Source organism: Strigops habroptila, chromosome 7, assembly GCF_004027225.2.
Source record: "Strigops habroptila isolate Jane chromosome 7, bStrHab1.2.pri, whole genome shotgun sequence".
NCBI lineage: Eukaryota > Metazoa > Chordata > Aves > Psittaciformes > Psittacidae > Strigops > Strigops habroptila.
This window is the reverse complement of record NC_044283.2, coordinates 46397417-46455322: the sequence shown is the minus strand read 5'-3', so window position 1 is coordinate 46455322 and position 57906 is coordinate 46397417. Positions and strand designations below refer to the sequence as shown.

General features: G+C 42.0%; 1 protein-coding gene across 8 annotated transcripts; it reads right to left on the bottom strand.

Annotated features, from left to right (window-relative positions):
- Positions 1-9102: 9102 nt before the first annotated feature.
- Positions 9103-52372, bottom strand: GATB (glutamyl-tRNA amidotransferase subunit B). Of its 8 annotated transcripts, XR_003992227.1 has the most exons (15): positions 52200-52360; positions 50008-50158; positions 36391-36504; positions 33375-33573; positions 32292-32414; positions 28396-28509; positions 27264-27348; positions 26864-26908; positions 24642-24831; positions 18106-18239; positions 17675-17753; positions 14771-14989; positions 12814-12926; positions 12050-12184; positions 9103-9585 (listed from the first exon to the last, which is right to left on the bottom strand). XR_003992227.1 is itself a non-coding variant. In XM_030491952.1 (13 exons), exons 1-13 carry the CDS (start codon positions 52334-52336, stop codon positions 9457-9459), a joined length of 1518 nt encoding a protein of 505 aa, XP_030347812.1. In that variant the 5' UTR covers positions 52337-52372; the 3' UTR covers positions 9103-9456. The 8 variants fall into 8 exon arrangements, 4 of the variants coding, with proteins under 4 accessions (XP_030347812.1, XP_030347811.1, XP_030347813.1 ...); XR_003992230.1 differs by lacking the exon at positions 14771-14989; XR_003992229.1 differs by lacking the exon at positions 14771-14989 and having other exon boundaries at positions 12050-12926.
- Positions 52373-57906: the final 5534 nt, after the last annotated feature.

Sequence of the window (57906 nt, the reverse complement as noted above, 5' to 3'; positions counted from 1 at the left end):
TGTTTATGCACTGTGTCCCCTTGTGAATGTCAGCTCCCCAAAAGGAAGAGGTGGGTGAGTGCAGTGACCCTGGCTCAGGGCTGGAAAAAGGGTGATCATATGTGTAACTTAATATTATTTAGTTCCTGCATGGAATCAGACCTGCAGCTATGTCTATGCTGTGATAGTAGCATAATGTCCAACAACCAGCAAAAGAAAACATCTATGATGAATTGCATCTTCCTGTCTTCAAGAACCTGTGATATAGCTTGAAATTGTTCGTCTTTTGAGATTAATCACCTCCGTGTGCACAAGTTCTCAGCCAAATGCTTGTTTAATAACCTTCTTCCCTCCAGTTAGACAATGTGTAATCCCATCTCTCACCAATGATACATCTCCTTGCAGAAAGCCCCCATGCCTGTGCTCCCAGCTCTGGATCAGCCGGTAGATCTCCAGGGTGGACATGGTGTTACACTGCTCCTTCCGGGAGTGAGGAAACACGTGTGTGACTAGACCAGTCCCTCTTTGGCACGTTGTCTCAGCATCAGTCAGGAGTGAGGTGCCTTGGCGTTGGCAGATCTATTCAAAAACCTGCAGGTGGTGGCTCAGTGATACCGAAGTTAATTTCCAGTCTCCTGCTTGATGTTTCATACTGCGAAAGACACATTTCCAGTGATGTAGCCTTCGAGTGTGTTTTAAAGCTGTTCTGCTGCAGCAACGAATCCTTCCAGCAATCTCAACCTGCTATTTTGGTTTGTTTTGTTTTTCAACCTACCTAGAAAGGCAACACTTTGTCTTCAAACATTTGTAGTTGTTCTCTTTTACCTTTGACCATATTTGGATGCCCCCTGGGTTACTCTCAGCACACAGACACACATGGTTTGTGTTAATTGGGCTAACGCACTAGGCAACTGTCATTCAAAACAGCTTCCACTTTGCACGTGCTGATCTTTGGACAGGTTCAGTCAGCTGCAATTCATGTGGTGGGTTCTTGGCTCTGCTTATCGCCTCTTTATTATTGTATTCTGGGCATTTTCCTTACAGTCAGTCTTTTCCATGTGAGAAAACTCTGGTATTTAAAATGAGATCAAGTTGCTGGTGTTGCAGTTTTGGATGTCCTGGTTTGGATGTCCTTTTTTGTCCTGGGAACCTCTGACCTTGGTTTGGAAGAACAAACGAGAGCTTCTCTTCTCAGCTGTATTCCGTGGAGATGAGAAAATTCCCAGCGGCGGGCACGGGCTGTCCCTCCACCAGTGCTCCCAGGTACATCCTTCAGAGCATCCAGTTCATAAGTGACTTATTTCCTCTTTCACTGGGGTTTGTCACTTTGTAAGAAGTCCGATGAATTCAGTGGTGTCATGGTGCCGTACCTGCTGAGTGTGCTTGCCTTTCAGATGTGATTTGATCTTTTTAGTAAGGTGGGAGAAGACACAGTGTGATTGGAGTGGACCTTGGACATCAGCAGGGGCTGTGCTTTGCCGTGGGAAGAGATTAGATAGTTAAGCCTGAATAGCATTTCTGCCACCAGCGCCTCTCTAATTGCTCTTTGGCCTGGGCACAATGCCGAAGGGTCTGCTCACTCCTTCAGAGACAAACATTTGCAAACAAATGTACTGCATCCCGCAGAGCCCAAGGATTTCGGTTCAAGAGGTTAAGTTCTATTTACCAAGAGAAGTGTACCATCTAGCACGGTGCGTACGCATTCACTACCCTTTTGTGCTCTCTGCTTAGGCCTCACAGAAGGTTTCGTGCTTCAGGAAGGGTTTTTAGTTCCTCTAAGCAGCTCTAAATCCTCAGGGTTGGGAAGAAAAGGATGAGGGTGGTGTGATTTGGTGCAGTTCGATTATGTCCCTGTATCATTTGAATTTGTAGCCACAGCTCCCGTTTGAGGGCAGCTTGATTTAATAAGCAATTTACTGTGCTGTATTTACTGAAATGGCTATGTCATGCCTCCAGTTTTTATGATGGTTCCTATTACATTTGTAACATTTAAACTGCAGCTGTGGTTGTGAGTAGAATACTGGGATTTTCCTTTTTCTCTTCTTTTAGCTCTGGCACAGTACAGTACTAATGTTGCTGCTGTGTCCAGATCTGATTTAGATAATTACAGTGTGTTCTTCCTTGCACCTTTTGAGCATTATCAGCAGGAACAGCAGGTACATGACACTCGGGCTGCGTACGGTAATGAGCAAACCAAAGGTAAAACACGGCAGATGAGCAGGGGGCACTTGCCTCTGTGTGAAACGCAGTGAGAACTTACATTGGTGGTGCTCTCATTTACTGGGGACCAGAAAGAATAAGCTCACAGGAAACGTGAAAAATGAGTATGGCAGTGTCCTGTGGTAGTTTCCAAGTGGGCAGCACTGCTGTGTCATGGTTCAGGCCAGAACTGTGCGAAGGAGGGTAAGAATTGCTCCTTGTCAGACTTGTGTAAGTAGGTGGTTGGCTAAAGGAGGGTGGTGCCAGCTGACTGGCCGCAGGCAGCCCCAGAGTGCAATGCTGTGTCATTGATTTTGCTGGCGGTGAAAGCCCAGCTCTGACTAAATGTACTTTTATTCTTTAGAGCCCCCCAGCTTTTCTAAACACACTGTGGCCCAGCATCACTGTGCTTCATTTGTTACGTGCTCAGTTGGAAGCCTCTTATTTATGAATAGGAGCATTACTTGGATTCTCAAATACGTAGGTACTTAAAGTGGCGCTTTGTTGCTGACTCTGCAAATCTTCTTTTTGTTCATTGATTATAATGGCTCTTGTGTGGCAGCTGGATTAAATTAAGACTGAAGTCTCTGGGCTAAAAGCCCTGAAGGAACTTTTGTGCAAAGGCTGCATTTCTCAACCAAATAACTTCCTCTGGCGCTTCGACAGACTGCCCGCATTCCATTATGTATTGTGGACTAAATACCTGCAAACTTACATTTCTGACGAAGCCAATTCCACAGCAGCTGTATTTTGTTGTAGTCTACTTCAAAAATAACTAGCTTGGATTTAGACCAAAAAATAATGTGGATGAGTCAAATCCGAGACAACTGAACCGTGTCTAACTCGGTGCTGCGGTGTCAGTTTGGCAGAGCTCAGACGAAATGCCATCTTGTCCTCTAAGGAGAGGGAGCAGCTCTGGGTCTCAGTATCCCTTGCTGCAGCTTGAGCCAACGACTTGCTTCCATTGAGATGTCTCTTGGTGTCCAGCTGCAGCTTGGGGTTGGAAACTCTGATCGGTGCTCGTCGCAAAGCTTGAATTCTAACATCAGGTTTAGAGCTTCAGTTTGAAAAACCTAGTGGCCTCTGAGACCCGTCTAAAAAGGTGGCCTCTTGAGAGAGGTAAAACATAACTCACTGATGGTTATGCCTGCTTAGTGGGTGTAAATGCTTTGGATAATTAAAGCTGTAGCTGATGCGACTGTATGTCAGGAGAACTTTAACTTTGTGCTTACGCAAAGTGCCTGTGCATGGCGGGAGCGTTCCCTACAGGGAAACAGTGGGCCTACAAGTGCTGCTGTTAGGATTAGCTCATGGTAGTACAACCACTGCAGTTCTAAGCACTGAACCCACCGAGGCCTTTCTCAAAAGGCAGTGGGTGTGGCATGAAATAATTGGCTGCCTGTGTACGTGCTGGGGTGAGCTGCGGTCTGGCACAGCTGTCACCAGTCTTTTTTGGGGGAAGAGCCAGCAGGTGAGCGTGAGCCATTTGCAGGGTCATGAGTTGGACCTCACACACAGACAAAGGGGTGGAACAGCAACGGTTGGGGGGTCCCTCCAGCCATGCGTGTCTGCAGTGCTGCTGCAAGCGCTGCAGACAATCGTGAGGTGCCTGTACACCCTAGGGGAGGCCTTAAGGGTCGAGGCCTAGGGTTGTCCTAGAGGGAAGACTGCATCCCAGTGCACTCTGGGACCACGCAGTTGGGTCGCTCACGAAACTCCACCTTCTTTTGTATCTCTGTTGCCTCGTGGCAGCACCTGAGCATTTCTGTAGGTTGGCTTTACTGCAGGTAAATTTAGGCTGTATGGCCTGACATGGTGTTGGGTGCTGGAGCCCAGTCAGACGAGAAGGAACATTCCTGGTGGCTTTGTGGTCCCTCTGCAAGTATCCCTAATTATGGATAGACTTAGCCCAGGGGCTCTTCTAGTTGGAGTTTAAATTTGCCATTGCAATGGGCAGAAAAGGGGTGGCAAATGATAGGTGACAGCAACTTAGGATTCTGTATTTCACTGCCTTCCTCAAACTGTTTAGCAACAGAATTCTCTCTGTGTGTGCATTACCTGGAAGTTCACAGCTTCTGAGGGGACAGAGATTACTTGCACTCAACAGCCAACCCCGTGCAGGTACACTTCTGAGCATCTGGGTCGATACATCTTGACCTCCTGTCTGCTCTAACTTGGTTTTATATAGCTATTATGGGAAGCAGCATCCAATAAACTTTGGAGCATTTGTAAACAGCATCGCAAGGAAGATACAGGCAACAAGGGCAAAAAGACCAGCAGCATGCTATTGCGTCTTCTCCCTCGCACAGCTTGAGAGAGTTGAGTGAAACCCAGTTTGTTTTTCTTTACGTGAAAAACCCAAACGCTCTACATGGTGAGCATACACCTAAGGCCATAAATCACTTGGAAGATGCTGCTGAGGTCAGCGGCTGTGACTGTGTGTAGGTAGGGGGGTGCTCGGAGCAGACAGAACATGACAGTACGGTGACACCGTGCCGCAGAGTGGAGTGGAAAGGGGCGGCAGTGAAATTGCAGCGTGAAGCTGTCAATTTTTTAGTTAAGGTTCCTATCATGGGCTTCTGTTTTTAACACAGTTAAAATTTAACTCTGCAGCCAAGGCTGAGTGCTAGAAATTCTTTCTTCACGACTTGAGCATTGCCAGCATCCTTTCAGACAACTTTCTTCTCCTCTTCTGCAACCTCGGATATAGGATACTTCAGCTACACAGGACACTAAGTATCATCTCTCCACCCTCAGGAGTGACCTCCTAAAGGACTCCCAGCCACGAGCAGAGCAGAGGAGATTGTCGTGACAGTGTCTGGTGTCAGCTTTGAATTTGTGAGCGTACTCCTTGGTTCGTGGATGGTTGCCGCTGAAAATCTGCACGAAACTGTCCTCACTTCACCCTGCCTACCGCTGGTGCACAGATGGCATCGGCAGTCAGCAGCTCAGGGAGCACTGCTGTAGCTAAATACAACTTGCAAGTTGGGGTCAAAGCCTCAGTCTTAATTCCTGAGTTCCCAGCCCCGACAGCACCACGCTTAAAGCAGCCTCCTGGTCTGCAAAATATTCTGACATCAAATGCTTTATGGTCAGGCATTGCCTTTTATCTTGCAGACCCACCTGTCCTGTGAATGTGTTTTAATTTGTCTTTACAATAACAGATACTAAATTCCTTGCGGCTGCTGCTTCTGTCTTTTAACGTGCTCTATCGACTGCTATGGAAATAGAAACAAAAGCTGTTTTTCACAGTAGAGAGTTCGCTTGTGGAGTATTTAGCATTTGCCTTTAGCTCCATTTAGGACATAGAGGAAGGTGGTGGTTGTGTTTCAGCTGCTCTATCAGGCTCTTGGCAGGCAAAAAAGGATCCGGTGTTCTGGCTGCAAGGGTTTGATCAAACTGGTGTGAAGTGAGTGATGAGCCCCTTGATGCTGCTGCCATAGTGGGAGCAACGTTTGCTGGCCCTGCTGGCCCTAGTGCTTTCTTCCCAGCACTAGGCCCTACGCTGCCAGCTCCCGCTGCTCTGCTAGCTCCACACATATTAAGAAGATTCATTGTCTTGATCTCATTTGACTCCAACCACTTTTTTTTTCTCTTAGAAAGAAATTTACATTTCGTGTGCATCTGTAAAAGATTTCTGTAAAAATTTCAGGAGTGACTGTTTCATAATATAGTACAACATTGATAGGCTACAGCTGCTCTTTCCCTTCCCTGGAAGGGGAAGAATATTACAATTATCCCTTTTTAATCTTTCTTGTTATCCATTTTGTCTGGCAGGGGGAGGCAAAAATAGATTGAGATTTACAGTGAATCACAGAAACATAGAATGGTTTGAGTTGGAAGGGTCCTTAAAGATCATCTAGTTCCAACCCCCCTGCCATGGGCAGGGACACCTTCCACTAGACAAAGTTGCTCCAAGCCCCGTCCAACCTGGCCTTGAACACTGCCAGGGATGGGGCAGCCACAGCTCCTCTGGGCACCCTGTGCCAGGGTCTCACCACCCTCGCAGTAAATAATTTCTTCCTAATATCTTAATGTAAATCTCCCCTCTTTCAGCTTAAAGCTATTTCCCTTGTCCTGTCACAACATGCCCTTGTAAAAAGTCCCTCTCCAAATTTCTTGTAGGCCCCTGTTAGGTACTGGAAGCTGCTCTAAGGTCTCTCCAGAGCTCTCTCTTCTCCAGGCTGAACAACCTCTCAGCCTGTCTTCGTAGGAGAGGTGCTCTATAGGGAGGCCTCTGATCATCTTCATGGTCCTCCTCTAGACTTGCTTCAACAGGTCCTCTCTTGTGTTGAGAGCCCCAGAGTTGGATGCAGTACTGCAGGTGGGGGGTCACCAGAGCAGAGGGGTAGAATCACCCCCCTTGACCTGCTAGTGATGCTCCTTTGGATGCAGCCCAGGATACGTTCGACTTCACACTGATGGCTCATACCCAGTTTTTCATACACCAGGATCCCCAAGTCCTTTTCCTCAGGGCTGCTCTCAACCAAGTTTCTGCCCAGCCTCTATTTGTCCTTGGGATTGCCCCAACCCAGGTGCAGGACTTCGCACTTGGCCTTGTTGAACTTCATCAGGTTGGCATTGGCCTCTCATGGGCCCACTTCTCAAGCGTGCCAAGGTCCCTGTGGATGCCATCCCTTCCCTCCAGAGGGTCAAATGCGCCACGCAGCTTGGTGTTGCTAGCAAAGTTGTTGAGGGTGCACTCGATTCCACTGTCCATGTTGCCAACAAGGATGTTAAACAGGATCGGTCCCCATACTGACCCCTGAGGAACACCACTTGTCGCTGGTCTCCACTTGGACATTGAGCTGTTGACCACAACTCTTTGAGTGTGACCACCCAGCAAACTCCTTATCCACTCAGTGGTCCACCATCTCCAGTTTAGAGACAAGGATGTCATGTGGGACAGTGTCAAATGCTTTGCACAAGTCCAGGTACATGGTATCGGTTGCTCTTTATCCATTCAAAGATCTAACATGCTCATACAGACTCTATTCATAATATAGAACCTGGCTCATGATTTTTAACAGGTTTTGTTATATCATAGTAGCAAAGCGTAATTACGTCAGAAACGAGGTCTAAGGAGAAAGAGCCATTAAAAAAAACCCTTTACCAGCAGTAGCCATGCTACAGTAGTGGAGATCCCTCCTTTTAAATACAGCTTCGTTATTACTCTTCCAAATACAGCATTGTTTTGCTTTCTCTTTTTTTAAGAGGCACCCACTACAGCAGAGGGGCAACAGCCCAGCAGCAGCGAGCTGTGCAGCACAAAGCATTAACCCTGGAGGACCACCTTTTGGAAACAACTCTGTTTTTCTCAGATTGAGGGAGCACCTTGAGATTAAGAAAGCCCTTGTGCCTTTTTGTTTCTTGCTGCCATGGCAAGAGTTGAACAGAATTCCAACATTTAAAAGTTTGCTGTATAATCTAAAGCGTTATTGATGGAACACTTAACTGAAAGCTCACACCACCGTAAGTAAAAAATGGTACTTTTTGCTCATGACATGAAAAAAGTGATAGTAAAAGCCTTTGTGTGAAGGTCAGGTTATATGAAAATCCTGGGGGAGGGTTGGTTTGGGTTCTTTTAGGGAGGTTGGATGTTTAGGGGTTTCTTATGTTGTTGTTGAAGGGTCACAATTTTTGATTGAAACCATGTTACTGCTTTTTGTCACTTGTATGACATTTGAATTGTAAAGTTATTTTTCTGTGAATCATGGGTATACATTTTATTCATTAAATGTATTTGAAAACCACAGGGGTTTATTCCCTCTAATAGGAGTCCACACTTGAACAGTGAGCCAGTTTGTACAGAACTGTCCTCCTCAAGCCATACATCAGCGCTACTGCTCATGAGGATGAGCTGCCATGAACCTATTTCCACCTAGTGTTGCAGGCACTGTATTTGCAAAAGGTGACTGCAGTCCCAGGGCTGTATGTGCTGCACTCCTGTGACAATGTCTGCCCTGCAGGCAGAACCTGAAGGACTGTTCTGGGGAAGCACCTCTGAGGTCTGAGACAGATGTGATCTTTAAAATGTACAGCTTAGCAGCCTCCAGAAGGGATTTAAGAACTTCAAACCCCTGGTACTAAACGGGCTTTCTTTCCCTAACCACTGTAAATGCGATAGGCTGCCTCTAGTTGCATTTCCTGTTAATAGTTTGATTGCCTGAAGTGAGTTGGGGCTGGGAAGTTAACACTAGGACCCTGCCTTTCTGTGGCTACATAAAGCTAGAGCTGAAAAGTGGAAGGTATTAAACCAGCATGAAACACTCCTCAGGATCAAATAGTGGAACAGACCCTGGAACTCAGCTGAACCCTGCTCAGTTTTGGTACGCCAACTGCATGTTCAATTCACTCCACAAAGTGCTGCAGTTCCAGGTGAGAGCAGAAAGCCACGTGTTAGAGAAGGGAGCAGCTCCAGGCTTGGAGCGTTTGTAGCACAGGGTCAGGTCTCACCAGCAGAGGAAAAAGCAAACTGGCAGAAGCACATCAGCTGTGCTGAACCTCACAGGCCAAAATGGAACGTGGACCTCGGAAGGGCTCAGGCACACATCACTGGGCACTCTTCAGAACTGAAGGAGCTGTGAGTAGGCAAAGCAGACGTTTGAGTACATAACAAGGTGAAGGTGAGAAAATGAGTTGACACTAATTCTTAGATGTAAGCACTTTCATCTCTTTGTGGCACAAGCCTTGGGCACTTAAGCACCAAGTGACTTCATTCTTTCCCTTCCCTCAGAAACCAGGAAGAATGACAGCAGTGGACATATTTTCCCCTTCTGCTAGGCACAGAGACACACATGCTGCAGTTTTTAATCAGTCACTACTGTGCTCACACTAACTTAAGAGTGAGTTATTAATGCACACCACCCGATTTGGCATTCAAGATGGGTGAATTTCCCTCCTCCCAAAAAGGCAGCTAGGAAAGCCGAGTTGACACTTGCTTTATTACAAAACCAACCAATACAGCTTCAGCTCCCTGCATAGTAATGGGCACCCTGGGAACTTGTTTCCCATGGCTGTGAGGAAATCACATCTCTGAAGGCCACAGTGACGTGAGGGAGATGCAAACGACTGTATCACCTCCTGCTGTTCTCTTGCTCATCTGCCTTTGGCTGTTGCACCCAGGCAAGACTGGGACTGGCCAGGCCACAGTGCTGCTTGAAGTATAAGCAATCATCCTGATGCCACACGAGGAGGCACCAAGTTCATTTGCAGTGAACCAGATAGAACGAAGTGCATGTCTGGTGTATATGCTGGCGTGGGTTTTCCCTCTTGTGGCTACTCTAACAGCTTCTTCTCTAACAATTGCTTCACCAGAACAGGATTGGATCGTCCTTGGGTTTTCCTTTGCACCAGGCCGATTAACTTGTTTAGAACTTTGTGATTTCCTGCCTTGATTGCCATAACCTTTAAAGAAAGAAACAAAGACAGACACCACTGTTACAGAAAAAGCAGATGGCATCACTCCTTCACAGCCAAGGTATGAACTGTTCTTGTCCTTTGGACCGTTGTGGTAAATACTGTATTTTGGGCTAAGGTGTTATTTATAAAAACTGCCTTCAGCTTTGCAATAAGCTCCCACTCTGCTCCCACGAGACAGCAGCAAGTCCCTCCAGAGCAGCAGGGCCTTACGACTAATAGAAAGATCTCCTCTTATTGAAAAAGTCAGAAAACACTTTTGGATTTTACCAGTGTCTGCAACTTGAAGAGCGATTTCCTGGAAGAGAGCCAGAAAAAATGAGATGGGCTTCTCTTGCTAATAGGAGCTACCTTTTTACTCGATATCATGCTCAGCTGTAACAAGTAATTTGCATCAAATCTTACTCTATCTGATAACACGTGAGGTCCTTCAAGCACAAACGTAGGTGGAAGGTATTTCCTTTAAGCAAGGAATCCTTTGCAACACAGCAATTAATTAACCGATCAGAAATACGACCTCCTAGCAGACAGCTAGCGTTTGATGCACAATCACCTGCAAAATAGCAAGGGCCATATTTAAAAGCTAAGTAAAGACACTGAAAAAAGCATTAAAAATTTCACTTTTTGGCCATTCCTAAAGGAGATGCTACTGCTGAAAGACAAGCACCTGGCCTTGTGGCAGGGAAGACATACTCTGCATTGTCAGTTACTGGGCAAAACATGATAGCTTCAGTCCAACAGGGGGTCATATTTACAGATATTAAGGGAAGGATTGTGAACATACGAACCACCAACTGTGCCAAGCCCAAGCACAAATGCAAATACTGCTACTAGTCATGGTATCCAAATTATTGGCAGACTAAAATCTTCTCTGTAGTGTCACAAAGTGAGAAGGACTTGTTACTCCTGAGGTGTGAGAGACTTACCTATATGGGGCAAAGAGCAGCACAATCCAGGTACTGCATTTTCATGACGTGCTCAGTGGTGGCTTGAGCAACTGTTTGTAAGTTAGCTCATTTTAAAAGAAGTTACTATGAAAAACGCTGTGTAGTTCCCCCCACCAAGTATTGAGCTAGTGCTATTTTGTAAGGCCAGCTCTTGCAGCAATTTGAAGCAGTGTAGCACAGGCCTTCAAGGCAGCTTTTGCCTTGGTGAAGGAATCACCTGGAAAAAGTAGGGAAGCAATGCCATTGTACTGCATTCAGCTTGACTAAAACAGTGGAAAACAGAGAGGAATTACATTCTCAGAGAAAGCATTATTATTGAAATGGGAGTGCAGTTATGGACCTTCAGCTTCTGTACTTCCCAATCCGTTCCAGTGCTCTTTCTATCCAGGCTGGGAACACAGCAGCACTTTTATCAGGCTCTGCAAATGAGTCAGCCTGATGGAGGTCACGCCGACCTACTGCAGGCTCATTTTCTTTATCAAAAGCTCTTGCAGAGCTGTTAGCATCCCCCAGTGAGATCTGGGGTGGGTGGTATTGTTCTCAAAAGATGCTAATAGTTTTTTTCCAAATGGCAAATGTAGCCAGACAATGTTTATATTAAAAGGAAGCTATTCACTTCTGCTTCTACATTTTCACTCCAGAGAACATATAAGTACTCGTTTTCATTTTGCTTTTTATAAGGCAGATTTTAGACTCTGTCAAGATTCCTTCCTGCTCCTCCCCTTCACGATAAACAAGTTTGTTTTCCTTTTTCCCCAGCTCAGACTTTGTTAGATTGATAAGCCACACAGGCTGCTGCTGCGTGTCCTTCCAAGGAGATGGGGAAGAGCCAAACCCCCATCTTCCCTCTTGCAGAGCAGACAGCAGCTCTGGAGCCACCGCTGCCACAGGGTCCGGCTCCTTGCCACCCCACAGACACTGTCAGGCAGGAGAGCCAGCTGGACTCCTCTCTTTGGCAGTGGAGGGAGACAGGGACATGGGGAAGAGACAGATGCAAGAAAAATTTTTGTCTTGCCAGCTCTGGTACAGCCTCTAATTCCATAACTAATATATTCCTTGCTGGCAGGTAGCTTCAATCTCCAGTTTTGGAACAGTTTAACAATGTTGCCCTAATATCACAATGGATGACATAAAAATCAGAGTGAGGTGGCTGGGCAGCAGGTCAGGTTAATGGTGGTACAGCTGTAGAGGGACAGGGCCCTGCAGTTTTGCTTTCCTGCATTAAATTTTTATGGTGTCTCAGACTGACTTAGCGCATTAGCCAGACTGGTAATTTCTTCTGCTGATCATTTTGTGCAAGCTTCAATTTCTAAAAGAACACTTGGTAAAATAAGAAAGGAGAAGAAAAGGCTGGTAATCGCTCAGCAGCAGCTTTACTGCTGCTATACTGGCTCTACAGCTCAAATGCCAATCAACAGGGGAAAAAAAAGAGAGACCATTTTAACCCCCTTTTTAGTGCCACAGACTGCGGTAGAGCACGAGCTTCCCTCCACCATCATAATCACCTCATTTTCTTGTCCATCAATCACCGCCTGGCAGATCTGTTCAAGCGCTCCTTGATCCTGTATCAGTTCAAGTTTCTTTTCTTTAACAATTTCAAGAGGAGTCTTCCCTTCTCCCTTCCACAATTCCACAAGCACCTGAAAACCACAATGTGTAGCAGAGGTCAGTGTCTTAGCAAGGTTGTTTACATGCAGTATTTCAACTACTGATCCAAGAAGCCAGGTTTTATTTAAAGCAACAGCAGATTGTCTAAATTTGAACAAACCCAAGATTTAATCCTTGCTGGAAAAGCTCTTGTGCTCTCCCTCCCTCCCTGAAATAAGACAAAGCATTTTCAGTTACTGCACGAGCACAGGTTAATGGTTTGCAACCGTTGCTCTGCAGCCTACCACAGCACTGGGGGCTGCTCGCCACCACCAGTGCCAGTACCCTACCTCCTCACAGGCATTTCCTGAGCGCACCTCGCTGGGAGAGGGGGGCACCACGGATGGCAGGGGCTGTCACCGACTGCAGGGCTGCTCCTCTGGCAGTACTCGTGCTCATCTCACATGATTCACAAGAACTGCCTGAGAGCAGTAAGCAAATGCATTTTCATGAGCAATGTCTCTGCCCGGGAAACTGACCATTAGCTAACTATTGTACCAAGTCCAATCCCAGGTAACTCATCCCATTACCAGTCCTCATCAGCAAGCTGTAATGAGAGTATGTATGACAAAACAGAAGAAAAATAGCACCAAGCAGAATGAATGCAGCAGCTCCAGCCCACCTCTGCATCACCTCCAAGTACCGGACGGCTGGGCGACCCCACACCTCTGGAACAATCACCCATGAATGCTAGTTGTTTGCCTATGCTGCAGCAGGGTATTGCCCGGGAATAAACTGGAGAGAAGAGAACATTTATAAAAAAACAATTTCCTTGGGCAGTCATTCTCTGTGTTCACTTTGCTCTTATTTCAGAGCAGTGGGAGGAGAGAAAGAAAACCCTTATTAAAGCAGCTGCTTGTGCTCCATCCTGAGCTGAAGATGTAATTTTATGTTTGGGCCACTGCTTGGGTACCAATACGGAAATGGATGTCATGGCAAAATTTCAGTATTAAATACTCACTGTAGGATGAAGAGAAGACTGGGATGGGAGACAAGTAGGGGCATTGAAACTGCATGTTAAATCATTAGCAGGGCAGCCAGACAACTTAAGGAAAATGAAGCATGTGGGATGGTAGGGCAGGGGGGTTGGAACTAGATGACCTTAAGGTCCTTTCCAACCGTAACAATTCTGTGATTCTATGGTATCTTGGCTTATCTCAGCTATCTCGGCAATTTTCTTGCACATGATGAATTTTTTGGTACAACAGACCTTCAGTTACAGAATTTTGTAGCCATGACAGGCATTTAAGAACCATGCACTGACACAATTCCTCCAAGAGGAGATCTGTCTGCCAGCGGCACCCCAAAGCTTTTAATGGATCTTATCACTCTGCTGGAGCCCTTGAGAGAAGGCAATGAGACGCAGCTGTACTGTGGCAGCTACATCTTGTTTTTTCCCTAGGAGGGTTAAAGGAACATCACAATATTAAATTTACTGATAAGCAGCCAGAGTTACACCTGCTATAAGTAAAGCTTTCAGATGTTTCTATCTAAATAAATCAGTGCAGTATATGATGTCTTTTCCACTGGATCTTCCTTCTAGTGCAGTTCTTAAAAGCCATCATGCCAGTGCTACCTGGAACACCCATAGAAAGAAATACATCCAACTGAGATTCAGCCTCTCTATAGCCTGGTTATTTTCATTACACTCCATTGCTACTGCAGGCAGCCCCCTCTGCTCCTTCCCTGAGGGACCTGGCAGGAAGTGTTTTGTCCTTGAGGTCTCCCAAGGCACGGGGACAGTACATCACCCCTCAGAAGGAGGCCTGTCCTCTTTGCACAGCACAGCCCCATAGCACAATGCCCTGGAGAGTCTGAAGTGTTGCACAAACCAGGGGCTGGACAATGAATAAGCCATAGTGCTCTCCTGGAAAAAGGCAGATGGGATTTTTAGGATGGATATGTATTCAAGCAGGATGCCACAGGCTGCAAGAGGGGAAAATCAGCAACAAAATCTACACAGCCGACCATGGCAAAGTTACCCTGGAGCAACTCATATATCAGGCTGACTTAGATCAGGGCAGGACAGCTTGACAGCCAGAGATCCAGCTCTGATTCCCTGCTATTCCTATGCCAAACATCTCTTGGCACGGAGAAAAGCTTGCCCATTAGAAACCTTGAAGGCACCAGATTTGCCCGGTGACATCTGCATTATGTGTACTTTTCAATTTGGTAACAAGCATCTCCACTTTGCTACTAGAGCAACAATGTTATCAAGGCCCTTGCTTGTTTACAGGTATGTAGGAAAGCAGAAAGAGATGTGGCCAAGACCTGTCAAAGATGCACTTTTAAAAATGTGTTTCTCCACTTGGCAAGGAGTATGAATCTAAAGAAAGCAGTTTAAAAAATGATTTCAACTCATTTACACAAACTGCCTGCACCAGAACAGGAGGAGCAAATGATGAAGTCTCCAGAGCCAAAATGAGAATCTCAGGCCTCATTTCTGCTACTGAAATCTCAGTAGTTTCTACTATTGATTCCTACCTGAGCGTGATTAGAGTTTAATGATGTTCTGCAGACTCTACATACACAGGCATAGCAAGCAAACCATTGGTCAAGATGAATTAATCAGGACTTACACGTCTGGCTGCCACGGGCATCATATCAAACATTTTGCAACCGGTGAATGTGCCAGCTGACTGCTGTGCCTGAGAACGCTCCAACTGGAAACCCTATCTGCAGTGATCTGCTGCCAAGGGTGGGAGGGAAGCAGCAGGCAGTACCACTTGAGTCGGTCCTGGGGGCATCTCTCATTTCCAGGATGGAAGTCTCGATGTCTGGCCGTTGTCCCTCAGCCTCTGACAAAAGTGAGGGGCAGGCTGGGTTCAGTCCTCCAGATGGTATAGCCGTAATTGTCAAAGCAGATGGTTCTGTTTAGGTTTGTGTACTGTACTCATTTCCCTACTCTCTACTTTAAAGTAGGCATTCCAAGGGTCTGTTGATATTACTCCTACGTGTGTGACCTATGCAACTGCAGAAGTAAACAAGACCTGTGGTCTGCTCTGCTCACTACCTTGCTACAGATCCCCAAAGAACGCACAAGGGTGTCCAACTGGAGTTGTTGCAGCATGTCTCTCAGCAGCAGGGACAAGTTTCTGCTTCCCGAGCACAGGACACAGCCTCCTCCCAAAGTGCCATAATTCACAAGGCAGGCCTCTTATGCCAGAGATGTACCCATTGCCAGCCCTGCAAACCAGGACTAGGGCCCTGTCTTGGGCATGGTCCCCACCATGTCAGACTGGTTTCAGCCCTGGTGAGCAGCACAGGCACCTCCCACCGTGAGCTTCAAAACACCTGTGCAAGTCCCCAGGTCCAGGACACGCTCCTTTCACCACCCTGCATACTGGCGGAGCTGAAGCTGCTCCCCCCTGCGCAGGCAGGCCAGGCGGGAGCTGCTTCGGAAACCTCTGGAGTAGGATGCTATATTTGATGGCAAGTTGGGTGTGAGCTCTGTAATTACCTAAGTGCTAATTATCTAAGCACACAGTGCCCTTTCCTTGACATATGCATCCTACCATACAATGTTCTGTGTCTATAATCAGTGCTCACAGCTTTCATCTGCCTGTGTTTTAGTGCCTTATACAGCAGAGACAGAACACAAAACCTCTTAAAAAATTTAAACTGTTAATCGCTTCCTGCAGCGAGCATGTATGTGTCTGCATGTCTGCGCACTCACTCCATGGAACCCTTCCATCCTTTCTCGTTGGATCTGTCTCTACCACTGCAGTTTGTTCCCCCCCACCCCAAGTGCTGCAATTCATCTGCTGGTGTGTATATATAGCCCTCTCTGCCCTCAGGCCATCCACTATCTCTGCCTGCTGCTGAGAATTGTTATAAACATTTGTTATTCTTCTGACATCCAGGCAACCAAAATACTTTTCTAAATGTGGCAAGGTTTCTGCAGTTTGATGGGATCACTCAGTGATGGCGAACAGTATTGTTATTTCTGTGTCCGACTTCAGAGCACTGAGCACAACATGCTCATTACAAGGATTTGGTAATTAAACAAGAAAAGCATCTCTGAAATTCTTGACGTTTCATAACCTGTCAGAAGTGCTGGCACACAAATATATCACAAGGCAAAAAACTCCCATAGAAGAGCATTAGTCCCTGTCTCTACCTCCACAAGGAAGCCCAGAGTTAAGGCTGGAGTTCTGAAGCTTCTCTTTCAAATGCAGACACCAAACTGATGGGTGTGCCATAACCCCGCAGGCACAGAACTGCTCTGCATGCCAATGCTTTTCCTATTAATACTTTATCTCCTTTTTGAAGCTTTTACTTTTCCAATCCAAAATTTCCAAATGCGCATGCCTGAAGTCAGGCACTTAAATCCTTAGTTATGAATCCTGTCATATGCAGCTGGCTACTCACAGAAGCAGACCAACAACAAGACCAACCTCAGTAGGAACCACAAGCATCTCCAAAAAAGAAAACAACAAACCAGGGAGTTTAAATGTCTCCAAGTAGGGCAAAGAGCTACATTTGCAACAGTTAGTTACACTCGGTTTATAATCATTCTAAAAGCCTGAACGAACTTAAATGCTATCAAGTTGTACTTGGATTAAATCAGTACATTGTAAAAAGATGGAAACCTTCCCCATGTATTCCAGTGTTAAATGTTTGAAAGCAGACAAGGCAAGTTAAGTATCTTCATTAAAATTTTCACTGATAAATACCTGAGAAGAAACAGTCACCTACTGTACTCATCTAGAGAATACTAATTAATCTGAAAAGATGATGCATTCCAGATAAATGAGCTGGCAACAACTGAAGGTGAATGTCAGATTACTCCCCATCACAAAAACCCTCCAGATTTTGTTTGTAGACACAGCAGTCACCATACCCATCATAAGCAGTTCACAATTTTAGATACAAATCATCCAGCTGCTTTTTCAGACTGTCCTAAGCAAGATGATATTTTAAAAGAGGGAGAAACTAGTTCCACCTTTAGTCCTTGCTTGAGAGGTCCATGACAGCACTTGCACAAAGAAGAACGGATAGAAGAAAGGCCAGACCTCTCCACTTCTGACTCAGGGGTACGCCAAAGCAGAACACTTTTGTGACTACGCTCCGGTGAATTAGCCTTTTCCACATGCTAATGCTTGGGAACATAGACCTTACCATCCCTTAGCACCTAGTAACTGACATCTCAGCTTAACCGACTCAACCTGTGAAACTGAGATCGAGTGTCCAGTCTGTTCGGGAGCAGGATGACTTAACTGACTTCAGTTTACATTGCTTAGATCTATTATTTGGTTTGTACCTCCTTCTAACACTGAATATGCAGAGGTATCTGCAAGATTATATACACATGAGGCATTTTCATCTATATAGTATACATACAAAATTTATCCTTCATCAACACTCAAAAGATTTCCTTTAAAAGCAACTGATGTACTGGCACACACTGATCATAAGATTGCTACATGAATGGAGTAAGCAGCCACAGATTCAAGGTACAGTAACATCAAGAAGGTACTTACCTGCTTGGCTGCTGTAGAAGAAATTTCTTTTTTTTCTAGAAGGTTCAAAAGGTCAGCCAGGATAGAAGAACTGACTGGGCTAGGGAAAAAGGGGACAGAAGTTACTTCACAGAGTAAGGCTAAAGATCACACAGTATAGCCACACTATATCCAGCTTTGGTATTGATAGCCTGACTATACCTTACCATTGCCATATTCCAAAGAAAGAAGACAGTGATTAGTACTCTTAACTACATGGTCCTCTTCTCTGCAAGATCGTTGGTTAACTTCATTCAGCATGACAGTGTCAAGACCTACATAGTACTGCCTAGCACAATGAACTTTATAGGTAACTAACGCAGAAGCAAGCAACGCAGTGACACTATACTATCCATGGCACATAAGGAAAGGATCACTTTTGTTTCACAGCTGTAGTAATCAAGAAGCCTGACCTTTCCTTTACTGTAAGGGAATGTTGGTTCAAATAACTGAGCAGGTCATTTAGAATCCAGCCGATCACTTTCTTTGGTTTCATTTGGGTCTGTTTAACCACATTTTCAAAGAATTCTGTTAATCCGTCTTCATTCTGTTTAAGGAAAGTTAAATGCAGCAAAAAGTTACCAGAGTGCAAACATCATTAATTATGCAATTCCATTTGGAGTATAAATACTCAATCCTAAAGTAAACTTGGTTTTGTGAATCCACTGCAAAGTCACAAGACTTTGGAGGAATTTTATTAGTGTAACAGCAAACAAACAATGTTATGCCTAGAACAGGTACACACAGCTTACCTGCCCGCCTGCCTGTTTCAATGGCGCTCCACTGAATGAGAGTGAACTTTTTCCTCTTAACTCCTCCCTAAAATTAGTATCTGGGGAGCAGCTTTCTCATCTTCTCATGTGTTTTCAGTAAGTATAATGCTAGCAAATATAAGGCTGCCAATCTAACAGGCTGTCACACTACTTTTTACCAAGAAGAGACTTTTCCTGAAACTGTCTACAGACATTTCACTCAATCTTGCAATCCCTTCTATTTATTTTGGATTGAAGGAATAAGTTTAGCTTGCATTCACCCTTCAGTGATATGGAAAGGTCATAATGTCAGAAGCAGAGTTGTATTTTTCTGTTTGGTTTTTTTTTTCCTCCAGAGAAGCTATGTAGGCTTTTCCACAGCACCCTAAATGCTCAGAAGATATGACAGTAGAGGATTCAATTTATAGCCTAAAAGTGAAATCTGAGAGTGTTTTTAGAAGAACAGATACTGCACAGTCTGTTGAATGCTGTGGTGTTTGTCATCAAGGCAGTGATGGATCTCTAACCGTAGCACAGAACTCATTAGGTCTGCCAAAGGTTGAAGAGATAGTAAGTGGCAGCTCCTACCTTTTCAAGGAGGAATCCACATCCAGTGTGCCACTGAACTTCTGCAGTTTGTGGCAAAAACACACAGGGGGACAAGCCAGCGCTCAGAAGTCGAGAGGTAACAGTTCAGAGACAGCCAAGGAGCTATTCTAAGTATACTGTCATTGCAGCAAAAACATTTCCCAAGCACATACTGACTGCAGGGAGATCTCTGAACAGTTCTGAGCAAAAAGAGTCTAGGTACACGCTAAACCAAAGCCTGACTTTTCCCCTCTAACACCTCCCTACCAAAACAGTCTCATTTGCCCTAGGTTTCAAAGGCAATTTATCACCATTGCAATACAGAGTTTTAGACTTTCCTCCTCAAAACTTTCATAACACAAACTTCCACCAGCTCTAGATAGCACATTTTTCATTGGTGATGACGTACGGCTTTTGAGTAATGGTTGACGTGCTGTAAAGCTGGTATGACAAAAATCAGACCCCTCCCCTTTACCTTGAGACCATGAGCAAAGAAACCAAGTTCTCAGCCTAGGAAGGCCACTGAGGTCTTTTGTGAACCAAGATAAACCTTGTACCTCCTCCTCGTTACCCATCTAATACACACAGACACAATTTCCTTCTTTTCCAGTGTTCTTATAAATTTAACTAGCAGTTACTTTGTAATCAAATTATGTGACATCTAAGGCTAAATAGACTAGAGGAACAAATCTGGCTTTAAAAAAAGCCAGATACTGTACCAAAGTACAGTAAACTCGATTAAAAACTCTGTGTGTGTTAACTGGAATAGCTAAAATGATGCATTACTAAGTACTGTACTCTTTCTAATTCACCTCAGGATTCAATAGCGCAAACACACAATGATTATTTAAACAGTGGGTTCCCTTCCACAAAAACACTTGTCCAATTTACGTAGGAAAACGAGCAAATATAAATGCTGGTTTCTTTACATGTGCTGCAGCAGGTTTTACAAACACTCCAGGCAGAGTAGGTCTAGCTCCAACACTGAAATGCACACAAAAACAACGTCTGCAGCTGCCACATTGCAGGCTACACAACTCAGACACAGCATGTCCACACTTCCATCATGTGTAGGCTAGAGAGCCTACCTCTAGCAGTGGGCACAGACCTCTGGATACCAACAGCCTGGCTGGAGCTATGGCTCTGACCCTGCTGCAAGACCTTTCCAAGTCAAGGACAACATACCCAGCATTCACATTTTAGTCACATGATTTCCAGGCAGCAAGAGCAAAAAAGCCCAGAAATACTCAGACTTACATATGCTACCAGGTACTGAACCCCATACTCACTTCTTGGGCACATAAAAACACATCCCCAAAAATTCCTTTGCATGTTAGTTTTTTTTCCAAGTGACTGCCATTTTCTGTAGCCAAAGAGTAGGAAACCCCAATGCTTGACAGAAACGAGTAAGGCAGGATATCAAAACACCAAAATGACTGACAGAAATGAAACCTTTTCCTTACTTTCTTGTCATAGTAGAAAAAAAAAATGCAGGCATAACTTGATTAGCTTCCATTTCTACATACTGCACTACTCAAACTCGATTTTAATTTGTTCTGCATTTTGGTCAACTTCCTTCATGCCAAATTGACTCCAACTACCAACACCCCCCCCCCCCATCCCTTGTGACAGATCTGAACTGTAAACCACTGCACGCTCCAACATGCTGGTTTACACAAATGCTAAACTGACTGTTCTCTCTTAGTTCTGAATAACATATTTTAATCTTCAGAGAAGGAAAACCAGAAATCTGGAATCACAGCACTGTTTGTGATCCAGGCCCACTTGGTGCTCCCATTATACATCAAATAACAGGCTGTAACTTTCTCAATTAGAGTCTCACTGGCATGAAACCTGACATACCAATATTTCAACCAGATGCAAATTTCTTTTTTAGACATGGTTTAAAATGATCATTTAATAGTAGTGAGATGTCAAAAAAACTGCTGGTAGAGTGATTTCAGATGCTTTTAAACAAGTTTAAAGCAGCACATTATCTTACAGAATACCACAGGTACAATCTTTAGGGGCACTGGATCTGCAATTCAAACTTAGCTTTTAAACACCAAAAATGTTTACCAAAGAACTGAAGAAGAAAACTACATCAGTGTTCACAAATAAAATGTCATTTTCTGCTTTCTTCTTCCCATTTTCACCATCACAGTTCCCACAATAACCAACTGTGAGATAACAACTGCTGCAAAAATGTGCAAGATTGCTGGGGGACAAAGCCCAGAAAATCTAGCCTCATAAAGCAGACAAGCGGAGAAATCAAAGTTCAAACTTTTTCCTACAGGTTCTTGTAAGTTCTTTGAGTTCTAAAAATAATGTCATAAACAAAATGGTCAAAACCAACTTCTACAGCATCTCACTTTTGACTGTTTGAAGGATTCACCAACGTAACTGTTCCACCACAGCAGGAAGCCAAAGCTCAAGTGGAGCTCGAGCTCAAGTGGAGTGGCTCAAGCTCAAGCCACTTTTATCTGAGCAAGCAGAGGAACAGTAAATGCATGGGAAGACTTGGAATTCAAATGAGAAAGGAATTCAGGTTCAAATCAGACTGGGTTTTTTCTAATGCTCTACTGTGACAACTGATCTATTTTTTGGTTGGACCTCCCCAGACTTCAGCATGCTTTTTGAAAACAAAAGATAGACATTCATGTCTATGCCAATACATCTTATTTTTTTTGACCCAATAGGAAGCAAGACAAAAATATTATAATGCCATCACTGGCAAAGTTGTCTGAGATCTTTCTTGACTGAAGTATTTGCCAGCCTACCAGTTTACACAGCAAAGTAGGAATTGCATGCAGAAATTGAGTACTCAGATACTCTGGAGACTACATGGCTCAAAGAATTGTTTCTTTACAAATAAGAAATCAGAATCAGAATCTTCATTTATTTCCACAATTTATACAAAACTGTCAAAAAAATAGCAGTTTACACTTAAGAAATTTCAGCCAGAAAGATATGAATAGGTAATGCTCCCCTCCCATTTCAGTACATTTTGTACTGCAAAGGAGGAGGTCTCAGATTCTCAGTACTGCAGTACATACAGGCAGCTACTGTATAAGAGAATAAATCTCATGAAGCAAGCTCAGAAACTAACTTGCATGCTGAAGTATGGCATTGTTTCATTATAACTTTGACGTGTAATTTTTCCTCTAACAAGTTGGCACAGCACAGAGATTTTATATTTTAAGAGTCGTCCCTCTATCACTGCCATTTATTTAATGAGCACTCCTGGGTGCTCTAACCTGAAAGAACACTCATTAGATTTGTGCATCTGGCCCTATCAGCAATCTCCTGCAACTTCTGATGTAAGCTTAACACAGCAACAGACATACCGTTTTCAGATGAATTAAGGTTAAGTAGTCTCCCAGTGAACAGGCAAGCAACTTTTATGGAAAGTATACATGCTGACATTCTAATGCACAATAAAAGAAGACCCACAATAAAGAACGTGTTTACTTCATGCATTCAAATGGATTCATTATCCTACTACAAGCTGAATCCCAAGTTTCAGCTTGGAGCTCATTAATTGTCTTATGTGTTGCAAAAAAGAAAAAAAAGTTAAGAAGAAAAAGCGAAGGCAATAGTGGATTTCAGAGAACAGCTGGAAAGAAACGGCAGTTGATGAGGCAAATATATAGGTGTAGGTGATAGAGACAACAGAAACCACACAGCAGAAGTCATCAATACTAGCAAAATTGAAATGGGCCAAGAAGTGTGTTGATGCCAAGTGAAAGGAGTGGGTGTAGTGGGTCTGGCTGGGACAGAGTTTATTTTCTGAAGAGGGTGCTGTGTTTCGGATTTGTGACTAAAGCAGTGCTAACAACACACTGGTGTTTTGGCTACTGCTAAGCAGTCCTTTCTCTTTCTCTCACTCTGCACCCCACGGTGAGTAGGCTGCAGGTGGGCACGAAGCAGGGTGAGGACACAACCTGAACAGCTAACTCAAACAGACCAAGGGTATATTCCATGCCATGTAACGCCCTGCTCAACCAGGAAAACTAAGGGAAGGGGACTTTGGGGGAGGTAGTCAGTGTCATGGGTAGGAGACTGGCTGCACATCGCTCTACTTGTGGGAGGCAGTGAGTGATGGCATTCACATCACTTTCAGGTTTTTCCCTTCCTCTTTCCTTCATTCATTGAAGTGTCTTTATCTCAAACTACAAGTCATCTTGCTTTTGCTCTTCCTATTCTCTTCCCTGTCCCACCAGCAGGGAAATGAGCAAGCAGCTGTGGTGCTTAGCAGCTGGCCAGGATCAACCCACCACAGAGAGGGAGAAGAAGGAAAGAACCAGTCAGAAAAAAAGGTTCAGGACCCATCTACCCTTCAGAGCTCTGTTCATTTTAATATGTGAGAAATATGTTGATGTGAAAAAAATGCATGCATGGACAGGAGTACCGGCTGCAAAATCACAGTTTGAAATAGAAAGGCAAGTACTACTGACACCTCTCAATGCTATCTCTGCAGCCTCACAACTTTAAAAGACTTATGACTCACCTACCCACCAAACAGTAAAATACCTGCAACTCACTAAAGTGGCACACAACCACAGAAGCAGTTTTCCTAGCAGCTTTCTTCAGAAGAATCATTTTTTTTCTGTAGAAGCAGCTTCTGTACAAGTGTATTAAATTACAGATACACAAAGGAGGGATATTAGGTAGTTATGTGGACTGCTCTCCCCACATTTATAGTCAAAGGAAAGGAACTCCTCCAGAGGACAATTTAAAGCACTTACAGTTCCGCTCTGAATCTTACTCTAAAGAAGTCCTTCTCCTGCATCCACTAATACAGAGGTAACCAAAGGAGGACACTGCCCCAGCTTAGCTGGCTATATGAAATGTCTAATCTTGGGTGAGTATGCTGAAATCCCTGCAAGAGTTATCACAGGCAGAGATGACCCAGTTTGTATTTAAGAAGCTCAAAGTTCTTTAGAATAATTTTGGAAGTTATGACATTTTGCTGTCACTTCCTTATTTAAATCCGTATTTGCCGCATCCTTTTCTTTCTCATTCCCATTTCTAAACCTATCCCCAGTAAACTGCATTGTGAGGTTGATGTTGATGTTGTTACACATTGTGTATTTACCTAAGAATAAGTCTACGTTTTTTCAAAACAATGTGTAAGCTAGATCAACAGGCACATGAAGCTGAAAGATTGAAACACTGGGTTTTGCTTCTGTAGTCAGGAAAACACATCTACCAATTTGTTAAATACTGACAAGGTGCCCAGCTTTGCTCCACACCCAAAGGCAAGAGGAGCACACACTTGCAGACAAGGGTTTTTCAGCAGGAAGTTGTATGTTTGCTGTAGTCAGTCACGAGTGCATCCATGTGTAGACAAACAAGATCAATATTAAATAATAGTTATTTGACTGCACCTTGCATGAGAAACACTTCTGGGCACACTGTGTATGGTTTCTTTTCCCCATCATTCATGCACATGGCTTCAGGATACAAATCACACACTGAAGATATGTCCAAATAAAAGCATCCATAAGAGCCAACAGCTGGTTTATACGACATTTGTAAATCTTTTCAAAAACCATGCAACTTTTGAAGTTTCCAGGCTTCTTTTAGCACTTGATCAATAGACCTACCAATAAGGTGAAGCTGTGTTCAGGAAGAATCCCATACTGTTCAACAAGCTTTGCTCTCTTCACACTGGGGAGGTCAGGAAGTCTCTCATGAATCCAATCAATATTTACCACTTGCTGATGGCTCATATTAGCTGGCAAAGATTTTGCATCGTACAGAATCAATGGAGGAAGGTTTGGCTCTGGCATGAAGCTAGTAAAAATGAAAACATCCATTATAATTATTTTCAGTCAGAAGCTAAACAATAAGGAATAAAATTTATATCACAAGTTTATACTGACCTGGAAGTTGTATTACTTTTTCAACTAAACAAAATATTAAAAATTCATGACTTGCTATAGCACTGTTAAGTAGTAAAAGAACAGCCTCTGCAAAGCCTCTCTTTTCTTTGAGTATTTGCCACTGATTATTGAAGAGCTGATGATGGAAAAGGGGTAATTAAAACACTTCTGCACCCAAAATAATAACAAAAATGCCAATAAACCCAGTAAGAATACATATGGAAACAACTCGCTCCTACTGGCATCAACCATGAATTGTGGATCTGGACAAAGCCAGGAGTGGACTGGCAGGGAAAAACCCAGATTGACAGCCAGTGGCCAGGAGTGATCTGGGCAGGTTGTAACCTTTTTCAGACTAACTTCTAAAGTCTTGCTGAAATCCCACGCTGTGCTAAAAGCAAAGTCACTGTGCTCAGTAGGGTGCCGCCACAGAACAAAAGGCTCCCTTAAAGAGAAGGGCCAATTCAAACCACTCAAATAACTGCGATTGAAGCAGAAACCTTGCTCTTACATGATCAAATGAGGGGTTCAAAAGTATCAGAATAAAGGACATTGGGCACCCTCTACATTTGCTATAATAATTTCTATTTCAAATCTGCTTAAACATAGATTTTAAGTTTAAAATATCATGTGCAGCAGTAAGTCAGAAAAAAATCTCAAATCCCGACCCAGTTTAATATTGATAATTATCTTAGTACTACTAATAACCTTTCTGGTCTTTATTTGAAATATCTCAGACTCCCCAGTTTTGCCTAAGCTTTAATGAATTCTCGTTTGCATTTGTTTGAATTAGTCTTGTTAAATAAGCCTCATGCCAGCCCCTGACATAATAAGGAATTCACAAAATCATCACTGCCTTTTCTGCTGCATTTCTACAACCAATAATTCAAAAAGTAGATTTTAAGTTTGTGGGATGTTTTCAAATCCTTGCCCTGCTTTAGTAACATCAGTGGTAGAATATATGTAGATTTAACAGGAACACAGATACAGCAAAGCTGAGAGGCTCTGAAAGTTCTCCTACAAAACTGTAATTCAGCTGGGAAGTGAACTCTAGGAGTAACAGGAAGACTGTCTCTGGGGTGCACAGCTAGGGAACTACTGAGAGAATCAGGGCTAAGATGGCTCTAAGCATGGGAGGAAGCAGGTACGCACAGAGCAGGAGAAAGGGTGCCCAGAGCAGTGAGCTACGTCACTCTTCCCCATCCCATCCAGACACCACTGTGACTGCCTCCCATGCTAGGGCACTAAGGAGCTGTGCTGCTGCTTTGCAACACTGCCCCAGCAACTTGTTCCCAGCAGAACCTTGTCTCCTCATTGTCTGACTAAATCCTTCTTGGGTGGCTGTTTATGGTTTGATAGCTGCCATCTCACACTGGCGAAAGGCAAGAAGTACTTAGTAAGGTTAACATCTTCATTAGGTCTAGAAAGACCTTAAGGTAGAAACCTGCCTATGAATACTGACACACTTCAATAGTAGTTAGGATTTTCAAACAGTGACTGTGATCTATGATCACAGAATTTAAGCACTGAAAGGCAGAGCCTGCTATCTGAAAACCATCTCCCTTGGTATTTACTTAAAGAGGGAGCAATGCTTAACTCAGAATATTCTCGCGTTTTATGTATGTCAGGCTTTCTTAAGAATACTCTTGTACTGGCCACAAAGTAAACCTTCAACTTACCCACTCTGAGCTACATACTTAGGTTTTGGGAAAGGTCTATGGGTTTAGCAGAGATGAGACACAGTTCTAGATCTGAACTGCTCAGACTAGCATTGATTTTGATAGGTCACTTCCCCTTCCAGTGGAAGGTAAACTTCCAATACATACTCACTGTGCTGACTATCTTTACATGCTCATTAAATTGACTACTCTCAAGAAATGATCCCCTAAACTATCAGTTCTTGAAATGTTAACTTTATGTAACAGAAAAAAAAAAAAAATTACCGATAATCCTGTTTTCCTTCTTTGTCTCTCATCGGTACAGTGCACCTAAAATAAAACCAAAACAAGCAAGACGTGGCAAGAGGTACACCACAGAATTAGTTTTACGGCAAAGACACAAAATAAAGACTTCGCCTCGTGAAGATCAGAAGAGCTTCTCAAAGCCACTTCAAAGAATGTGTATAAGAGAGCAGCTATTTTCCCACTTGATGTAGCACACAGTCTGCTGTGAAAAAGTCTCAACTTTAAGAATAAATCACTACCTGTGAGGAGACTGTGCTTGTGAACATTAGCTTTAGAGGGGAGAAGTTGAGCAATACTACATTACCTCTCCTGATCATGTCATGTATCCACGGCACTCTAAAGCTTCTATTCCTGATGTTCCTCCAAAATAAAAACTCACCCAAGCTTGGAATCAAACGCTCTTGTTTCATTCAGAATAGTTCCTCCATTTTCAAGTTCTTCAATTTGCCTCTGTATTTCATAGTCTGACAGAAACAAAAGAAAAAAGAGTAAGCTTCTTATACTGCATTATTAGCTTTTGTACACTCAATTTCATTTTTCACTGCTATGCAGTGAAAATGTTTGTTGGTTTAACCTTAATGAAATCAACCGCAGTAGTTATAGGCAGAATTATCAGTCACTGTCTCTCTCTTCGCAAGTTTCCCTCATCTTCTTTCATTCCCTTTAAATAGAAAACATTTTCTCCCAGGCATTGCAGCCAAGCCATACATTCCTAGTGACCTTCCAACCACCCAGTTGAGTTTCCTTTTGGAGATGCGATAATCATCGTTTCTTGCTCATACCCAAGCTGCATCTGAACTTCATACACACCACCTACTCAGTGGAAAGCAATCCTCTACATTGGAGGACACAAAGCTACTGCTAAAATATTTCAATAACGAACATGCTAGGTATTGAATCATCTGCTTTATTCTTCTTGCAGGCAGAGAGTTACCTCTACAACAAAACCACAGACTAACATGGCTGCTATCCCCAGAGTACCCCAGACTAAGATTTATTCTGTCAGGAAGCAGCAAAAGCAGGGCTGCTCCACAAGGAGGGATAACCCAGGAGCCGAGGGTGACCACAGCACAGGCAGAACCCTTGCTGTCTGCTGCAGTCCCACTAGTCTGAACAGCATGGGCAGAGGCATGTGCTATCAACAGGGTCCAATGACAGTCTCAGTCAAGGTGAGGGGATGAGCTGGGTCTAGGCTCCATCCACAGAGTGCAGTCAGAAGCAGCAGGAGGTAAATCCAGACAGCACTGTGAACAAGACTACAGAAAGCTCCATCAGGAGACAGGGCTGAAAACTGGCACACCTGCGACATAGCTCAGGCCAAGTCTAAAGGTCCCAGCCTGAGCTTTTAAATGGGACTCCTGGACCCACAGGCAAGGTGCATGGAAGGGACACCAAGCAAAGCTAGTCATGGCATTTGAGACCAACTACTGCACTCAGGAGCCTGACGTATTTCATGTCAGACCACATAAAGTATCTACAATACTCTTTTTAATGAAGCAACTGTCATTTACCTACTGCTTTTGCCAGGAATCGTATGCTATTGATATTCTTCACTTCAGTCCTCACTCCATAAGGCTCTCCAGGGTGATGCACAGAAACATTGGCATCCACTCTCAGCTGACCCTCTGTAAAAGGAAATTTTATCAACAGAACAGTCTGCCCTGTAAACTAGAATAAAAACCTTGGCATGCATTAATAGACTGCACATTATGTGCAGAGCATTAATAGCAGACTTCTGTATGTTCAGAAACGAGTAACAACCACCTCATCAGAGCTTTCTGTTTGTGATTCCACCTCAAGCCACTGCCTCTAGTAATTCAACATTTTCTGAGAATACTGTTTTGGTTTTAATTATTGCTTATAATTCCTCTCAGAGAAAACTGCATGGTGCAGTGCAGATCCTCTAAGCCATACAGTGAAAAAAGCTTCTGATTCACAGATCTTAAATAATGGGAAGAATTAGACAAGCAAATGGTGGACTCTGAGCTTCCATTCCCCTAAAACAGCAAAAAAAACCCAACCCTTTTGGAATTACAATTTGATGGGTACATACTGCCCTAGTGTGGAACACAAGAACCTACAGTTATGTTGAACAGATTTATTAAGGTGTTCTTGGAAATTTACAGCTCAAGGACAAACTGAGAGTAGATTTTTTTTGTAATTTTCTTCCTCTCCTCCAAGAAACCGCAATTCTCCCCCCACCCCCAATTCTCCTGGTTGCCAAAACCTGAAACTGAACACAAAGTTTTATAGAAAAGCATCCTGCACTTTTAGTCCAAAATGGACTAACACGAAATCTCTAAACTTGGAGATCTTTAATGACTCAACCTGAAGTAAGTCATAATTGTATCTCTCTAAGCTTTGTCCCTCTAAAGACATCCCTTCTGAGAAGAAAAGGCTTGCCACAGTTGATCAACTAGCGGGAATAAACAAACGGGAGAGGTTGTATTAAAAAGAATCATTATTTTTCCCATACTGCACAGTGAAAATGTGTAGCCTTCCTCTTTTTTAACTTTATTTCAAATACAGATAAAAAGAAACAAAACACTTACTGTTTAGATACAGTAGCACTATTAAAGAGAGTGCAAAATAACTCAGAGCTAAACCTATGAAGATGGCTACAGCTTCAGAATCCATTCCAGTCAATAGATGTAAATTGACTAAAGGGGTCTTGGTACACTTTGCAAAAGCAGGCTGGATGATAGCACACTAATTTCCTCTCATAGAGTCTTGCCAAACATGCAAATGAAGGACAAAGGTGCTGGAATAACCCAACATCTCTTTCAAGAGAAGTGTTTTGCATGTGCTCCCTCTTTGGGGTGAAATGAGTACTTGTTCCAAAAAACGAATAGTCTTGTCCTGCCCTTGCTTCATTTTGAGACATGACCTGCTTCTACTTGGATGTAGGTGTCAGTGTGACAATACAGTTAATCAGGCATAACTGAAAGGAGAGCCAGGCCCCAAATGTTCTTAAAAAAATTTTCCCTTTAAGCTCACTTTAAGCCCAGCTTCTTTTCGTTTCACTTTGCAAAGAAATAATCTTTTCATCTGTTAGTTGTTAATGAAATAACACCTGATAAAACCGGGCACTGAACACACAAGCGGAATGAAGGTAAGAATGTAAGAATGTACTTGCTGAAAGAAAGTGATTATAATGAGGGAAGACTACAGTAGAAAGCCCCTAAAGCCACCACCTTAAAATCAAACACAACCAAAACCAAACGAAACAAAATTCCAATTACTTTTAAAAGCCAACTATACTGGAGGAAAAATATTCCCTGAACTGGAAGTGTCCTCTAAAGTCAGAAATCTCACTGTGATGAAAGATATGATAGCGTAATTCCAATGGCAATCTTAGGGCCAAATTCAGTAGCAATAAAAGATGGTATGCATCTCCATGAAGGCCTTTGAAGAAGCATGCAAACTGGCTGCTTAATATTAACAGCTGTGCCCCATTAGACATGTGTAACACTGGTGTGAGAAAAGATGCAGAGACATAGATAATGCCTAGCAATTATTATTTCCCCCCATATTAAATTAGATTTGCATCACTAGCAACATTTATTGGATCCCATTTATCGGGTGATACATGGACCACTCTGACTCGTTTCTCACTGTGGACTGAATTTGTTGCCAGAACAGTGAGGCCAACTGTCACAGGCAAAAATACAGCTTACGTTGTAAACACTAATGGGCAGCTGATAATCGGGTGTATGTGTGGAAGGGATGAATACCCAAAGCTGTTCTTTTAAACTCTCAAGCAGAAGCCTGCTATTTGCTAGCTGTAACCATGGGCTGGTTGTAAATTTTGGTAACATCAGGACTGAGCAAAAATGGTACGACTTGAATCCTCCAATTAACAGAGAGACATGAGACAGAGCCACCACTTAGGAGGCCTGTCCTGGGTTCAGCTATAGCAGTCATTTTTCTCCTGCTTAGTAGCTGGTGCAGTGCTGTGTTTTTTAACTTTCAGCCTGGGAACAACGCTGATAACACCGATGTTTTTAGTTGTTGCTAAGTAATGTTTATTCCAACCAAGGACTTTCTCAGTCTCATGCTTTGCCAGGGAGGAGGGGAAGCCGGGAGGAAGCAGAGACAGGACACCTGACCCAAACTAGCCAAAGGGGTATTCCATACCACAGCACGTCATGCCCAGTATATAAACCAGGGGGAGTTACCCGGAAGGCCAGATCACTGCTCGGGTTGGGCTGGGTATCGGTCGGCGGGTGGTGAGCAATTGTATCCTCTCCCCTTGTTATTTCACTAATCGTTATTATCATTGGTGGTAGCAGTAGTGGTTTTGTGTTATACCTTAGTTGCGGGACTGCTCTTATCTCAACCCGTGGGAGTTGCATTCTTCCCATTCTCCTCCCCATCCCTGCGGGAGCGGGGGGAGGAAGAAGGGGGGGGGGGGGAGTGAGCGAGCGGCTGCGTGGTTCTGAGTTACCGGCTGGGCTCAAACCACGACAAGGCCGATCACATGCTGTGCCTCTGCACATCACCTATTGCAAAAATTGGGGCCTCAGGGTTCCAGAAAGAAGAGCTAGTGACAAAAGCAAGGGTTCCATAAGAGGAAGTGTCGCAGAAAGATAGTAGCAATCTTGGCTAAAGAGACCCTGGAGGTGGGGAAGGATCCCAAAGATCCGAGAGATGCATGGAGACAAATGCCAGGGGATGCCTAGCGACCCTGGCCTCTAACGCCTCATGCTGGTATCTCCAAGCCTGTTGCCCAGCATGAACACAATTTTCTGGCCTATCTCCCCAGGCCAGCAGTGATCTCCCTGGTACGAGGAGGAACTGAGTGAACATAATGCTGGAGGAGAGGAAGATAGAGTGAAAGTGTGAAATGATCAAGTAAGGAAAAAGCTACAGTCTCGTTGGTTCTCAAATTAACCCTGGCACCCATGTCCACTATGCACTGTCGTTTACTCCATCTCACCCATGACACCAGCAGAAGTTTACTGCCTACACCATTCTACGACTAGCTAAGACCTGACACAACTTACAAGATGATCCATGTTCCCACTACATTGTCCCATCCTGTAATTTCCATATTCTACCGCTAATTCTTATTACAGATCTGTGTGGCAGTGCTGCAGCAAGCAAGATGAGGACAGACAGGGAGAAACACAACCCTGGGGATATTCCTTCCTGTCTAGGCTTATCCTGTAAAAATATTGTGTGAGGCAATATAAAATCTAGCACTGCAAAGCTCTGCAGACAAAGGCAGGCCCATAAGGACACCTGAAGCATGGCAGATATTAGGACAGGCCCTGAGGATTGTAACACCTAGAAAAGGCTATGTGTTATAAGCAACCACAAAGCAAAATAACCAGAAGCTGCAAACCTCCTGCAAATGCAGAGAATTATTAGTGATGAGGGAAGATGCCCTTCCCCCCTTCAGTACCTGCCATGACTGCGTGGCTGCTCCCAAGCGTTTGAAGAATGAGCTGAAGCTCTCTGACTGCTGCAGCTGCTTCTTCCCCACAGCACATATCAGGCTCCATGACAACCTCCATGAGGCCGACTCCTATCAGGGAAAGAGACAGGAGATTTTCAACAATAGCTTTTGATCTTGGCATATGAGAGTGCAACTGGCTAAACACATGAAAGCACTTGGGCTTTTTCTGAGTTAAAAAAGAAAAAAAGCCCCCATGCATTATTCAGTAACTCTAACTATGGGCCTAGCTGCAGATTGCTATAAAACTTTTCCTTCTATTTTTTTTAAAGGAAACTACAGACAACCTTCCACCCTTTGATGACATGTAGATCAAAAGGACACAACCCCCTCCTGCCTTTCTCTAGGAGAACTTCCATTTAAAGCCAATCTAATTCCAGAGTCAAATTCATATATCTTAAACTAATTCTGGGACAGACAGAACCGTAAACAGATGTAGTCTAGTTTTTAGCTTCAGTTTCCAGCTTTCAAAGAGCTTGAGCAGTCACAGCCCTTAACTTCAATGGACACTGGAGCCAGTTAGGCTAGGCCATCCAGGTTGCTACCCATATTGTGTGCTAATTTAGTTCATTTTGTGTAGAATTTCAAAGTTTAAGGACAAAATCTACATTTTTTCAAAGCTAATCATTAGAAGAAATGCCTGACTCATGCACTGACAAACTGCAACAGCTGCTCCTTCCAGACACAAGCTTGACTCACTAGGTCTTTGATTTTTATATTTATTTATTAACAACAATGCATACAGTGGCAAGAGCTAAAATAGCTGAGTGGCTGTATGTGACTAACACACAGCCTTGAGCAAACTGGAGCTAACTGATTTCTAACTTGCTGTTGCCAACTGACATCAACCAACAGCAACGGGAAGGCCAAGTATTCCCCTGCTTCAAGTGTAATGGTCATTTTGATGAATTTTTATTGTCAAGGAGAGAGACATCAGACTTATTATTTTTCACCTGTTCCCTGCCACCCATTCACCTTTAATGACTCATCTTACACAGAAAGGAGAAAAACACAAAAATAATCCAAGCCTACCAGCCCTATTCAAGTCGACAAGGGTCTGGCTCCTTGTGTCATCATGGAGACTCTTCCCACTGTCTTGCTCCAACTGAATTTGTTTAATCCTCACAGTTTTGGTTACCATCTGGCTCATTTTGTTGTCTGTGCAGAGACTGTATGACAAACTTCCATTCACCGCAATAGGAACTCTTTGCTGAGTGATCTGATAGCCAGCCTGTCAACAAAATTAGCTTTATAATCAGATAAACCACTTTTTGGAAGGCAGCAGCACAGCCAACTGCAAATATTATAGACTAAGAACAAAACTGAAAATGCAACATCTTCCGTAGTGACCTATATAAAAGGATAGAACACATGCACATGTAAATTCAGAAGTTATTTTGCTTAGCTGGAAAAGAAGCAAGCTAGAAGATGGGTCTAGAACTCAACGTAAGTGTGAGAAGCTGGAAGTCTAGAAAAAATAAAAGCACTCCTCCATACAGGCAATGCAGAAATAATCAATAATCAACTGCACAACTACTTGCCAGGCATTACGTAAATTTCACTGACACTGCCTGGGGACAGGAAACGGACTGGAAGAGGTTCTTCCACGCCTGTGGTTCTGTGATCATGTTAAATCTTGTCTGAAGCCAGTTACCGTACCTCCATCCCTGAGCTGGGACTATTGCTCATCCTCCCACCAGGATGAACATCCACCTCTGCCTGTCCGGAACTATAGTCATCAGAGCGGAGCAGAGGTAAGGGCAGGGGGTGGATGGTGTGTGTGGAATCAAGAAAATAAGAAAGCCCAATTTCATTAATGTAGCAATTTAAAAGACAGGCACTGCAACCCCACACAAGGCACACAGCTGGTAAATGCCACCTCATGCCTGGGACTCCACTCAAAGGAGGAGCTGCTACCCAGAAAAGGGGCTGCCAATGGCAAGGTATTGGAATACCTGCAATGATGTAAAACTACACAAGTGAACCAATCACTCTGCTGAGGTAGGGACCCCATCTCTTCCTCTTTCCTAGCCTGCTCATGCCCCCAGTGGTGAGAATTAAACAAAAGCCTGCCAGATTTTAATGAATTGGGAGGAACTTTTGCATGTTTTGCAGGGATGATGAGCTTACTCTAAAACGTAGAGATAGTGACAATACACTGGGATGGAGAACAACGGTCTGCTCCTGTGAACAGCTCAATTTATATATGCAGTGAAGTGCATGACCTTCTAGCCGTTATCACTACAAGAAAAATACAATAACCAACTCTCTGCAACCTATGCCAATTGCACAGCTCTTCCCTTCTCCTAAAACATCTCATTAAAATGATTTTTTTCAGAACCTGAAATTGCGAGTGACAATAAATAACAAGAATCCCATTTCCCATCCAAAGCCCCATTTTCAGGAGTAACAATAATCCCGTTGTCAAATGACTCTAAGAGCTAGATTTATTTTATTTGTTCTACATAGCTCATTAGCCTAAACTCTGCATCTTATTACAGGGTTCCTGACTAGACTGTTTCACAATGAAATGCAGGTTGGGCAGTTTATTGTCAGGGCTTAAACTGCAGAAGACAGCCAGTAGAAAGCCAGAATTACATGCTTCAAGCTAGTAAAATGTGTCAGCACCTCCTTGACCAAATTTCCATGCGCATGTGACCAGAGGATCCTGTACCTCATGTCTGCAGACAATGGCAGCCCACTTGGTGCTGTACGCACCTTCTTCCACCTCCCTTTCTCCTCTAAACACATGGATGTGGTTTGCATTTCACATTCCCAGAATTCTATGATTCTAGTTCACTACAGAGCCTCCAGCAAAAGGGCCTCTTAATGGCTTACAAATATTAGCAAAGTTATCCCCAGAAACTAAACCAGTAATTACATCAACTTCACAGAACAGCCACAAGTTCCCAACCTAGAATAAAATAGAGCAGAAATCTCTTCTGAGATCCAGGTCTCCAGTACACAACTATCATATAATTCTCTTTCTAAGGTAGGAAACAATTGCATTTGAACATGTTTTTGGCAACTTCAGAATATTTGCCACAAAAGAGTGGAAGAGAAAGTAGTTTGGTTAATAATACAGCACCTCTAAATGTTAATTTGGGACCTCAGAAATCTCCTGCTCTGCTTCTCAGGACGTCAGGGACACCTCACCTAAAGAGAGGATAAGCTAACACACCTGAGCCTTCTCAGACAAAATAGAAATAGGTTTTTTCCTTTGATGCAGTCATCAGATCTTCACCCCAAAATCAGAGGAAGTAAAACTAGTGTGCTCCCTTTGACAGGTTAGGGTTAAACTGAACCTTCAGTACAAATAATCTGACAAGAAAAAAAAAAAAGTTTAACATTAGAAAGTTTTAATTTCATTAAAATAGAAAAAATGGCTCAAACTGCTGCATCCTGTTGCAATGACAGAAGTCAGGTTCTTAAATTATTTCAGTATTTTTACACCCATATGAAGTGTGGCAAAATGCACTTGACTTCCAGCGACACCTTCTACACAACAAGCAAGCTACTGACAAACCATGCTGCTGCAAAGACTCAGTTTCTCAGGTGTGGCTTTTTTTTTGTTAATTACGTGGAACTACTGAGAAAATTTTAAAGGGAAATTAAATATTTCTATGCCCTAAGCACACACAGAAAAGACACTGCTATGTTTATACCACTGGAACCTGTGTTTGTTATACATTCACTTTAAATGAAGGACTATTATCAGGCTGCTTTTACCCTAACAGACAATTAGTACTAAACACCAGGAATGGAGAACTTAAGGGGCAAAGCAGCTCCAGCTCCCAATTCAATTACATTAGTTACTGGAATCGTGCAGCTAAGCAAGGAGTCAGCAATCAGAGCAATCATATTCAATCAGTGAGCACCAGGGTACAGCTGTCTATTCATCAGGGCACAGTGCAGCATCCTGTTGGGGCGAGCAGCACGCTGACTGAAAACAGAAAAAGCATCTCTTCACTCATCCCCTATTGCCATCCATACTCCCAATCTGTCCTTTCCTACAGCCATAAGGGGACCAGCTATACTGCATACTTACAGGCAGATCTGCATAGAAATAGTGTTTTCTGTCAAACAAGGACCTCTTGTTTATGCTGCAATTGAGTGCCAGTCCTGTCATCACTGCTGCTTCTACACATCTTCTGTTGATAACCTAAGGAAACATGACACATGGCTTTGCTCAGATAATCAGTATGTAACAAATTTATATCCCACACATTGCCTTATATGGAGCACATACTCAATTTGCTTCCCTTCAGCCACCATTAGATCTCTTTCCTTGAGTGGGTAGTTCTTACTCATCATTAAAGTCGTGGTAGCTACAAATCTGCAAAGCTTTAAGAGGAATAAACAAGCCATTCAGTTGTTTTGTCATGCCACATAAGGAAATGTGCACTGTTCTTGCTTGCTACTTTTGCAAACATTCCAGTACTTCTGAATCTTTGAGAGTGCAAAAGACAAATCACAGCAAATGATAATTGACTCGTTACCAGCTGTCAGCTCATCCTAGGAGCTGGAAACACCAGAGATTTGCATTAGGGACTGCAGTGCCATTTCAGTAAAACACCTTAGAATCCCTGTAACCACAGAACCACATGTGTATCTACACATAGAATTTCAATGCTTTGATTAACCAGGATGAAATTAAGCACACTAACATGCTTTGCTAAAACAGAATCAGAGAGACATCAATTGCTCCTACGCTTACAAATATACATGCATTTCCAGTACCCACGTAACCCATGGGATTAAGGTTCTTGCAGGATGCCACATGATCTGGAGACTCAGAAAGACCTTCATGAAGAAATAAAGGAGTTAAATGCAGTTTCTCACCATGGACCCATGACTCTCAGTGCTACATGCTTCTGCTGCCCTAGCAGGGGCAGGATCCAAAGGAGAAAGAAAATGCCTCCCCAAAAAATACTAACAAGCAATGTTTCAAATTTATGTGGTGGTTCTTTTTTTCCAAATGTGCTCTCTTTAATTTAAGAGTTGGTTTAAATAACATCAAATGGATAAAACTGAAAAGAAGACTGAATTTTTCTTAGTACAGTATTTTGAAACAAGAACAGAACTTTATCCATCTTATTCTGCACTGTACAGCTGCCAAGAAGTCAATTTCCAGCAGGACCATTAAAGGGACACATTATGTAAAAGGATCTAGATGACTTCATCAGCATTGACCAGAACATAAAAGGCTTAAATAATGTTTTCTTCAGGGTTTCTGACGGTATTTACTTTTTCTATTCTCCAGCCTGATTTCTGAAAACAGATTAAGCAGCTGTACATTTCCCATCATCCCATGTCTTCAGCTGGAAAAGGAATCTCTTTGCTTTACTCATCTAATATTCAAAAAATCAAAATAATAAGAGAAAATATGAGAAACTCTTCATGAAGAAGAAGAAACGTAAAAATTGCTTATACAGATAAGGAGTTAAATATTTACGACATTTAACGAGGGAACTTTCAGATCTTTAGTGTAGCTATATATGGCTAATAGAACATATCATCTGTCCGGCATATTTTAATGTTTTAAAAATTTAAAAGACACATAAAGCAAATTTAAATGAGAAAAAAAAAAAAGGAAGATCAATTTCCCTTTGAAATACTGATCCACAGCAAAATGAACACAGTTAGTCCTGACTGTAATCTAAAGCAAAATTGGGAACTAAGAAATACTAATTTATTTCAGTCTCATAGCTGCAGTTCATTATTTAGTAGATGCTCCTGTTTTCAACAATGCTTCCAGGCAGTACAGATACTTATTTTTTTTTAATGTTTAAGGAAGCTTGTAACACTGCTAGTCGAATGTTCAATGTTTAAAATACCATAATATTTCTAAACACATGAGCAAAATTTCCTCCTACTAAAGTCTTCTGGCATGATCCTGTTCAGCTTTACAAATTAGGGAGAACCACGCCAGTCAGCCTTTTAACAGCTAGTTACCAGAAACCCAGCAAGGCTCCATAAGGACTGGCAGACTCGGAACACCATTGCACCAAAGCAGTGAGCCGGCATCTTGCTATGTTTCCTGATGGTGCAGGGGTTGTGACCGACTGTAATCAGAGAACAAGACAAAATCCAACTCCCAAGTCACAGTCAGAGCCTCATAGCACATTCTTCAAACACAGATGGAGTTTAGTTAATGATTACACTACAGCTTGACCACTTGCTCTTCGATTTTTGCTTCAAGCAAGGCAGAGTGTATCTTATGCATGGACCTAAGGGATAATACTGTTTTGAGGTGAAGGAAATAATTCCCACACACTTATGACTTATACTAGTTGAGAAGCTTTTGCACCACTGCTGCTGAGCCATTTTAGTGCCTCTGGGGAAAAAGCGGCATAAAAATGTGAAGTATTGATTATTTTCTATGTAGTATTACTAATCATTTGGATGACTAATGTGTATGTGTCCCCAGTGTACCGGGTCATACTGGCCAAATCACTGTATATGCACCATTACTCATTCAGTAGTACTACTTCCTGTGCTTCTTTATCGACCTCTGTGGTGACAGAAGGCATTGCAAAGCAGATCTATCCCACTATGGCATACTGAGATGTCTACCACGCCAACCTGCTTCCTCTGCTCTGTTTAACTGAAAAAGACAAACTAAAAACTTCTTTAATATTGCTCCATTTCTTAAGTGACTTCTATTACCCGTTCCAGTGATCAAGGCTGTGCGCATAAGGCAGAGTTGTTTAAGCAAACGACTACTTTTCCTTCAAACAAGCCTAGCTTTTCAAATAATGTGCAGTGATAAACATCAATTCAGCATGTGAAACTTCCCATGTTAATGACCTAGAATAAGTCCTCCAAGCTTGTTTATGCAGTAAGCTGTTATTAAGTCGACAGCTTTGACTAGCACCAAAGATTTAAATTACCGGCTTGAACTGACAAGCTGCCAGTCTGGTATGTTAGCAAAGTGCTGGCCTTGAAAGCAAGCTATGTAGTTCCTGCAACAGCTATGGACAAAACACAAGAGCCTATGAAGCCTTCTTAAATATTTCTGGTCTTCTAAAATGGAAGCATCTCTCCTACGTATTCAAAGGAAATTCTAGAGAGCTATCACAACAGGCAATGTAAATTGTTTGGATTGGAAACTCATGAAAAACCTTAACAATGGCATCCCACCACCAGCACCATTCCCATTGCTGTCCTACGCTATCCTGCTACAGCACCATGGTAACTGAGCACTAAATGAATGAAAGAACAATCCAACCAAGCTGTCTCTTTTTCTGATACTGCCTATTCTTTACATTTAGTTCACAAGTGGAAAGACTCCTTTTAAAAATGTATCATCTTTATTTGCAAGGTCAGTTTAGTCAAGACCTTCATTTTAAATACAAGACTATTCAATAGCTATACAAAACTATACACTAACTTTGACGACACAAATTCCCACCAAAAGCAAATTTTAACAGTAGGTTTACTTCTTATATTAACACATTAAAGAAAGCTGCCCCCCTTTGAGGTGAGGATATATGTTTCTATATTTAGTAAATGATAATTTTTACATTTTAAAGAGAGTAGCTATGCAGCTTCTTCTTTTGCTAATGTGTACTCTATAGGATAATTGAGCAGGGGGAAGAAGAAACATCTGGATTTCTCTCCTGGAAAAAGTTCATTTTTGCTACCTTGTTTAAAAATAAACCAAAACAATGAAAACACAAAGTAATCTTTGCCATAACAATGGCACCCAGGAAGCCTTTAGTTATGGAACAAAGTATGCCTTGTACTAAAAACTAAAATCAAAACAATTTCCCAGAAATTTTAAAAGTTTTTGATTCTAGGTCACACATAATAAAGTAGATTTCATATTAATTGGCTATCTTAAGACCTTCATTCCTAATTATAATCATGAGGAAATCAGCATTAATCAGATTAACTACAGGATTGTTTATCTAAGAAATATTTAATTTTAGCTCCTTTTCATTCTAAATAACAGCTGGAAGAAGTAAGTAGTGCAATGTACTTAGCCACTTCTCTGCAGCCCAGGCAGTAATCTTTAGAAACCTCAACAGATATATCTAATCATATTTCCCAGTACTTCCATTTCATATTGCTCTGATTTTTATTTGCTTCCACTAATGGATATATTCAGTCTTACTATTCTTGCTGTGTTAAAGTAGCAACTTGCTCCAATATACGGTTCTTTGAAGTGCAATCACAAGTTAAACTTCAAAATAAACTACTCTTATATCTATTCAGTCCAAATGTAATCGTGACTGTTCAGTCTGACACTGCAGATGAGTACTTCAATGCAGCATTCTCCCTTGGCATCCTCCCACACAGAGAGAAGGGCGTAACTGCCTTGTAGCTATGCACGTACAGAATGTACATTACAATAAACGAAGAGCTAGCCATTTCCCAAATGACTCATTTATTTCAATAGGTGTAAAATCAGGCCCCATCCTTCTAAGCATACAGTAAAAACGTAAAAAAACAACCCAACCTAAGACTTACCATTTGTTTGGTCTGCAAAGAGGTCGCATCTTTCAAAACCAGAGGTCTCTAATTGCAGGGGAAAGTCCAAAAGAAGGCCAGCTTCAGTCTTTCAGTGTTTTCAGTGTCTTCTGCACTTCAGCCCAGCCCCTACTTCTCAGTGTATTTGTTGCCCTAACATGAGTGTTATGTTCTTATCCCTAAGAAAGGGGCAAGAGTGCAGGGGAGGAAGTACCAGACATTTTAAATTAAGATCTTAGATTAATAGAAAGAGATTCCAGTTTAAAAAAAGAGAACAAACTGGCAACTTAGAAGCTGATGCAGCAAAGGAAGATGGCGTCAGGAGGCATTAAATATACCTAAATATATTTTGTAACTTTATCGTTCTGCAGTCTGGTACCAAAGATGTATGCTGCTATACAAAACATATTATTATTCCTAACCTTGTCTGGTGGCAAAGTTGGCTTGAGGTGATGCAGGACACTCATTCAAGTCAGATCTTAAAACCAGGTAACTCTAATATTTTAAGTACTCAGCTCCCAAACATGTTACTTTAGGTGTACTCAAACTTTAAGAGGACACACTCTCTTGAAGCTGAAGATCTAGTCTGAGAGCTCATATCACAAGACTTAGAATTGGAGGAAGCATCTTCCATTTCCAGGTTTCTCAGCCCTTTGAGACAGGGGTTGCTAAAAAAACCCAACCAATCAACCAACCAAAAACAAACAAACAAACAAACAAAAAAAAAAAAACCACCAAAAAACCAACCCCCAAAAAACCCAAAACACAGAAGGAAAAAGCCATTCAGACCACTGCATGGGGAAAGTGCTCAATGATCTCCATGGAATAAATCTATTTTTTTGGGTGGTAGGAAAGCAGCCAATCCAGTGGTATTGCCCCAAAACACTGATTTTTGTGTCTCAGATCCCCTCATCAGTGGCTAAAACCAAATAAACTTCTACCATGCATGCAGAACCAGTTCCAAGCAGGAGAACCCATAGGGAAGGCAGAACAATGCAATGGTAATAGTTCATGATATCCATAACCAAATGCTGTGTTTCTATGCTATTCCCATCAAGAAGTTCAGTATCTCTCTAACATCCATGGCCTCCCTGCTAACAGCAGCTTTCTGCGTCTGCCACATGGCTTTTTTTCACCCGCCATAAGGATGCTCCCTCTCTTTATGCTAATTGAAATTTATACGACTGCTAATGCTATCTGATCCAGGCCAAGTTAAATACAAGAAGATCCAGTGAAAACCCTTCACTGTTTCTGGAGGTAGGGGACTAAGCAATGGTCAAAACCTAAGTTACAGAATGCAATCAAATCCAAAGTCAACCAGAGTTTTGAGGCGGACCTTCTCAGACCTTTCTTCGTACACTAAGCTCCACAAAAAAAGGCTTAAAAAGACTTTTAAACACCACCTCTCTTCTTCAACATAATCTTGATTGTTTAACTTGTTAAATAGAGAAAATTCAGAGCACTTGAACAGAACAGAGTTTATAAACCAACTCCTGCCCTCCTGATCCTTGCAGATGGGCCTTTACTTGCCGCCTTGGTGAGGGCCAGCTATGTGCTTTTCTGAGTTGTAACAAATTCTGACCTTTGATACACATCGACCGTCATTTTGTATCATAGAATCACAAAATCACAGAATACTTCGGATTGGATTTCTAAGTCTCAGCTATCTGTCCTCTGTTCCTTCTTGCAATCTTTGGGTGTCTGAAAGCCTACACTAAACACACTAAAATCTCCCAGCCCTTGCTCTGACTCCTTCATTCATTCTCCCTCATTCTATTTGCCATCCCCTGAAACACTGTTATTTGTTCCCCGGAAAGGCAGCCATCTTTCTCTCCAGGCTGACCCAGATCTCCTCTTAAGAGAGCACAATATACAAATCGAGAGCAAACAAGAAGTGTTCGATCACACATAGAGACAAGAAAATATTAATTCAGGAAAACAGGAGACATAATGCAACGAGTCTTGCAAAAAGCTATTAAAAAAGCAAGCTAAAATAATTTGCTTTTTAACAAAGTTGTTCTGGAACAGCAGAACCAACAAAGACTGGTTTCCCATACACAGTTGCTCTAGTTTGCTTTACCTAAGCAGTGACCTCAACACTCTCTCCTCCATGATTCCCTCAACTTCTCCCCATTCATCAAATGTCCCAAATAAAGTGTCACAAATATCTGAATAGCAGTGTCCAAATAAAGCTGAGATTAGTGGAGAGACTCAACTGCCAATTGCCTCTTCATGTGCTTGCTAATATGTTCACAAAACCCTCTACAAATCTAATTTTTGAGGCTAATTTGGCTGAACTTGGCAGTGAAATTGCAAAACTAGAGTTTCTGTACAGAAAACAATAGTTGCAGTGGCAAAATCTACATATGTAACTAAGAAACACCAGTTGCAGAAGCTTACATAATCCTCTCAAAACCACATATAGTCATATTTAAGGTGGCTGATAATCAGAGAGAAGACAAAGAAATAAATTCATTTTACCTCAGGAACCAATTACAGCCTAATTGCACCAAGATAAGTTTCAAACAAAATATATAAACCTGGCAGATATGCAACATTACACACAAGACAGCTAACCATGAAGGGAACAAAGACTTAGTCTACAATTATCTGTCATTACTGTTGGACAATGTTTCCCTAAATACCTTTCGATGAAAAAACTCTGCAAAGAAAAAATTGTTAAGAAGAACAAAGCAGCAAGATGTCAGTTTGCTAAGTTAAAATGCCAAGAAATTGGTAAAATCGTGATCGTTACATAAACTTTTGCTTAACAGAGTACTGCTTTCATACACATATATACAATATACTCCTTTAGATTTCCTCAAAGGAAGTCACCTGGAACCAGACTGTTTGTTTATGTGCTGACAGAAAATACACAGAATCATAGAAAAGTTAGGGCTGGAAAGGACCTTAAGATCATCTAGTTCCAACCCCCCTGCCATGGGCAGGGACACCTCACTCTAGACCATGTCACCCAAGGCTCTGTCCAACCTGGCCTTGAACACTGCCAGGGATGGAGCATTCACAACTTCCTTGGGCAACCTGTTCCAGTGCCTCACCACCCTCACTGTAAAGAACTTCTTCCTTATATCCAACCTGAACTTTCCCTGTTTAAGTTTAAACCCATTACCTCTTGTCCTATCGCTACAGTCCCTGATGAAGAGAAACGAATTCAATCAAACATTAAGGATGCCAGAGCATATATAGTGACTGATAACAGAAGTAATAGAAATTTGCCCCAGAAAATTCACTCACGGTTCAAATTTTAAATAAACTCCCAGTCCACTAAGAAAAACTATGGAAAAGAAAGCTAATATGTATTTCGGCAGCCATTTCAGGCTGAATCCAGAAAGAGGGGACACTGATCTATCTAGTTTTCATGTAATGGTTGTGTTGTCCAGAAGTATCAACGATGGCATAGTAACTTCACGAACAGAACTGTGTGAAAGAAAGGAGATACTGCAAACTCCTGCCCCCCACTAAGAAGTAGAAAAATATCTGATAAAGCAAAAGGTAAAGCAATAAAAATAAAACCAAAAGGAGATAAGAGAAAATACATAGCTAATATCGCTGATGCATTGAAGGATCTACTGAAATAGGTGATAGCAAGATGTTTTATCAACTCAATGCCATTCTAGGTGGCAAGTTTACATCAGCCAGAGGGACCTGTTAAGGATGAACAGGAAACCAACAAGAACAACAAACAGAAAGAGAGCTCAATAGTTACCAAGGTGCTAAGGAGACAAAGCCCTACAGGAATTGTTAGCCTTGACAAAAAGATTAAAACACCCAGAATGAGTGTCAGAACTTCTCACAAATAAACAAGACATAGCAAAAAGCAAGAGAAAACCTTACAGGGGACTCCTTCAAAGCTTGAGAGAAGAGCGACAAATGTCACCAAATACATCAAAGCACAAAAGCAGAGGCGTCTCTAGAAAAATGGCATTTACAGTTAAGTATGAAATAAAGTTGAGCTGAGCAACTGCAGTTACTGAGTAAGTATAACACTTCTCAGACCCCAGTGAAAAGGTCTAGTTCCAGAGGTAACCCCGGGACTGTGAATGATCCTATGAAAGAGAAAGAACTTCAATGAGGAACAACCCATGCCGTAACACAGCCCTGAAAGTCGCCTCCCTCATCTTACAAGGACCTCTCCTGACAGTACAACAGCACTGACCTGATCAATAGCTTGAAATTATGTAGGTAGGCTTTAACCCATCAAGCACTCAGAAATGTAAGGGTTTATGAACTGCACAGGCACTCTCAGGCAGCAATGGTTTGAAAACCTACTTTCCTACTGTAGTTTTTTTTCTCTCTAAATTATGTGGGATTTGCTTTTTAGGGCTTACTGGGACTGCAAGTCCAGCAAGCTGGTACTGTGTGAGCAACAAAAACTGTTAACAACTGATGATAGAATGCATGTTGCAAAGCAAAATAGTATCAGGAAAGAAAAGGACTGCAACAGAAGGGTACCACCAATTTCTAAGAAAATATCTCCTTTTCCCCCCCTAAGTACAATTACTACAGTTTTACTGACAGAGGTAACAGCCAGTTAAAGTGAACCCAGATGTAAGTAAATGGTTTAAAATAAGCAGGAACTCACTTTTTCCTTTGGGCACTGTCACTAATCTGTTTTTAGAGGGGAGCTCATGGATACAATGACCAAGGCATCATGTGGTCTCAAAGAAAAGAAGATGTATATAATAGAAGCTAAACCAACATGCATACAAAGATAAGAAGACTGTCCAGTTCCCTAAGAAACGTGTGTGCAACTAAAAATGTAGTTATCAAAAGTCATGCTAAAAAGAAGGTTTTTTACAAAGTGAAGTAGTACAGGAACAGAGTAAATTCATACGCATGCCAGCAGAAATGTCAAAACAAAATTGAAATCACAAGTTAGTAAAGCAGCTGCTGCAATCACCAGATTTAACAGACATCGGATACCAAAAAAAAAAAATCTAGTTTCAAGCTGTAAAGTATAATTCTGGTCTCAAATGCTGTTTCTGTTCCAGCACATATAGCTGACAGACAGATCCAGCAAAATCTCACACAAACCTCTCAGTGCCTTCAAAAGCAAAGGCATCAGGTAAATTCTGTATATTAATAACACCTAAAATTCATCATGAAATCTGATAATCTATCACACAAGACATCTGGAAAAACACCAGGTATCTGCCACTGCCAAGGATGGATGTGCCCATATAAGAAAGGGAACTTCTACAGCACCCTCTACACTCCAAAGCTGGATATTATTAGCCTTGTCATGTTCCTGGGCAGCCATCTCAACAGCACTGCAGGGTGGTGAAGGCAACAGCACAATACACATGCTCTCTGCTGCCGTGCAGTGTTGCAGTGGCATTCATCAGCTTTGGAGAAGCCAGAGTTTGGAGTTTAAGTTGCCAGTGGTGCAATACCAGAAGGAAAAATGGCTAATAGCTGTTCTAGCCCTGCTTTCTTCCATGAAAAGGCATATCTGGTAGCTTAACTGCCATTATACAGGTGAGAGAAGATACAGTAGGACCAAAATGCTTCCTTCTACACTAATTACAGAGAGAAAACCAAAGAAATTTAAAACAAGAGGACATGAAAATATCAGTAGAGGACAGCGGTATTGACTTAGCTGACAAGCCCTCAAGGTTGTCCAATGGAACAGGAAAAAATTATATATTCATAAAAAATCATGTATCTCATATTCTACAGCAGTGTTCCACAGAGATCTTACTCTGTTTCTTCTGAGGTCAGAAGGTATTTACCTTTTCCTCATTAAAAATAGCCTGATCATTACCAAGTGTTTCAAAAATTCTATCTTAAAAAAAAACAACAACCAGATGCTGTTCACACTGTGAAGAGAATGAAATTCAAATGCATGAGAAGGTATCAGAATTTTCAAAATACTTCAGACTGTAGGGCTAACATTCATTCAAATCTTATTAATTTAAACCTTGCTTATGTAAATCCTAGATTATTTCTTTGTACACTTGCCTACAAAGAATTGCCTACAATAGGATCATGCTTTCACTTTAGTCATGCAGGAGACAAACGTACAATGTGCATCCTTTGGTGTGATTAGCCACAAAGACTAAGCACAGACAAGAAGGTTTCAGACTTTAGCTATTAAATCTACCATCTTATTTCTGTGGCTGAGCTATAATTAACCTCAATCATGAGAATAAATAATCATAGATTCTCCTTCTGTGAGCCCAGTCTTATCTTTATAAGCCCTTATAAAGATTCACAGATTTTTTCAAAGAGGATAAATCAGACTGGGAATGCAACCACCTTTATGGATCCTCAGAAGAGTTTTAGATAAATCTGCATGCACGATGCACTATGTGCCACCACGTGTGGATAAAACTTCCTTTATAACAGGTCTCGCGAAGACAGCAAGCTAAGATCATTGTCAAGTCCATTTATCAGGTAAAAAAAAAACAGGCCTTTGCACACTTCATGACACAAATTGTAATGTATGTAGTCCCAAAGTAATCTGAGTAAGATGCTATCTGGTGTAGTGGTGAGAGGGTCCATCACCACAGGCCACAAAAAAGTGTGCAGAGCAGCACAGGATGCACTGTCCAGTCCCACTACTTCAAAATCTACTTTCATAATCAAAGCTTTGCCACACAATTTTTTTCTGTCTCATGCCAAACAACAGTGCACCTGCACAGCTATTTTTGCCTGTAGCTGTCTCTCAGAGGCACATTACAAGAGAAGCATAGTGAAATGGCCATAACACTGACCGTGTGATGGTCCTTCTAAGGCCTACTTGCAGCAGAAGCATAAGATAAGCTCTACTACAGCACTGGAAGAAAATACTAAGAGGGAAGATGGAGGAGGGCTAAATACATTCATCTAGTTTTCTCTCTCCAGTGCAAAGGCTCATGCCCACACTCACTAATGACCCAGAAATGTATAGCAACCCGAACAGCTCCCTTTTGCACGATTCTTACCGGTCCCGTTGTGAGTCAGCAAATACTAACGTGGTTGTCTATCACAACCATCTCATGGCCTCGCAGTAAATTTAAGTCCCTGCCTGTGACAGTGAAAATTGTCCCTATAGTTCCCGGTTCCTAACAGGAGTTATTCTCTGCTACAGACAGCACAACTACTGTATTAAAACTTTGCTCCTATTTTTTTTCATTTCTCAACAAAAGAGTCAAAAGGAAATGCCAAATATTCACCTTCTAAAGAGACTTATTAGGCAATAATCTTAACATTTGTTAAAATGTTTTTGGTTTGTTTTTTTTCTTTAGAAATACTTGGAAATTTTTAAAAACTACCTTCCATCTTTCAAAATCCACCAAAATCCAATTGTATTTCAGATACTACTGCCACGTGCAAATACATACAGTTATTTCAAGAAAACAAGCCAAACTGATTGATTCCAGAACAAACACTGGTCTCTTAACATTCACTCCTGTGCAGTAAGAACAAGGGGAAAATAAAATTATGATTACTAAATGGATTTTGTATCACATTCCAACATGCCAGAACATGTATTTTGTAACATTCCCTTTCAATTCTATTTTCACCAGTGCTACAGTGAGAAAAATCTTTCTTCTCTTTGTATAAAATAAAGTAGAGAAACTAACATAGCGTCACTACTTTTAAATTAACCTAGCCATTCTGCTTTTTGCTTCTCAGGTGCAGTTATATACTCTGCCAAAGCCTACATGTACTGGGCTTTTCTTACAAAGGTCGTACCAAGCCTCATTTGTAAAGCAGTTTAACAGAGGAAAAGGCCAAATAAAAAGAAACCCAGATAAATAGTAATGTACATAAGAATGAAACTCTTTATAAATACTCATTTTTGTTCCATGAAGAACAGTTTTTCTACTTGACTGAAGCCAAGCAATTTACAAGGATTTCTGTGCATTAACAGAACATTACGTAGAAGATCTAAAACCAAAATCTTAAACCCTTTTAAATGTTGTGACTATTGACTCCCTAACTTAGTCCTGTCCCCAAATGAAAGCATCTCATTTTCCATGTTTAAGTCAAACTAGATTCTTCTAAAACCAAACAATTGCATAAGATTCCCATTCTCTTTGGAAAATTTTCAACATTTTCATACAGTTAGATCTGAAACTCAGCCCTAAATGGCCACTGAGACCAGATTGAAGTCCAAATTTTACCAGCATCCAAACTTCACTTAGATTTCAATACTTTGCAAACACAAAATGAATATCTCAACTAATTTCTCAATTTAAGGATCACATGGCATATATCAAGACTTTAGAAATCCAGCCATAAGTTAATTCTCAATTCCAGAATATTATTTAAGGCTGTATTATGGTGATGAAAAGCTTCCAATACATTAAAGAGTTAATATATACCTGCAACTGGAATTCAAACCTCCACTCAAATATATTCAGTGAAACATTTCTGCCTTAAATAACTTGACCCCACTATAGTCTCTGCATGCTTGTTGAATGAGGCAATGATAAGTTTATTCAATATTTATATTCACTGTATAGTAAAAGCTATATTAAACTTGTTAGATTCCCAGAAAATTCTACAGCAGCACCGTCACAGCCATCACAGTTATAATTCAGCTGTGACTTCAAAAATTTACTATGTTGTCACTAAGAAATCTCATTGCTAAATGCCAGCTAGCTATTCCGAGTTATTAGTCCACAATGTCTCACAGAGATAAGATTTTGTTCTGTTAATAATTGTTCTGCTCTGGAAATAGGAATGGTTGACACTTCCTTAAATCACAGACTTACTACTTAGGAAGCAAAGTACCTCCATAGCAAGACATTCCAAATGGCAAATGAGAGCTACATAAACAAACATATGGCAAAGTAACATCAAATGGCCACTTCGAAATCTAAGATGTTCTTCTCCCATAGGATTTTAAGTATCTCTCACATTTAAGGAATTTCCTGTATGGCATACTAATCAAATCTCTCTGATCTCAAAGAAATATCGCAATTCATTCAATATTTTGAAGAGACACTCCTTAGTTTTTTAGCTTTGCAGATTATATCAAGTATCTGTAGCGACAACTAGGGAATGAGTAAACTGAAAAGAGCGAGCTAGGAATCTTATGGTATGAAACAACCAGAAAATGGAAAAATACGTAAGAGTAGTTCTATAGTCAAATCTTGGGAAGAACAAAATATTGGAAACATACTCAGAAGCTGTCTGACATCAAACCTACTGTAAATTAAGTTGAAGCATAACTTACTGGCAAAGTTCCTGGTAAAGAAGCATCAAAGAAAGATACCACAGAGTTAGGAGGTGCTGCAAACTGGACTTGGGAACCAGAGAAGAGTTTTGAGTTGGAACTGATCTGTGCATGAATTTCCAGACCAACAACTGGTACCCATGGAGCAGGACTGAAAAGGAAAGAGAAGAGAAATACAATCTAAATAAAGATGACGTTAAATGCCATAAACATCTAAAAATACAAGAATTAAAAACTTTTCATTTAGTCTTTTAATAAAAATTAAATTGTAATTGTAAAAAAATGTAAATGATGTTGTAAACACATCTAATTTATGGCAATGGCAGAAGTTGTGCGGCAATAGTGGAGAACTGAGAAACTGAGACTAATTGACAATATATACGGAGGGAACTGTACAGCAAAGTGTCTTCCTTTTATACAGAAAAGAATGCCATAAAAAAGAAATGTAATGGTCTGAAACTTTTTAACTTTTCCTTACATGAGAAATCTTAAGAGAAATTAATGAGGCAAACTTGCATGCTGGATGAACCCTAATTTGGTATCTCGTGAAAATCACAAAATCATCATAAATATGTATTACTTTTTAGGTAGTTTGATAAATCTCCAACAGATCGGTGGCAAAGTAAATTATGTATTCTTTGTCAGCTAGTCACTTGCATGCTAGGAAAGGTGGCTCTCCAGAGCAGTGTTAGTAGCATATTAGCATAAACATTAGTAATCTGGTAATAGAGAAATCATCATTTCAGCTAGAGAGCTAGTGTTCTCTGAACATATTCCACAGAATAAAGCTTCTCCATATCATCTGAAAAGTAATTGCAGTTCTCACATCCATAACCTTTATATGGACAAGAGAAAAAGGTCACCTTTACAGCATGAATTGCCTGACAGTTTCTGTAAGCAATTATCCAGCCTTGTACAAATGAAGTGGCACAAATAATATTTCAGTGATGAAATCACATTTCTATGGCAGACTACTTCAGCAGTGTAAGTACCCAGATCACTATAGGAGATAAGCAAGCTATTGAAAACCATCAAACAAATATATCAAGTACAGTGTTCCTTCCAAAGGTGAACATAATCCATTGCCAAGATTTCACTTCTCCGTCTGCCCTCCAACAGCTGAGGACATCTCCATAAACACCAAACTACTGATGCCACTTAGATCACTGCTTTAGAAAGAAAAATATTACCACAAAGGATTATGGTTCAGATATTTAAAGGACTTAATATATTTTCTTTTACTGAACCACAGTATTTTCCTTGGTGTTTTCAACTATTCATAAAATTGCCTCGAGGTTTAGAAAAAAAGTTGGGGGTTTGGTTGTTGGGGGTTTTGGTTTGGTTTTTAGATTTTGGAGGGCAACTTATTTCATTGTTTCCTGCATTCTTTAGAAATACATCCCCATCACATCATTAAATTACATTTTTCGCTTAATGAGCACATTGGCTTACACTCTGATAAAAGATTTGTGCATCAGTTAGTCCCTGAGTCCCATTAACACCACTCACGAGAAACCTGGAGTTTCCTGCCTTGTTTGCTCAAGGTTTATGTTTGTGTCTCTAAACAATCAGCAGCGTACTTCTGCCCCTTTCTGCACAACTTCACTTAGGTGATCAGCTGTGCAGAGAAACCTGAATCTCACCAGACAACATGAAAGCTTGTACAGGCCGTAACTTCCAGTTGTGGGAGGAATAAAATGCTCTGTTCCAGGCACACTGCCAAAGTTTCACAATTCTCCACTGGAAGAGAAAGCTTCTTTGGACCAGAATAAACCTTCAAAAAACACTTATGAAGGTTGGTGCATGTTGATTATGCTCCAAACACATGAATGCCAACGCTTCCCAATCCGCTTGCATCGCGTCTGGCTCTTACCACATGCCAAAGGGACACAGCACTACCGCTAAGATAAACACTGTCTGGTGGGAGGTCAGGAGGGAGGTGACATAAACGCGTGCTGAGAAGGTCCTGCCAGCCACCAGCAAGCTGTAGATGCCCTACACCGCTCAGAAAGTGGTATTTAAAGCGGGCCCTGCTGCTACCGCACGCCGCCGCCCGGGTCCCGCAGCCGTAGCTCTCGTACTCAAACCCGGCGGTCCGAAACCACCTGCAGCTACACCCTGAGGAAAGCGGGATACCCCTGCTGAGAACCACCTCCACCGGCCCCTCTTCCCGCGCGGCCCCGGCACCATACCCACTCTTCCCCGCCGGCACAGCCGCGCCTCTCGCGCTACCGGCGGCAGCGCGCTGCCCGCGGGGGGCGAGACCCCCTGCCCCGCGCTGCCACACCCGGCGCCAGACCCCACCGCACCCCCGGACCGCCGCCGCCATTTTGCTTTCTCCCCTCTGAGGCTGTTCCGCAGCGCCTCCTGGGAAATGTAGTCCTGCACGCTGGACGGTTGCGCGGAACCTCGTTGATGATGGACTACAACTCCCGACAAACCCCGCGCCTGGCTCCGCCCCGGCGCAGCCCGGCCCTTCGCGGGCGGGGCGGGGCGTGTCCTCACGCACCGCCTGAGGAGGGCGGTCGTGGCAGGCAGGCAGGCAGGCAGGCAGGCAGGCAGGCAGGTGGGCGCGGTGTGGGGGGTGGTGTTGGGGGCTCTCTGGAGGTGAAGGGTTCGTGAAAGGTTCCGCTATTCCTTCAGGGTAGAGGTGGGAAGCCAGCTGCAGACACATACCTCGCCGCCTTCACTAGGTGCTGTGTGAAGACTGGCTGCGCTCAGGTTGTGGCGAACGTGGAACTTTTGTTCCTCACCTTTGCTGTGGAAAGGCCTTCCCTGCCTTCGCTGCTCAGTGTAATGGCGACTTGTCACGAGGCAGCTGTAAGTCCTCCTCACGCATAGCTCTCCTGCTTACCTCCTTCTGGAGAGATGTTTTGCTAGGCACCCGAAAACATGTTAGTGTGGGACACAACAACACTACAATCTGAGGAGTTGAGCTTTGGATCTGCAGGTGCTCTGCCTATCCTGAGAAAATCAACACTTGTCCTAGAAGTGATGGAGCAAGAGACAGTAATTGCATTTGTGTCTTTCTTTTAGCTGTTTGAAACGTTTTAGGCTCAGGCCCTCAAAGGAGATGTGTATGATTTTCCTGTAGGTTCACACTGATACAAAACCAGCTGCTATTTTAAGAAGGCATTTTTGCAAATGTTTGACATGAAATGATATGGTACCATGCAGCTGAAATCCTGGCTCCTGGCTCTGTCTGCGTAGAGCAGCAAAGTCCAGTCTCTGCAGGGCCTGGGGCTGTTAGAGCTGTACAAATACATGGTAATAAAGAGCTGTCCAGGGCATATGCAGACATCTTAAATGCTGTTTACGCAGCTACATTAAACAGACAATAGAAATAACAACCTTCTGTTCTAAGCCACAGGCATGTGGAGCTTAAATGGGAATGTACATTAGCTGATGCTTATGTCATCCTTGCTCTATGTCAGCTACTGCTAATAGAAGCTAATCAGTTACAAACATATGAGTAAGACTGATTTTTTCCAGCAGAGGATGGTGGTGCACATAAGCGTTTGAACAGTATCTTGCAACCTTTATACCCTCTCATCTTCCCAAGCTCAAATATATTTGAGGTGCTGAGTGGTTCAAAGTCATGTAGAAGATAATTTATCCAACTAAGAAAATGTTTTATAATGGTTTTTACATAGCACTAATTTTCTAATACATTTATAATTTAAATGAGTTAAATTAGCACAAAGTTCCTTATAAGAAGAGGTAGTTGAAAGATAATTTCAGCAGACACTGATCTACAGTTACTTGTACAATATAGCTTAGTTTAATTAGCTTGTCATATTCCTATTCTTGGAGAATATCCTCCCTTATACATCAAAGTGTGACCAAGACAAAATTCCTTTCCAGTAAAGAAGAACTAGCCACAGGCCATCTTGGACATGTGGAGAAGAATGAAAGAACATTGGAGTGACCTTTTTCCTTCTCTCCTGTTGTGGACCTCTTCACATACGAGATAACCTGATGTAAAGCCTGTATAGCAGTCTTCAAGCCAATGGAATAGGTAAGAGTTTTTGAAAATTCTGGTATGAAGAAAACCTCATTGTCTTCTGGATTTGGTGGGGGCCCATGCAATGGATTGTAACGAAGAATGTGTTTCAGGCTGAAGCTTTAGTATATGATTGTTATTTTGGCAACAATTTTATTCCTTTGTTTTCCTTTTGTATTCCTTTAATCGTCCTCGATGAACCCTGGATTTAATTATGATTGGATACTTTGTAGGGATTGACAGATCATTTCAACCCAGCTATGAGGATAGGCTCAGAGTATAGCACTAAAATGTTTTTAGTGGTATAAAAATGATAAGTTTTGGATTATTTTACTTTCTTTTAAGTCTGTTATCCTGATGTAATAGAAGATTTCATAAATAATCACTAAGAAGCTAAAACCTCATGAATATTAAAATCATGTTACTTAAAGCCTTACTCTGCCTTGATTGCACAGACTTCTGCCCTTTGTGCATATTATTTATAAAGGAGTAGACAACACAGTGGGGTTGAAATTCACTTTCAGCATCCCAAACTGGAACATCTTTTAGCTGTATGGGTGTTGTTGTACATAGAGAGGAGGATTGGAAAGTGCCATTGTTCATGATTTAAATTGTCTCAGTGCTATTTTAATTCCTTTCCCAGAAAAAAAAAAAAGAAAGAAACTATTAGAAAGACCTTTTTGTTTGCAGCCCTGTGCCAATAACCAAGTAGGTAATAAATGAAAGCTCACGCATCCATATACAGGAAGCTGATCAATCACAGACAAGCAGAGAATAATTGCCTTTCCCAGCAGCTTACTTTGAGGTAGGAAAGGCTACATATTTGTTCCTTCTATACCCTGGGCAGCAGCCTCTATTTTGCAGTGTGTTTATAGATCATGCTGTGGCCTGGAATAGGAAAATATTTCCAGCACTACTTAAAGATTTGTATGATGATAGTTCAGTTCTAACTATGTAGATTTCTGTCTTAGAGAGGGTAGACCCAGGGGGCAGTTTGCCGAGTCCGAGTTTCTTATTACTGTAGGAATTTAACCAATGTCCGAGAGGAAATTGGAATTTTATAGAAGACGAAAACCAAACAGCATATAATTTAAGCCATAAACATGCAGTCTGTCCCATTTATTTGAAAGAAGATCTGCTTGAATTTCAGTTTATACGGTCTGAGCTCTAAACTCTGCTTTCTTGCAAGCCGTGTTTAGCACGCATACTTAGTCCTTTTGTGGGCTGTGAGATCTCCTTTTGGTATAGCAGGGAATGGGTTATTCAGGCTGGGGTGTTAGATACCTCAGGCTGCCTGCAGTGTCTCATTTCAGCATGTGAAATGAGGAACAAGCAAGAACCTCTATTAGATTTTGGAGCAGAGGGTGAAACTTTTAGAAGAGTAGATCTGTAGTCTACCAAATAATCCAACATTGTCCTACAGGGAAGAGTAATGAAGAGGATTTTTAAGTTTGGAAGCAAACTATGGTAAGGGATATTTTCAAACTTTTAGGCCCCTAAGATCACCGGTGTACTTTGAAAGACTTTTTTTTGCTCTACAGGTATAAAGTGAATTTTCTTTTTTTTCTTTTTCTGCAACTTTCAACTAAAAAGGGCAATGATTTTCAGTCTGGACTACTGATTCAATTTGTCTATCTACCAGTAGTGGGAGATGGCAAATACAAAAAAGTGTACCTGATATCGCAGATTGGAAAAGGATATTTCTCTTGACCACAGAGACAATATTTAGGGAGCTAATAGAGCTGCCTTGTATGAGCTGCTGAGCATGTATGCATACATGATGCAGTGATAGATTGGGTAATATGAAGGGCCTCATCGTTTGAGGGGTCTTGTATGAAAGTGTGTTAATGTACAAAATGGCATCAATGTCTATTGACAGGCAGGTAGTGCCATTTTATTTCATGAAAGTTTATTACTCATGGATCGAAGGTATGTGCTAGACTTGCCTAGAAAAAACTACCACAATAAATATGTATGCACAAGCAATTTCTGTAAACATCAACGGAAATCAAAAAGTAACACGCAGATACTGATGTTGCTGTAGAAGGTAAATTCACTGTTCTCAGAGGCTGTGTTGTGAGGGAAGAACCTGTATCTTTGGTTCAGCCATGAAAAACCCTTATACTATGGCTCTTGTGTACTGGTTTTCACATGGCATGTCTTGCCTGGGGATGCTGCAGTGAGCAAGGGACTGCACCTGTGATTTGAATCAGGTGTTGGCCGTCTTGAAAACTAGCATTTGGGTACATTGAACCTCCTTATGTCTCAGGACGCTGGGTTAGTTGGTAGCAAAGTGGTTTGAATCAGGTGTTGGCCATCTTGAAAACTAGCATTTGGGTACATTGAACCTCCTTATGTCTCAGGACGCTGGGTTAGTTGGTAGCAAAGTGGTTTGAATCAGGTGTTGGCCATCTTGAAAACTAGCATTTGGGTACATTGAACCTCCTTATGTCTCAGGACGCTGGGTTAGTTGGTAGCAAAGTGGTTTGAATCAGGTGTTGGCCATCTTGAAAACTAGCATTTGGGTACATTGAACCTCCTTATGTCTCAGGACGCTGGGTTAGTTGGTAGCAAAGTGGTTTGAATCAGGTGTTGGCCATCTTGAAAACTAGCATGTGGGTACATTGAACCTCCTTATGTCTTAGGACGCTGGGTTGGTTGATAGCAAAGTGGTTACTGGAGTTATTATAGCTGAGGAGCTTTACAGCCCATTAGTTAAAGACAAAGGTCATCTTAGTCTGAGGGAGTTCAGCACCACTAACCTTGTCTTATGGTGAGTACTACTGCTAATTCTTATTAAATTAAACTCTTAATTTTCCAGTGTGGAGTTCCACTATTATAGGCATAACTGTTTTTCCTAGTATGTCACTGCCATCTTGGTGTTGTATCTTGACTATATTATTAGAAAATTGACATTATGAGCCTATGCTACCTGTGGTATGATTTACAGACACCTAGGGATTAATTTCTTTTAGTTGGAAATCAGTATGACTTTCTTCTAGGGTGATCACTGCTTTTGGTTTGGACGTGTTATGCAATGTTTTCTAAATGCTTGAGTTGTAATTCAAAATTATGTCTGGTTTATATTTAGATACAGTTCAGTTTATAGGGAACATGTTTTGGTGGTGGTTTTTATCGTGTATTTTTCAAGCAATAGGAACTGCATTTGGAAACAGCAGAGACTAGGCGGAAGTGTCTATACTGGAAAAATGTCTGTAAACTTACTGTATGAATCCCATGTATACTGTCTGTGAGGGAGAATGCAGAAGAAAGTGATTGATAATATTTCAGCTGACCTGAGATTTACTAGTATATTATGTCTAATTGTCTTGGCATCTGCAAGAAAGTCTTTAAAATGTCCCCCTAGCCTTTGGTTTTTACTTTACTCCATAGAGTGAAGAACAAGGAAGGATAGAGAAGGTGTGTAGAAGTGAGACTAATTTGTTCCTGTGTTTTATGACTTTTTGCATTGCATTTTTGTGTATTCCAATTCTTCTGTTTACAATTTTCAATTGAAATTTCAAAGAGCTGAGGCTCATTACTTCCTAAATTAAGAGCCACAACTCTTACTGCAGGCTATGACTTACAGAAAGTCAAGGATATAAAATTTCAGCAGCATATGGTTTCACATAACCAGTACTCTAACAAGAACCACATAACCAGTACTCTAAGAAGAACTTTCTCTCTTGACCCCAGGACAAGAGAAGGAACTAAATGCTGTTGTACAAAGTACAAGACTAAATCTAGTCTTTTGCTTCTGAAGGTGGCCTGCCATAGTCTTAATGCTTGTCCAAGTATCTAATTTCAGGCAAGCTATACCTTCCACACTACACTTGAGGTATATATTGTCTGTATCCTTTTAAATTGTTTATGGCTTCAGTTTTATAAACCCATTT

Bases quoted from the DNA above. Each gene is read 5' to 3' on its own strand.
- GATB (XM_030491951.1), bottom strand. From the start codon at position 52,336: ATGGCGGCGGCGGTCCGGGGGTGCGGTGGGGTCTGGCGCCGGGTGTGG. The intron at 27,349-28,395 runs GTAAATGACAGT...TGTTTCTGTCAG, and splicing joins ATTCCTGGCAAAAGCAGTAG to ACTATGAAATACAGAGGCAA. The intron at 26,909-27,263 runs GTGAGTTTTTAT...GTTTTATTTTAG, and splicing joins GCGTTTGATTCCAAGCTTGG to GTGCACTGTACCGATGAGAG.